Below are 71,602 nucleotides of genomic sequence, written 5' to 3'. Positions count from 1 at the left end.
ACCAGGAGAGTGGTACAGAGATAGACTGCAGAGAGAGAACAAGCTGGACACCGGTGAAGACAGAATCAGCTAGAGAATGAGAAGGAGCCGGAAGATTAGAAGAACAGTTGCCAGTTAGTATGAGGCCAAGCAGATCGATTCAGTCAGAAGCTAAGAGAGAGAAGCCAGATTGAATCAATCAGCTTGGAGAAGAGTTTGAGCCACAACAGCTGAGTTAAACCAAAAAGGGGGAGCTTGTTCAGCAGTAAGTCTCAGAGGCTGAAAACATTCTAGGCTTAGATTAGATTGTACAGAGGCTAGAAGCTTCCAGGACTAGGCCTAGGTTAGCAGACGGAAGCAGTACACCTCACAGACAACAATTACTTCGGGAGAATAAAAGTTAGTTAGTTTTATATGAGACAAGTTTTTTTCTTTCCCCTCGAGTGTGAAAGTTCATGAAAGTCCAGGCTCTTCAGGGGCTCATTAGTGAGAGTGCTGCTTACTGCTGTTGCAGAGGACCCAGATTGGGTTCCCAGCACCCACACCAGGTAGCTCACAACCACCTCTTTGGTTCCTAACACTCTCTTGTTGGGGGTTGGACGGCTGCTATATATTCAAATGCTAATTCTGTACCCAAGATCTGGTTGCCCGAAGGTGAGCTAATTCCCAAGTATACCACCTTTGCTAGGCAACTCTTACTCCCCAATTAAAAACCATTGGTTAAACAAAAATGGCTACAACCAGTTACTGGGGAAAATAGGGAAAGGTAGAGTTTGAGTTACCTGACACGGGGTGGACACAGGGGAGAGAGGGGAGGAGAAAGGAAAAGAGTGAAGGAGTACAGAGGAGGAGAAGACATGATAGACCAGTGGCAGGTAAAAGAGTAAAATGCTCCCTAGACTGCTGGAGCAGAAATAACCCAGAGAATTCAAACAGCAGTGTTTGGGAAGCACAGTCGAGGAAAGTAGGAAGTCTAGCATTAGAGAATTAGATTAGAGGCAATCCCTATTAGGGGTAATTGCATAGAGTCTAATAAATCATAGTTTGGGTGTCATTCATTTGAAGCTAGATGGGGATCAGAGTAATTCTATTATTTTACACCCCCTGGTCTCCATGGGCACCTGTTTGCATACTGTACACAAACTCAAGTAGGTGTACACACACACACACACACACACACACACACACACACACACACACACACACGGTGGGGGAAAGACCCAAATTCATTATATACATGGGTGAAGTCAAAGAATTGCTAGAAGGCTGAATCAGTAGTTCAGTTGGTAGAATGGGCAAGGTCCCAGACTCTATCCCAGCCCCTCATAAAATGAGCTTGGGGTATTTTTTTTGTCTTTTTTTTTTTTTTTTTTTTTTGAGATCTAGTCACTTGATATTTCCCAGGCTGAGGCTGGGTATGGACTTTCTGAGCACAAGCCTTGGATCATAAGCAGCAAAGCAACATTTAATCAGTAATAAAAAGTTATGTCTTGCTTGGAAGCTATTTTTTGAGGATAAACTATCTGATTTCAGTTTCAACATGTCTGTGTGAGATCTGAAGATGAAGCACGGCTGGTAGTTTGTTTTTGAGACAGATCTCACCTTGTAACTCTGGTGAGCAACTAGCTACACAGACCAGACGGTCTCCAAAGCATGGGGCCTGGCCTCTTTGCTGATATTTTAAAGTCTTCCTTCAACCGAAATGTTCTGAAGCCCAGCAAGAGTTGGACTTTCTCCTCTGTAATGTATACATATTGCTTAATTTCAAATATCAATTTGCTTTTTTGGTTTTGAGACAGAGGCTCATTTCGTAGTTCAGGTTGGCTTTGAATCCGCTGCGATCCTCCTACAGCTAAGATTACAGGTGTGAGCCACCAAACCGAGCGATTTTTAAATTTTGAGGATAATTTATTACGATATTATTTGTAATAGAAAACTGCATAGTAAACTTAACAGTATCCTTCTGGTCTCTAGATTCATCTCCACCCTCAAATCTCCCTAAAGGACCAACCAGGAAAACCGAGGGCAGAGTCATCTTCAAGGTTACAGGATCTCAAAGTTACAGCGATGTGAAAAAAACCAGATTCTCTTTGTTGGATGCGTTTCATTTTACAAGCGCTGAGTGGCCAGGGTCAAAGAACTCCACAGCAAGTGAGACAGCGTCTGCCAGGCGGTTCACCGCCAGGACACGCACTCCTACGGCCTCTGGAGCCCGTAGCCCTCGGGCGTAGTTAAACTTTCCTGACGGCCGCCGCCCACCTCTAGGAGACCGGAAGGGCGGGAGCCGGAGGCCCGGCTGCTTCTCATTGCTCCCACGTCAGCCTCGTCGCTGACGCACCCTGAAAATATGAGGTGCAAGCAGGCCAGCCGGCGGAGCGCCGCGCCCCGGGTCTCCGGAGCCGACTAGGGTCCCTGGCCGTAGGCCCGCCCTGAACCCGCCGCGCGGAAAACCTTCACTCGATACCTGACGTTTCGCGCAGACCCTCGCACCGGGGCTTCCGTCACTGTGGTTGACTTCGGACGACATCCCGATGCCACCCTCGCCAGAGTTCTCTGAGTAGTCCGAGCTGCCATGATCATCTTTGTGAAGCCGGTAGCGAACGCCGGCACCCCGGCCCGAGGCGCCGCCCTCAGGCCGGCCCGGCGGGAGGGCTCCTGCGCCTCTCAGCCAATCCTCGGGCCTTTTGGGCAACTGGACACGCCTCTTCCCACTAAGTCCCTCCCAACCCCATGACGCCAGGCTGACGCACGCGTCCAGTGCCACCTCTGGCCAGCCAATCAGAGGGGCGCGGGTCTCCAGGACACGCCGCTTATGCCACGCGCCTGCGTACTTATGTAATCTTCGTGACGAACTCCGGGGTTCACCTACGGTCCGGGTTTTTTCCTGGAGTTACTTGGGGTCGAGTCTCGAGGCTCGGCTCGTGAGGGCCGCCCTGCCGGGGAAGGAAAGCCCAGAAGCTGGCTAATTATATAACTGCCTCCAACCCCCACCCCACCCCCGTTCCTCCCCTCCCAGTGCTGGCCTAGCGTGTTCTCGAGGCTGCTGCCAAACCAACGGATTTTACTGTGTAATGACGACCTAAAACGGTACCTGATGTGCTGACCCTGAGGGCTTGTTCAGAGAGCAACTCCGGATCACGCAGTCAGGGAACAGGTCCAGTGTGACCTGTCAATTCTAGCTGCTTTCTTCCTACGTGGCCAAGATTTGGTTTGGTGTTGGCTTAATCTAGGTTTCCTTCATTCTATACAAAGCAACAGCTTCGCTTGCCACATCCAGAGATTAAATAAGGTCCTGACTTCTTATGTATTTGTTCCCAAATCCTGTTTAACCTCTTTAGTCCCAAAGGTAAGATAGCAGTACTTAAACACACCTGAAAAATAAGTATACTTATGGGGGAGGGGCACAGGTAACAAACACATTTGAATGTCAGAGTCTTCTCTTTCCATGTGTGTCTGAGGGATGGAACTCACTTAACAGACTTGCACAGCAAGTGTTTTTTTTAAATGCTTAGCCATCTTGCTGGCACTTTAGTTTTTAAAAATAGGATTGTACTAGGAAGCGCAAGGCCCTGGGTTCGGTCCCCAGCTCCGAAAAAAAGAACCAAAAAACAAAACAAAACAAAAAACAAAACAAAACATAGGATTGTAGGGTTGGGGATTTAGCTCAGCGGTAGAGCGCTTGCCTAGCAAGGGTAAGGCCCTGGGTTCGGTCCCCAGCTCCAAAAAAAGAAAAAAAAATAGGATTGTACTTATTACTGTATGCATGTACGTGTGTGTGACTGGTGTGTGATATGTGTCTGGCTCATGGAAGTCAGAGGACAGATTTGTGAAGTCACTTTTTCTCCTTCCATCTTTACGTGGATTCCTGGGAATCCAATTTGGGTCATCAGGCTTGCACAGCAAATTCTACCCACTTGGCCATCCTGCCTGCTGCATTTGCTTAATAGAGTTTTGGAGAATAAATGAGATTTTTGGTTAAGCATAGGCAATAAATATTTTGAAAGACTTACTAGCCGCTGAGAAGTAAATGAGTCTGCCTCCTCACAGAGCTCATATTCCAAAGGGGAAGATGGAATTAATGTATAATGCAATATCAGGCAATTACATATCATGTATGTGTTGGTTTGAATATGCTCGGCCCATGGGAAGTGGTACTATTAGGAAGTGTAGCAATGTTGGAGTGTGGGCTTGTTGGAGGAAGTGAGTCACTGTGGGTGTGGACTTCGAAGTCCAAAGCTTAAGCTTTGCCTAAGGCAGAAGAGACCCTCTTCCTGACTGCCTACAAAAGAATGTCTCTTCCACCTGCTTCTGGATCAAGATGTAGAATTCTTGGCTTCTCCAGCACCATGTTTAACTGGACACTGCCATGCTTCCTGCCATGAAGATAATGGACTGAACTTCCAAAACCAGCTCCAATTAAATGTTGTCCTATATAAAAAGTTGCCTTGGTCATGGTGTATTTTCATAGCAATGAAACCCTAAAATGTGTAGAATAAAAAAAAAAAATAAAGGAGTAGGGTATGCTGTCCTGTGCCTGTAATCCTGGCACTAGAGATACTGAAAGAAAAGCTACCCCAGGCTATAGTAAGATTCTCAAAAACATTCCAAATGAAATGATGAAGCTGGAGAGGTAGTTGAGCGGTTAAGAGCTGCTGTTGCAGAGGAGACCAGTCCCGTTGCAGAGTCTATGTTAGGCGGCTCACAACAATGAGTAACAGCTCCAGGGTATGTGTCAAGCTCTCCTGCCCTCTGCAGGCACTGACCACACACACACACACACACACACACACACACACACACACACACACACACACAAGGGTAAGAACTGGGAGGGCTCACAAGATAAAGGTGCTTTTGGCTAAGCCTGGCAACACATACCATAAATTCTTAAAAGCTTTAAAAATAAAATTAATCTTTACTTAAATCCCAGCACTCAGGAGGCAGAGGCAGGCATATGTGAGTACGAGGCCAGCTCGGTCTACAGAATGAGTTCCAACACAGCAAAGGCTACACCAAGACACCCTGTCTGGAAAAACAACTAAATAAATAAATAAATAAATAAATATTTAAAAATTAGGGTAAGAAGAAGGAAAGAGAAGAAAAACATTAAATAAAAAGGAAGAGAAGAGTAATGTGGGTTGCTGTTTTTATTTGTTTATTCTGATTTCTACAAAGCCTCACTCTTGCCCAGACTGATGTTTCATTCTTGGACTCAGGCATCCTCCTCTGTCAGCTTACTAAATAGCTGGGGTGACTGCAGACCCATAGTTCATATGGAGTGGACAGGTGGACCTCTGAGCAGTGATACAGAATACATACTGACATACACCCACACACATGTGCGAGTGTATACATAAATACACAAAATAAATAGTATTTACTCAACTTATCCTCTTTTCCTAGGAGGTCCTGTTTCTATCCTCTCTCCTGTCTTTTTTTTTTAAATTTTTTCTCCATCTTTATTAAATTGGGTATTTCTTATTTACATTTCAAATGTTATTCCCTTTCCCGGTTTCCAGGCCAACATCCCCCTAACTCCTCCTCCTCCCCTTCTATGTGGGTGTTCCCCTCCCCATCCTCCCCCCATTACCGCCCTCCCCCCAACAATCCCGTTCACTGGGGGTCCAGCCTTGGCATCTCCTGTCTTCTTAACCTAACTCCTCTTTGTCCTGTAAGACTGACTAAAGTTACATTACCATGTTTATCTGTTTGTGTTGTCATAACAGAATACTTGGTCTGGGGTTTGAATTCAGTAGTAAAGTACTTGCCCGATGTGCACACTGTCCGCTTCTCCCCAAATATCATCTGAGGCTAGGTAATGAACAAAGGCAAGAGGTTTGCTTCTCTCATGATTGCTTGCATCTGAGTGGAGAAGCTGGCACAGTACAGAGTGATGTCATATGATAAGAGAAGAAGTCGGGTGTGGTGGTTTAAAGGATAATGAGTCTCCTTAGGATCATATGTTTGAATGTCTGGTCCTTAGTGGTTGGAACTGTTTGGTAAGGATTGAGAAGTGGACTTGTCATTGGATCTGGGCATTAAGGTTTCAAAAGCCCCTGTTATTCCAGTTAGTTCTCCCCTTCCTTCCTCCCCTTTTCTCCCCCTCCCACTCTGTGTAACATTTCGATTATGATGTAGTAAGCTCTGAGGTACTATTCCCTGCCATGACAGACATGGACTGATTTTCTGAAACTAAATGTTTCGGTAATGGTATCTCTTCACAGCAATAGAATGGTAACTAATACCAAGTCAAGCTTGGTTTCTTAAAATTATTTTATTGGTTTTGTTTTATATGGCGGGCATATATATATATATATATATATATATATATATATATATATATATATATATATATATGGATATTGCCTGTAGAGGCCAAAGGACAACAACCTCTGAAGCCACACATCCTGGTTTGTGTTTGTTTTATTTACTGTTTTTCTTTTTTGAGTCACAGTTTCTCTGTGATCCTGGAGAAAGACTCAAAGGTTGGCTGTGACTAATCACTAATTAAAGCTTAAGTGGAAAAGTGGGAAGGCTTTAGAGTTTCATTTCCTGCTCTGGAAACCAGAAAAGGCTGAAGTTCAGGTCTAGGACCTGACTAGCATAGCTTCGGAATGGGGAGATTTCCAGCTTCAGCAAACCCGTTATAGTGTGTTGCCCTGATTGGGAAGGAGCACCATTTTGGAAAAGGGTGTGAACTCAGGTCTCCAGTCCTCTGAACCAATGGAAGTGGGCTAATCTTTCTGGTGAAAATAACTTTTTTCCCTTCTTTATGTGACGATACAGAAACTTCTGCCTCATGAGACAGTATCTTGTTCTAAAACTTCCCTTACTTTCCCTCCTGGGCACCAGACCAACAACTAGTATTAAGTCATTCAGTACAGAGCCAAGAAAGTCCTGTCTGTACTTGGGAGGAGGAAAGGACAATTCAGATGAGAGATCTAGCTGACAGGCACTACTATGGTGTAGTAAGACAGGCATGAATGGCTGCGTGGTGGGAAAAAAAGGGGGGGGTGTTAAAACTCCATTTAAACATTTTGCATTTAGAGCTAGAAGCTTTGAGGGGATGGAAACATTTTACAGGTGTGGCTGTTAAGAATAAAGTTGTCTGGGGTTGGGGATTTAGCTCAGAGGTAGAGCACTTGCCTAGGAAGTGCAAGGCCCTGGGTTCGGTCCCCAGCTCCGAAAAAAAAAAAAAAAAAAAAAAAAAAAAAAGAGCACTGGTTCTTCTTCTAGAGGACCTGGGTTCAATTTCTAGTACTCACATGGCTGCTATAACTTCAGCCCCAGGAGATCTGATATCTTTTCTGGCCTCTTCAGGCAGTGTGTGCAAGTGGGACACAGATATACATTTGAAAAAAAAATCTCCCCTCATGCAAAATCAATTTTTGGATTTGTACTTTTTTTTTTTTTTTGAGGACGAACCCAGGGCCTTCAAGCTTGCTAGGCAAGCGCTCTACCGCTGAGCTAAATTCCCAACCCAAAATCAATTTTTAAGATTGGGAAAGAGGGGTTGGGGATTTAGCTGGTAGAGCGCACCAAGGCCCTGAGCTAAATTCCCAACCCAAAATCAATTTTTAAGATTGGGGAAAGAGGCTGACTGTCCACAGAATGGGTTATCTTATTCACTTATTCACCTGATTATCGAAGTCCTCCTTGGCTGAAGTCACCTTTTGATGAGCATTTACATGCGACACAAATGTCTTCACATCCTTTGCCCATTTGGAGAGATCTATCCACATTCTTCTTCCCCAGATGTCTTTCTCACTAAGTTTGCAACATGATCTTTCCAAGTCCCTGACCATCCAGCCAATCCATTGACTATAGTCCATGAGTCAGTGAACAAACAATCATACATCTGGCCATTTCTCCTTTTGAACAAACTGTAATACCATGTGTACCACCTGAAGTCCAGCCCACAGTGAAGATTTCCCTTCACCAGTATCTTTCAGGGTTGTCTCAGAAGGAGGTCATAAATGCTGCAGCTGTCCAGGTCTGGGTGGTGCCTGCATGACATGCAGAGCCAGCAGTAAACCAGTTCCTAGTCTTCTCTTTCTCAGTCAACCCATCACAGGGAACACTCCACGAGGTGAAAGGTGCATGCTTCACAGCAGCTTCTAACCCGAGTAGAAACCATAGACATTTGGGCAACTTCTTCATGTGACTTGTCTGTGCCTTCAGGACCTGCTCAGGCTCAGTTGCATACACACTGCTTTCATTGGCTAGTAGACTGCTGCTGTGCACATCCTACTTTATGAATTGGTGGGTTCAATAACACCCAGCTTGTAGTGGGCAGTTCAGGTCGCATGGTAACATTGCCAAATGTTTCCACTAAAGCCTAATAGCAGGCCAAGAGCTGTTTTTCTTTTCTTTTTAGAAATCATTTAATGTATATGATTAGACACACCAGAAGAGGGCATCGGATCCCATTACAGATGTGAGTTGCCATGTGGTTGCTGGGATTGAACTCAGGACCTCTGGGAGAGCAGTCATTACCCTTTACCACTGGGCCATCTCTCCAGTCCCAAAGAGCTGTTTTTCAAAAGGATAGTTTGAAATCTATCCCTTTTAGTAGTTTAACATATATGTCTGCAGATGATGGTAGAGCTTTGTTCCAAAACACCAAAGGTCTCTTTTGTGATTCACCTATAGGAGCCTGCCATAGGCTCCAAACAGCATCTCCATCAGCCGCTGATCCCTCAAGTACCATCAGGTCGGCTGGATCACATGGTCCAAGTGGTAGAGCAGCCTGCACAGCAGCCTGGGCCTGCTGAAGAGCCTTCTGCTGTTCCAGGTCCCACTCAAAGCTAGCAGCTTCCGAGTCACTTGGTAAATGGGCCTAAGTAACACACCCACGTGAGGAATGTGCTGTCTCCAGAATCCAAATTGACCCACTAAAGGTTGTGCTTCTTTCTTGATGGTGGGAGGGGCCAGGCGCAATAACTTTCACCTTTGAAGGAATATCTCTACGTGTTCCACACCACTGGACTCCTAAGAATTTCACTGAGGTAGATCGTCCTTAAGTTTTGGTTGGATTTTATTTCCAACATACAGGTGTTACCAATGGGTCCAAAGTGGTTGCTACCTCCTGCTCACTTGATCCAATCAGCAAAATGTCATCAATATAGTGCACCAATGTGATATTTTATGGAAGAGACAAGATCCCTTCTAATTAAGTTACGATTCAGGGGGTTGGGGATTTAGCTCAGTGGTAGAGCGCTTGCCTAGTAAGCGCAAGGCCCTGGGTTCGGTCCCCAGTTCCGAAAAAAAAGAGAAAAGTTACGATTCAGGGCATGAGAGTTAGTATATCCTTGTAGCAAAACAGTAAACCTTGGCTGTTGGCCTTGCCAACTGAAAGCGAATTGCTTCTGGTTGTTCTTATAAACAGGTACTGAGAAAAAAGCCATTTGCTAGGTGTATACCAGGAGAAGTGTTAGTTTGCTCAAGTAATTTTCCTACATCTGGTACAGCAGCTGCAATTGGAGATACTACCTGACTTAGTATCGATAGTCAATTGTCATTCTCTAATATCCATATGTCTTCTGCACTGGCCAGGTAGGAGAGTTAAAAAGAGATGTGGTGACAACTACTATCCCTGTCGTTCAAGTCCTTGATGGTGGCACTGCAGTTTGTAATTCCTCCAGGAATACAATATTGGTCTTGATTCAATATTTTCTTTGGCAGAAGCAACTCTTAAGCCTTAATTTTAGCCTTCCAACTATAATAGCCCTCACTCCATAAGTCAGGGAACCAATGTGAGCATTTTGCAAACTACTAAGTACATCTATCTCAGTTACACATTCTGGAACTGGGGAAATGACCACAGGATGAGTTCAGGGACTTACTGTGAGTTGAACATCAGCCAAAACTCCATTAATCACCTGGCCTCCGTAAGCCCCTACTTTAACTAGAGGGCCACGATATTTTTCGGTATCTCCTGGACTCAGCATTAATTCAAAGCCAGTATCCAATAGACCCCAGAAAGTTTGGTTATTTTCTTTCCTCCAGTGTACAGTTACCCTTGTAAAAGGCCATAGGTCCCACTGGGGAAGAACTGGAAAAAGGCTAACAGTGAAACTTTTAGATGTCTTATTAGGGTCCTTCCTCAGGGGAACCTGGCACCCCTTCATTCAAAGGGTTCTGGTTTTGCAAACTCCCTCAAGTCTGGAAATTGAATTACTGACCAAGATTGCCTTTTGCCACCATCCAATGTAATCTTTCCTTCATTTGTTCAAGTATTTTTCTGCTTACTTAGATCATTCAGAAGTACAGTAGGCTTATCCATTTCATGCCTGGAAACACTGTGAATGATTAGCCATAGTAAAGGTCCATAAAGGTCATGCCATTATAAAGTTCATCTCCGACTATGCTGACCATTATGCAGTAGGCCATATTTTGACAAGGGAGGTCTCAAAATAACCCAATTTAGACGCCGTGTTGTTCTTTTTGTTTTTTCCTTTCTTCTTCTTCTTTTTTTTTTCTTTTTCTTTTTCTTTTTTTTTTTCGGAGCTGAAGACCAAACCCAGGGCCTTGTGCTTGCTAGGCAAGCGCTCTACCACTGAGCTAAATCCCCAACCCCTGTGTTGTTCTTTACATTAATGACGAGTGTTTTGATGAAGCATAGCAAACTTGGAAAGGAAAAATACAAAACATGGAAGCACAATGGAGCTGACTCCTGTGTTAGAGGAGATAAACAGATTAAGGAGTGGTGACTTTGGGGCAAGATCCCATCCAGCTAAACTTTTTGTTAATGGCATTTGCCCATTGAACAAGGAACAGTTATATCACATAAGGTGTTATTATTACTTGGTTACTGTTTTCATTTGGACTGAACTACTCCAGAATGAACTACAATCTCATCCATCTGGATCTTGAGGAATAGTGGCTGTGAAAAACTTAGGCCCAGGCAAGGTGGTACACACCTTTAATTCCAGGAGATAGAGACGAACAAAACTCTGAGTTCAAGGTCAGTTTACAGTGCTAGCTCCCCAACAGCTAAGCTTAGGCAGTGAGGGATATAATAGAACAAAGGTGGGGGGTCATGTTCCAGCCCTAGCAAGTAGCAGAACTTAGCTCTGGCTTTAGAGTCAAGAGTAGAAGGAGTCTACTGAGACAATTGATGCCGGTTAGCTGGAGCTAAGAAATTAGCGGTGATTAAGAAAAGACCAACATCACTGAGGTAAAACCTTCTGGGATGTATTTTCTGAGAGAAGCTGTGTTCCAGAGACAACCAGGATTGTACCTCAGTGTGTGGAATCTGTACGCTCCTCATCTTACTCCTTTGCTTTCTCCACCTCCTGCCAGGTTCAGCTCCCTGCTCCCATTTTGCAACAAACTTACAGATCCAACTTAACTTTACACAGTGTAGACTAGAGAACAAGGGAGAACTAATAGGGCTTGGAGAGGAGAAAAAAAGAAAGCTTGAAGGTAGGGAATGGGGAATTGCTTTCTCCAATTGCTCGCAATGTTTGCCTAGGTCCTGAATACCACTGGGATGCAGGGTGCTATTTGGCTTGGTTCTTAAAGGGATATGGAGGACAGATTTGATTGCAAAAGTAAATGAATTTGGGGGCCTTTCAGGTCCGAGGCTAGGTGGTTTTCTAAAAGGCATCCCAAGGGATGTGGAAGATATGGCTCCTGTGGACTGGGGAGGGGAGAAGAGGAAAAGAGGTCACAGCAGCCTCTGGGCATTCCCAGAACTCAGGGAGGACGGAATGAGGACCCAGTTGTTCAGTAAGTTGTCCCCATACTCAACAGGGGTCAGGGCTAATAGCCCATCTAAGAGATTCAGTGTCTGGAACCCCAGCTTTCAATGGGGCCCAAATGCTGGCCTAGAGACAACAAAAAACTGATTGTAGGGATGAGGTTTCATCCACATGAAAGGGTTGGGGAATGAAACGGAGTTGCAAAATCCACAGAGGCCTGTAGGAGCTGTGGGACTATGGTCAGCTCTGAAGGGAAGGCAGGAAAGAGGTCAGGAAAGGGTGCTGTGGTAGTTCGATTATCCTTGGCCCATGGGAAGTAACACTATTAGGAAATGTGGCCTCGTTGGAGGAAGTGTATCACTGTGGAGGGTGGGCTTTGAGGTCAAGCTCTGCCTAGTGCGAAAGAGAATTCCCTCATGGCTGCATGCGAAAGAGAGTCTCCTGTTGCCGCCTTTGCATCAAGATGGAGAACTCTCAGCTTTTTCAGCACTATGTCTGCCTGGATGCTGCTATGCTTCCCACCATGATAGTGGGCTGAACCTCTGAAACTGTAAGCCAGCCCCAGTTAAATGCTGTCCTTTATAAGAGTTGCCTTGGTCATGGTGTCTTTTCACAGCAGTGGAAACCCTAACTAAGACAGGTACATTAGTCCAGTTGGGCCTAAGGAAACGGCAGGATTTTAGCTCCAAGGGTATGGAGGACAGGATCAAATCAAGAGGGCCAGCCATAGGCCTAAAGACTGGGGGCATTTCCACATCAATGAGTACCAGGGTGGTGCCAGTCACTCAGTGGTCATTTTCTCAGACTCAGACCAAAGGAAATTTATGTAATTGTCACTGGCGGATGGGAAACCAAGTGATTGGGTTTTAACCTCCCTTTTAGCCCACCAGAGGCAGCGAAAAGAAAAATTATTAGGATATGAGGAAAGTGGACCTGTTTAAAATTTGTTCTTTAGAGCAAATTCAATTTGTGTTGTCAAGAAATCAACAGTTTAGTTCACAGAAATCAGCAGGATTAACTCGATCCATTTGCAAACACTTCACAAATACACCAGCAGTCCAGTGCAGTAGTTTAGGATAGCAAGCATGAGTCAGCAGTGATGATACAACCCAGCAGAAACATCCAGGCCTCAGTCAAATTAGCATGAGTCAACAAGAAGGACCAGGACCAGCAGGTATGCCAGGAGAAGTTATCTGCTGTGCCTTTTTCAATGAAGTGAAGACTAGCAAAAACGAAGACCAAGAAGCAATGCAAAGCTAGCTATAGAAGCCTGTTGTCACTGTCCGTTGAGTCCTATTTATACTCCCTCTGAACATCACATGCTCTCCCACAGGTCTTTCCTCATCAGGTATGTTTGTCTTAACAAAACTCTACATATAAGTCTGTATCAACTGACACCACTCTTCCATTTTGTCCAAGCCTGAGAAAGCAGCAAGAAGCTACCAGAACACCACAAGTTTTTTAGTGTGTTTTTCTCTATGGAGTCATGGCAAACAGAGCTCAAGAATGCAATGTAAGGAGAAACAATATACGCATGTTGTTAGCAAAAAAAATCCTTCAGCATGTGTCCCCCACAAGTGAAACGTGAGAACAGAGTTCGATGCAAATGCAAGAGGTTTATTTTTCAGGCACATCGGGGTCAACCCTTAATCAGCCCCTTGTGGCGAGTGACTAGAAGGTGACCCTGAATGGCTATAACAAGCAGTTTTTATATATTTTAGGGGTACAAAGTTATATTAGCAAGGTTATGAATTAAACTTATTTTTTTTTCTTTTTTTCCGGAGCTGAGGACCGAACCCAGGGCCTTGTGCTTGCTAGGCAAGCGCTCTACCACTGAGCTAAATGCATGCCTGGTGCCCAAGAAGGCCAGGAGAAGGCATAAGGTTTTCTGTAGCAGAATAGCAGACACTTGTAAGCCACTGTGCAGACACTAGGAATCAAACTCAGGGCCTCTTGAAAAGAGGGAAGTGCTCTTAACTGCTGAACCATCTCACCAGGCTCCCTTTTTATTTTATGTGTGTAGGTATTTTCCCTGCATTTATATCTGTGCACCGAATGTATGTTCCTGTTTTTTTTCCCAGAAGCTAGAAGAGTGCATCAGGTTGCTAGCTGTCATGTGGTGATGGAGATTGAACCTAGATCCTTTAGAAGATCACCTGAGCTATTAGTTACCCCTGTATTTTAACTTTTAAAAGTTGATAACTCTTCCATTAACATACCTTATCATAACATTGTTATAACCACCTTTTGTCTCTGGTTTGTGTGTGCTTGTGTGTGTGTATTCATGTGTGCATGCGTGCGTGTGCAAGCACATTTATTTGTTTTTAAAAGCAAGATCTCTCAACATAGCCCTGGCTGTTCTGGACTCACTATGTAGATCAGACTGGCCTTGAACTTGAAGAGACCCACCTGCCGCTGCTTTTGATAGTTGGAATATTTCTCTCTTAAAAAAAATAAACCTTGGGCTGGAGAGATGGCTCAGCGGTTAAGAGCACTGACTGCTCTTCCAAAGGTCCTGAGTTCAAATCCCAGCAACCACATGGTGGCTCACAACCATCTGTAATGGGATCTGATGCCCTCTTCTGGCACATCTGAAGACAACTACAGTGTACTCATCTATAATAAATAAATAAATCTTTTAACAACAACAACAACAAACCCCCCAAAAAAACAAAAAACAAAACAAAAAAAACCCCAAACCTTGTGATGTAACAAATCACGTTAGTTGAAAAATGTTATTGTGTTACTAGTCAGTTTCATTGTTCAATCATACCCAAGAAAACTTAGGTGCATTTAAGGCCTTGGAAAGTCACATGCCCTACAGAGTGGCAAATAAATCCAGTGAAAATTAAAGTCCTCTTGCATTCACGAGCCTTTCAGGCTTTCCTATAATGGCACCCTTGGCCCTTCAGGGCAGATAGTTCTTTGTTACAGGAAGTTTTCTTCTGTAGGATGTTGAGCAGCATCCCTGTTGCCTCAGTGTTCTCCTGCTGTGAAGAGACACGGCAACTCTTAGGAAACATTTAATTGGTGCAGATTTACAGTTTCAGAGGTTTAGTCCATTTTCATCATGGAGGGAAGGAAGCATGGCAGCATGCAGGCAGACATGGTGCTAGTGAAGTAGCTGAGACTTCTAAATGGATCCACAGGCAGCAGGAAGAGATATAGGGACTGGCTTGGTCTTTTGAAACCCCAAAACCCACCCACCCACCTCCAGTGGTGCACGTCCTCCAGCAAGACCATACTTCCTAATCCTTTCAATTAGAGCCAGTCTCTGGTGACCAAGCATTCAGATCTGTGGTCCTGGGGTGTGGGGCATTGTTGGTATTCTAAGCTCTGCCCCACAGTTACCTGGCAACAGCCAGCTGTGCCTGACACTACATAAGCGGCTGTTTGCCCCCTCCTCACTCTCTTGCTCTTTGTTCTCTTTTCTTCCCTGTTCTTCCCCTCTGTCTTCACCCCTGACTTCCTGCCACGTGCTCATGGCCAGCCTTTGTTCCTCCCCTCTTCTACTCTTCTTCTCTCACTAAACCTCTCCATGTGGAACCATGTTGGCTTGGTGTGTTCTGTCTGGGAAGCAAGCCGAGATTTAAACCCCAACAGGCATTCTTATCCAAACCACCACACCTGGCTCCTACATTCTAGGGCTCCTATATTATTACATATATATTATTATTATTCTAGGGCTCCTATATTATTAATATTATATATTAATTTTCTGCTGCTGTGAGAAAATACCAATGCAATTCATGAAATAGTTATTTCGGCTCACATTTCCAGAAATGTGAGCTCATCACGGCCAACAGCTAAAGCTGAAAGGAAAATTATACAGATTTAAGGTTTAAAAATATGAAGTTAAAAGAGTAAGTTTCAAAATTCACAGACTCAGAGCTAAACACTGTGAAAAGCAAGTCCAGGCAGCCCGCCCTGCCACTAGGACTAACAGACCATAAAGATAAAGATAAGGAATGCAGGAACCAGCCTGTTATCAGGACTGACCCAAACCATCCGGCAGAAAGGCACCTCCCCCAGCTTACTCAGAGTCACACCTTAACCAGATGTCCTTCAAATCCTGATACGCCCCTAGCTCCTAAAATCCTGTACGCTCCAGTCAATACGTACTCTCCTGCTGTGCTGTAATCTCACTGCCATGTTTTATTTTTTTTTCTTTTTTTCGGAGCCGGGGACTGAACCCAGGGCCTTGCGCTTGCTAGGCAAGCGCTCTACCACTGAGCTAAATCCCCAACCCCTCACTGCCATGTTTAAATGAGCCAATCACTTATAGCCGCATCAGAAATTAGTCAATTGTGTGTAACCACGCCAAACCCCCTAGCCTTCCCTATATAAACCCCTGACTTTTGAGCTTCAGGGTCGACACCTCTGTCTCCTGTGCAGGATACGTGTCGACCCGGAGATCCCCGTAATAGATCTCCGTAATAAACCTTGCCTTTGCTTATTACATCCAAAATGGTCTCTCTGTGTCTGGGGTTTTGCGATTTCCCTTGACTTTAAACTTTTTTTTTTTTTTTTTTTGGTTGTTCTTTTTTTGAAACCCTGAACCCAGGGCCTCTCCTTGCAAGGATCTTTCCCCAACCCCTTTGCCCCTTTTTAGGGGGTCTCTCGGGATCTTTCATTTGGGGCTCCTCCGATCGGTGTTTCCTGGGGCACACCATCCTGAGACTCGAGCTAGGATCTTTCAAAGCTATGTTTTAATTTTGAATTACTATGCCTAAGAGATCCATGAAACAAAAATGCCTCTAACCTATTAGTCCCTTGCCCAAGGACAGATATTCTGGAATGCTGGAGCCTACTGTTGATGGGAGATAACAGGTCAAAGAGTGTTTGATCACATTTACCCAACTACAGGTGCTTGATCACATTTAGGTGGTAGGTATGCGGGTAGGAAATACATCAAGATGTATGTTTGCCCTTGGTTGGATGTAGGCAGGAGATATGTAGGCAGGAAATTTGTCAGGATATATGCCAGCCCTGATTAGACCTGATGGGAAATATGGTTTTGACTTTTTTTTTTTCCGGAGCTGAGGACTGAACCCAGGGCTTTGTGCTTGCTAGGCAAGCGCTCTACCACTGAGCTAAATCCCCAACCCCATGGTTTTGACTTTTAAGTACCTGGGAAACATGACATGTAGCTAGCCATTCCCTGGGAACCCAGTGGTGGACCTGGCCAGAATCTGTCTTCCTGGCCAGTATTTAATTAATGCTTGTTTCAGATTTGGCTCAAAGATTGTGGAACTGAATTGTGGATTTTCTCAAGACTCTCAGTTTTAACACTATCTATAATAAAAATCATTAACTGGTTGTAGTGGCATACTATTTTAATCCCAGCACTCTGGAGGCTGAGGTAGGTGGAACTCTGTATTGGAGGCCAGTCTAGACTACATAGAGAATGCCAGCCCAGTCAATGATACGTAGTGAGACATTGTCTCCATTGTCTCAAAAGATAAAAGGAATCCTTGAGGTCCATTTAGAGTGAGCTTACAGCTAGCAGCTTTAGAGATAAGCATGAGGCACAGATGCTCTCCCTAGGGGGAGGTTAGCACAGGCTCTTTTTAAGAGCTCTAAGAGTTAGAGAGTTATAAATAGTTGGCTATGTGACTGAGCCCAAGAACAGAACAGAGAACAGTCTCCAGCCTCCAATTACTCATTAGAGTACCAATAGGATAGGAGTGTTTGGGAAGGGGGCTATGCTGGTGTGAAATTTCTAAAGTCTCAGCCTATGGGGTAGAGAGCAGGGCTCTCTCTCTCTCCCTTCCTCTTCCCTCTCCTCCCTCCTCCCTCTCCCTCCCCTTCTTCCCTTCCTCTCCCCTCCTCCCTCTCCTCTCTCTGCTTCTCCCTTCCTCTTTTCTCCCTTTCCACCAGGGACTTTACAACCACTGTCCTGCTGGGTGTGGTGGCACAGGCGTTTAATCACAGCAGTTGGGAGGCAGAGGCACATAGATCTCTGTGAGTTAAAGGCCAGTTTAGGCTTTCTAGACTTTCAGGACAGCCAGGGCTAAAAAGAGAGACCCCATCATCAAACAGACAAACAAAAAGCCAGAAGAAGCACAACAAAAGGAAATAAAACAAACAAACGAACATACAAAACACACAAACTAAACCAAAACAACAAAAACCACCATCTTGTACTAAATCAGCATGCCAGGCATTTTTGCCTTCTTTTTTTTTTTTTTTTCCGGAGCTGGGGACTGAACCCAGGGCCTTGCGCTTGCTAGGCAAGCATTCTACCACTGAGCTAAATCCCCAACCCCTTTCTTTTTTTTTTTTAATGATGACTTTTTTTCTGCAGACTGATTCTATAGTTGGCTTAATGGTCAAAAGCACTCACTGTTTTTGCCAATGATTAGGGTTCAGTTCCCAGCGTCCAGATCGTAGCTCTTAATCATTCCTAAGTCCTGTGTCAGGGGATCCAATATCCTTTTTTGACCTCAGCAGGTACCAGCCATACATGTGATGTACACACATACAGATAAAACATCCACACACATAGAATAAAATGAAGAAATCTTAAAAAAAAATTGTTTAATGTCAGGCATGGTGGCATATGCTTTTAATTCCAGTGCTAGGGAGGCAAAGATAGGCAGCTCTCTATGAGTTCAAGGCTAGCCTGGTCTACATAATGAGTTAAGTGAGTGGAGATAGGAACTGGTTATTCTTAAATGGATAGACAGCTAGGGAGAGGTCTTGGGTAGGAGCCATCAAACTAACCTGAGTGTCTCCACGTTAGAGGGCTAACTCCCAAACTTGTGCCCCAAAGAAACGCCTTCATTACCCAGGCCTTTTCTTCACTGGGTTAACTTCCTCCCAGGCCCCCTTGGGGGCCACAGATAACCCATTGTGTGGGCTTGGCAGGGTAAGAGGCTCATGACCTCTCACCATTGTGGACCTCTGATGACAAAAGTGGTTTTTTTTCTGAGGGATATTTTGCTACGGGGAGGGACTTCTGCAGGTTTCCCCAACCTGTGTTTCATCTAGTCAAGTCCTTACTGTCATTTGAGTCGACCCAAGCAGCTAAAGGCATCTTACCAGATCTAATTCAAGAAGGAGAAACAGCTGGCCTGGAGTAGCACACACCTTTAATCTTATTACTCAAGAGGCAGAGGCAAGCAAATCTCTGAGTCTGAGGCTAGCCTGGTCTGAGGCTAGCCTGGTTTACAGATCGAGTTCCAGGTCAGCCAGAGCTACACGGTCAGACACTATCAAGGAAACAAACAAACAAAAAATTTTGCTCCACACCTTATTAAAAAGCATGTAAACACAGACTACCTACGGGCTATGGTGCTTCCTCTCTGGTCACCCTTCCTTGTACCACAGCTGCAAGAAATCTCACATGTGATAGACTGCAGGTCTCCATCCTGTAATTCTCTTTTTAAAAATTTTATGTGTATGAGTATTTTGCCTACATGTATGTATGTGCACCATATGTGTGCCCAGTGGCCACAGAAGCCAGAGGGGTTGGGTCAGATTCCCTAAGGACTTGAACCATAGCTCATGGTTGTTAGTAATCATGTAGGTGCTGGAAAATGAACCTGGGTTCTTTTGCAAGAGCAGTCAGTGCTCTAAACTGCTGAGTCATCTCTAAAACCTCAAATTTGTTTTGCTTTTTCTTTTGAGACAGGGTTTCTCTGTGTAGCCCCCGCTGTCCTGGAACTTACTCTGTAGACCAGGCTGGCTCAAACTCAGAGATCCTCTGCTTTCAGAGTGCTGGGGTTAAAGGCATGTGCCACTAACCTACTGACTGCAACTCTCTCCATGATGGAGAAACAGATTCATGGGAAGGCTATCAGGCAACACCAGGACAGCCAAGACTACACAGAGAGACCCTGTCTCAAAACTTAGATACACCTTAGGCTTATTTTCTCTGAGTATGAGACCATCCTTAAATTTGTAATTTAGGTCCCAGCCCTGGGTTACATTTAAAACAATTTAAACAGCGATAGAAAGCTGCAAATCTGGTCAATAGGTCACTCCTCTTTGCCTGATCACAGCAAAGTTCTTGCAAGAATTATTTTAAGTACACTCATGTTGTACTTTTTCAAATAGCCATTACCTGGGGTCATCTTGCCCACCTGACAGAATTATTTCTCAAGAAGAGAACTGGGCTTTATTGCAAATCAGGACTTAACACTGCTTGTGACCCTATCCTGCCCCCTTGAGCTGCCTGTTAGGGAAGTGTTCTATGGTGTGGGGGCAGGCCTAATGGCTGGTCAATACTGAACAAGCATTGCCATCCTAGGCATCGTAAACTTTAACAGGTCTGGGTATCATACTGTATTTTGAGGGCAGCATTCCTTTAGCTAAATTCTACTTTGTGTAATTTAATGTCTCGTAAGCAAACCTATTAGTAATTACTACATCAATTCTATTACTGAGTTTCTTTTACATCAAATCCTTTTAATAATGCACACATGAAGGAAACATTGCTTGAAAAACTATCCATATTTCTCCATGCCTCATTGTGAGGCTATGCAGCAAGCTTTTTCTAGACAGTTTCTCTTTTTCTTTAAAATAATGTGTATGTATGTAGTGTTCATAGGGCCATCAGATACCCTGGACTTAGTTTGTGAGGGGCCATGTGAGTGCTGGGAATTAAATCTGGGTTCACTGGGAGAGCAACCATCTCTTAACCTTTGGGTCATCTCTCCAACCTGTCCTAAAGTTTCCAATGATGCCCTTTCTGTTTTCCACTGTCCTGAATCTGGGAGTTCTTTCTCCCCCCCCCACCCCTTTTTTTTTTTGAGACAATGTATCTATTTTTGAGCCAGGCTTCTGGGAACCAAGGCTAAGAGCCTAGTTTGTCTCCAAATTCGTTATGTAGCAGAGGTTGACCTTGAACTCTGGATCTTCCTGTCTCACCTTTTGAGGGCTGGGTTATATACTTCATCTCCGGCCCCAACATTTAACTCTCTTAGAATAATCTGTTCTTTTTCTTTTTTTTCTCTCCTTTCCCTTCCTTTCGTTTGCTTTTTTTGAGACAGGGTTTGTCTATGTAGCCCAGTCTTCCCTGGAACTCTCTTTGTAGATCAGGCGGGTCTCGAACTGCCTTTTGTCTTCCAAGTGCTTGAATTAATGGCTCTGAGAAGGCGTTTCACTTGGAGAGCAGCCATTCTCTTCAGCTTCGCTCGCTGTTTAAGGAAGCCGCCGGGAGCCCGCCCTGGCCCCTCCCATTCCCATCATGCACCTCGCAATTTTATTTAGGTGGCAGTTGGACTACGTGCCACGGGGCGGCGCGCGTTCTCGTGTGCGCAGGCTCAGAGTGCTGCCTGCTTCTTGTGTTGGCGGCGGCGAGCGGAAGTCCTTGGGAGCGCCAGTTCCGTCTGTGTGTTCGAGTGGACAAAATGGCGAAGATCGCCAAGACTCACGAAGGTAAGCGGCCTTTCCCTTCCCACGCGCGACCTCGGCCGCCGGCCAGATGCGTCCCTCTCTCTTGGCTTTCGGCGTCTTCGCGAGGCATCTCTGGCCTCGGCCGAGTCAGCGCGGCGGGGCCTGCTCGGCTCTTCGGCGCAGGCCGCTGCCCTCGTAATGGCGTCCTCTTGCACTCCGGGGCCGGTGCTTTGTTCCGGGCTGGATGTTGGTGCTTCTGACTTCTCTTGCTCTGGCCGCAGGGCCTCGCTCGAGCGGCTTGCTCTGGAGGACTCCGGGGGAGGGAGCAGGAGGCGGACATGGGAGGGACGTCTCTCTCGCTCCCTGGGCGCTGTCGTTGGCAGTTTGCACCTGGAAAGCCCTGAATGACGGCAGCCGCTTTCGGGCCGCTCTTAACGGAGTCCGTTTCAGCGGAGGCCTGTTACTTCAAACCTCCGTTGTATAGGCATCTCCAGGCGGCTGGGTTATGTTGTGGTGGTGCTTGCACGAAATGATTCCGGCATAAAATCTGGTAGTTTACTCCTTAAATCACTTTCAGCGTAGTGTTTCTCTTTTTCTTTGAGAGCTAAATGTTGGAGAACCAGGAGTAAGGAAGAAGGAAGGAAGGGCAGATTTGACCAGTTGCCAAAGTTTTCAGGGTAGTCGGTCATTTTATGCCCCACAAGAGTAAAACAGCTTGAAGCATGTTGAAAAGCTACGGGATTCCATAAAGAAGGAACCAGAGAAGACGGGAAGGAATTGAGTGTGAGAGATTGAATCTCTCTTTCTTGGCTTCCGGTTTAGAAGCCAAAATTTACGCTGACAACATGGCTACTAAGTCACTAAACAAGTCCTTTCTAAGTGTGTGTCTTGGTGTTAGAGAGAGGATTCTAAGGATGTTAGAAATTTGACAGTTTGATGTGGAAAACAAACGTGTCTTTATTCTCTTAGAAAAGGAATGTGTACAGAGAAGTAAAGCCAATACTTTCTGAGAAGCTGGGTAACAGAGCCATTAATTTATGCATAGTTATTTTTGGGAGGTGGTGACGCGGTGCTGATAAAAAAGGATCAATCAGTTTTAAATTAGAGGAGGATGTCTGAGCCCGAGGGAACATCTTGTAACAACACAGTGACTCGTTGTTGTGGTGGACTAGGGTGTAAGGAGGGAATTCCGATACGATTCTAGAGAGATGGTTTAGGACCAAAAGGTGATTGTTGGGACATTGGAGGAACTGAAAGTACCAACACTTTTGAAAGCCAGAAATGTTAACTGCCTTAGTCTTTTGTTTTTAAACTGAAAGTACAACACATGTTTTTGTTTTCTTTTTTTCTTTTCTGAGATTACATAGTGATCCCTGTTGCCCTGAAACTTGCTATGTAGACAAGAATAGGCCCTAGTCTACAAGGTTAAAAGGCCCGAGTGTGCTACTATGTCTGGCTAGTCCAAGATTTTTTTTTTTTTAAATCGAAATATTTCTCCCCCCCCTTTCTTTTCTTTCTTTCTTTCTTTTTTTTTTTTTTTTTTCAGAGCTGGGGACTGAACCCAGGGCCTTGCGCTTGCTAGGCAAGCGCTCTACCACTGAGCTAAATCCCCAACCCCTCCCCCTCTTTCTTTAAAGAATGATTTATTTCATGTATGTAGGAACACTGTCGATAGGTTATTTTAATTGTTTTCCATTCTGGGGAACCAGTGAGTTTTTTGGGCTTACAGAGCCTGGTATGAGGGGAAGTGTTTACTGACAGAAGCATGGTTTACTGCTTGCTGGCATCTCCATAGCTGCATAGGTAGAGTTTCATGCCCTGATAGGTTATTTATTTATGGATATTTTGTAGCTTTGATTGTTGGCTTATTGATATCTTCAATGTAACATACTCCCTGTTAGATAAATGTAAAGTTTATTTTATGTGCATTTAGTGTTTTTCCTGCATATATGTCTGTGAGGGTGTCAGATTCCCTGGAAGTGGAGTAAAAGACAGTTGGAAGCTTCCATGTGGGTGCTGGGAACTGAACCCAGGTCCTCTGGAAGAGCAGTCACTGCTCTTAGCTGCAGAGCCATTTTTCCAGTGCTGGTAAATGTAAAATTTAGGGATGAATTTATTTATTTTTTTCTTTCTTTCTTCTTCTTTTCCTTTTCCTTTTCTTTCCTTTTCCTTCCTTCCTTTTCTTTTCTTTTTTCTTTCTTTCTTTCTTTCTTTTTTCTTTTTTTTTTTTTCATTGTAGAAGTCCAGCAAACTTGTTGGTCAGTTGTAGGTCATTGGCAGAAATTGCTAATTAGGATTATTTTATCGTTGAATTAATTAGTATTGTACAAGTGCTGTTTGAATGCAGGGTGCTGTATGTCACTATTAGGTATAAGTCAGATGCTAACCCCCCCCCCCCCCCAAAGACAGGGTTTCCCTGTATAGACCTGGCTGGACCTAGCTGACCTGGAATTCTGTACACCAGGCTGGGCCTTGAACACAGATTAATCTGTGTTTCTTAAGTACTGGGATTAAAATTCTCGCATCACCACCGCCCATCTCATAACTTTTTAGTAGAACTGTATATAGCATTTTCATGGCCTCTTGCTCTCTTAATGATGTTTTCCTGGAGAATATAGTGTTTTACAACTGTCATTTAAGTCACTGTAACATGGAGCAAAATTAGTTTTCCTGAGGGGTGTGGCCCTCAGTATAAGTCTTAATTGTCTTAGTCTTTTTTTTTTTTTTTTTTTTGTTGGTATGTTTTTTTGTTTTGTTGCTTTGCTTTGGAATTTGCTCTGTATATCAGACTGGCCTCGAACTTTTTGTTTTTTGAGACAGTTTCTCCATATAGTTTCTGCTGTTCTGAAACTCTGGGTAGGCTATGCTGGCTTTGGATTGGCTTGCCTCTATCCCCCAAGTGCTGGGATCAGACTTGTGCACCACCATGCTTGTTTAAAGTAGGGCTTTTGAAAAATTTTTATATTTATATTTGCTTTGTGCAAATATCAGGACAACTTGGAAGAGTTGTTCACTCCTTCCACGATGAAGGTTCTGGGATGTCAGGTTTGGCAGGAAGTGAGTTCACACCTTTAATCAGAGTAATCTCATTAAAGCTTTCTCTACCATTGGTGTGCACAGGAATTATATGTGCCTTGATAGCTCCAGCACCTGGTCCATAATAGGTATCCAAGTGTTAAATCAACATTTATTTGATAGATTGTCATGTATTAGATTTATTTTACTACTTTTGGAGAAAGGGTCTTTCGTAGTCCAGGCTGGTCTTGACTTCTGATTTTCCATCTCTTCAGTGCTAGAATTGTAGGCATGTGAATTCACACCCTGTAGTTTTATGGAAAAAGGCTCATAGAAGTGGATCATAGTTATTTTTGTTTTATTTTTTCCCTTAAATTTATGTATTGTGTTTTGTATTTCTGCTTCTGTCACCATGTGACAACTTTCTGAAGTTGGATTCCAGTTTTCAGGCTTCTGCAAGAGCCTTTAGCTGCTGAGCCATCTTGCTAGACCTCACTTTTGTTTTCTCTTGGAAATATTGTGTGGGCATGCCTGGCTGGTTACTCTCTTTGCTTGTTTGTTTGTTTGTTTGTTTTGAGACCCATTCAGGGTTTCTCCATGTATCCCTGACTAGTCTCAAACTCACAGATCTGTCTGCCTCTGCTTCCCAAGTGCTGGGATTAAAGGCATGCACCATTACATCCTCACTTTGTATCTTAAGCTAGAGTAAACCTTTGCCTCCTGGACACTGGGATTTTCTGAATGTAACACTATGTGTTCCAGATCTCAAAGTTTGGGATCAATCCCCAGGATTCTATAGTTTATTACAGAGTATTTGCCATTGAACTACCCTCCTACTCTGAAAAGGGGTATTTTAAAACCCAGTTTTGTTACATCTGTTTGATCAGAGAGGTAGAAAATAGCTTATTCTTCTGAGAATCTTCTGAATTGAAAGGAAAAGCTGTTTTAACATTAAAGTTGGAAGGCTTTAGATAGCGCAAGGTTTGACTTTTGGCTTTTCAGTGAGTGTAGAAAAAAGTACGATCTTCCTTTTCCAAGTAACAAATTAATATTTGTGTGTGTAAGTATGCATGCATGTGTGTAATATGTGTATGTGTTTAGGTATCCCCACCTGTGTACACATTGTATGCACATGGAAGCTGAAGGGGCAGTTGGGGTTATTCCCTTGAGCCAGGGTATCTTACTGAACCTGGAGCTATGCTGGTGACCAGCAAGACTGTTTTCCTTCTCTGCACGGAGTTACAGATGTGCATGACTATGCCAGTCGTTTTAACATGGCATTTGGGGATTTGAAGTTGGGTTCTATGCAAGCATTCTTACCGGCTGAGTCATCTCTCCACTCCAGATGATTTTTGTGTTTTAAGAAAGTTATTCCCCAGCTCCGGGGGAAAAAAAAAGTTATCGAATAATTTCATTGGAGGCCATGATTGGCATTAGATTATTGGAGTAATTGAGACTGGTCTTTGATTCAGACTTCCTGGTGTGACTTACTTCTCAGTAATAATTTTCCGTGCTATTCTCAAGCATTTCTATTTGTATATTGCTTATTTTTAAAGAGATGGCTACCTCAGTTTGCTTGACTCATGGAAGGTATAGAAGTTCTTTGTATAGAAGTTGGTTATAGTTGTGTCTTCCTTCTATGGAAGTGTCCATCAAACAACCCCCCTCCCCAACCCCACTTTGGGCCTTTTTTTCTGTTTATTTGTTCTCATTTTGACCAGGTTGACTTCAAATCTGCTTGTCCTTGGATTTCTCATCCTCCTGCCTTCACCTGACACCTCAGAAGTGCTGCCATGTCACCTATGTACTATCCTCAGCTTCCATGGTTCTGTTCTTAGGCCATATTGAACCAAACTGAAGTTTTTTTTAAATTTATTTATTTTATGCTATAAGTATACTGTAGCTGTCTTCAGACAGCTTCAGAAGAGGGCATCAGATCCCATTACTGATGGTTGTGAGCCACCATGTGGTTGCTGGGAATTGAACTCACAACCTCTGGAAGAGCAGTCAGTGCTCTTACCTGCTGAGCCGTCTCTCTAGCCCCAAACTTTTTCAATATATTTCTCTCAGTTTTTGATAAGGTATGTTGCCCAGGATGACCTTGAATTTCTTGCTTTAAAAAGTTTTTGATGACAGGGTCTCAGTTTATGGCCTTGGCTGGCCTAGATTTCATTACCATAGATAGACCAGGTTGTTAGAGGTCCACCTGCCTCTTTTGAGTACTGTGAGTTAAAGGCATGGACCACCAATACAAAAACCTTATCTAATGGTGGCATTATAGGATAAACACAATTCCTGATTTCTGTGGGCAAAAGAACTGGAAGCTAAGTATGGTGGACCATATCTCTAATTCTAGTTCTCAGGAGGATTGCCAGTGATTGGAGGTTAGCTCAGGTAACATTGTAAAGCTTTGGCACAAGAAATAAGAAAAGAAGCCATATGTGTTAGCACAAGGGACTCTGAGTTTCTGTGTCTGTGTAATGGTTAGGTGCATCTGACCATTCTAATTCGGGTGGTGTCATCATACTGTACTGATGTTGTAGAAGAGTGATTGCAGGCTGTTGGATGGTGGCTTTTTTTTTTTTTTTTTTGCTTTTCGTGTGTATGTTTTGAGGCAGATCTCACTATGTAGCCCTTGACTGATGTGGAATTAACAGAAAAGACAGGCTAGCCTGAACTTAGGTGAAATCTTCCTGCCCTGCCCTCATGAACACAGGGGTTTCAAGTGTGAACCACCACTGTTGATTTAAGGTTGGGTTTTTTTTTTTTTTTAATTCTTTTTTTTTTTGGAATAACAGGGTTTCAAGTGTGAACCACCACTGTTGATTTAAGGTTGGGTTTTTTTGTTGATGTTTGGTTTGGTTTTCTGGGGGGAGGTTTTGTTGTTGTTTTGAGACAGGGTCTCTATGTAGCCTTGACTGTCCTTGAACTTGAGTTTGGTCTGCCTCTGCCTCTTGAGTGCTGGAATCAAATATGAGTGTGGCTATGACTCCAGTTTTGAAGGGGTTACAAATACCACTTCCATCAGGACTCTGGAAGGAAACAGAAATGAGCAAATGAGACTGACCAAACAGTTAGCTTCTGTGTTCCCTCCTCTCAAGGGTGGGAATTAAAGACATGTACTACCACTCTTGGTTCATAGGTATGCGTGCACGTGCACGCGCACATGCACACACACACACACACACACGCACGCACACGCACACACACACACAAGAGACACAGAGTTAAAAGAGATAATAGACTAAAATAAAGCTCAAATTAGGGTAATTCTAACTACTTGTTTGTGGTAGCAGTTTCGAGCGGTGCAAAGAGGGGTGTGATGTAGGAATAATTGTGTCTGTAAAGATGATACAGTAACACAGGCTAAGAATTTTGAGATGTAAAACAAAATGGGGGACAGCAAACTCATTAACTTATTTTTTATTTCCTTTTAAAATATTTATTTCAATTTTTATGTGCATGGGTTTTTTGTCTACTTGTATATCTGTGTTACCACATACATTTGTACCCCTGGAGGCCAGAAAATTGTGTCAGAACTGGAGTTACAGATGGTTGTAAGCTGGCATGTGGGTGCTGGGAACCAGACATGGGTCTTCAGGAAGAACAGCCAGTTCTTTCAAACACTGAGTCATCTCCAGCCCCTCATTGCCTCTTTTTATTTAATTCCTTGTCCCTTTTTTATTGGGGAAGGAGCCCAGCCATTCTTTGGACTACATAAACTTGTTTAATTTTCTTAAACCATCTACCTTTGAGAATACGATGTTTTTCTTGGCTGGGGCTCAGTGGGGTTAGGCAGTTAATGTGATAATTGTAACTGGCATTTGATCTCTTACCTAGTGAAGGAGAGTCTCTCTGTCCACTGGTTGTAAGACCTACCCATAATCTCTGTTCTAGCTGTTCTTAAAATTATGCTGCCAAAGATGTCCTTGAATTCTTGTCTCTTCTTCTGGGCTACAAAGTAGAAGTTACTATACTATACTTGTTTATACAGTGCTGGGGCATTTGTTCATGCTAGGTAAGCACCCTACCAAATGAGCAACAACCCCCCAACCCCCAACCCAATCTAATTACTATGTATTGAAAAGAAACTGAAGAGTGCTGGACGTGCTTACTCACAGAAGTAGTCTTAGGGATTAGGAATTTGATCCTTGGAACTCCTGTAAAAAGCTAGATGTGTAAAAAGTTAGCTAAATGAAAGTGGATGTGTAATATCAGTACTCCTACTGCAAGAGGGAAAATAAAGATGGGAGAATTGGCGGGAAACTTTTGGACCAGGTAACCAGGAGTCCACTGTACAGTTGAGAAACACAAGACTTAGCAAGTAGAAGGAGATGGCTCACAACAGGTGCTTTACTGGCTGGTCTACTTTACTGGCCCCAGCCTAAAGCTGTTTTATACTTGGTCTTAGCTAAAGGGCAGAGCAGTGATCTAAGCTATTTTACCTCTTTGGTGGGTTTTATTTTTTGCTGTAACATAACACATGAGGCTAGGTATCAGACTGAGGAGCTTAGAGTGCTGAGCAACTGATTTACTACTGAATTATGTCTCGCAGTTCTGGTAGTGGCAAGTTTAAATAATTGTTAAATAACTGGTCCAACATTTTTAATTTTTCTGACTGCCAGGGATTGCTCAGTAAGTCACTTGTCACACAAGCTTAGTGACCTCAGTTTGATCTTGGAACCATGCAAAAGGGTAGAAGAGAACGGAGTTTCTGAGTTTTCTGAGTATTTATTTGACCTATACATTTGCACATGCTAGTATTAAAAAAATATATATATATATATTTTAACTATATATATATAGTTAAAGGATTTAATTATTTTGTATGTGAGTACTGTAGACACCTCAGATCCTATTACAGATGGTTGTGAGCCACCACTCGGTTGCTGGGAATTGAACTCAGGACCCCTTGCTGAGCCATCTCTCCTCACTCCAACAAGTACATATTTTAAAGTGGGTTTAATTTTCAGTTGGGGGAAGATTTATAATTTCAAGGATAATTTTGATAACCCATTCTAATGGTTGGGGTTAAGTTGTTGAGGAGATAGTAAATCAGATCTTTGGGTTCCTTTGATCTGTTGAAGTAAGGAAATGTAATGTATGTGTAGATGTACTTAATACTGATAGCTCTTTTAGCCTCTTACTAAGTTTTTCTCTATTTGCTGATATTTTGAAAAGACCTAATAAGGAGATAAATTATACTGAGAGCTCTTTAGAACATGAAATTGTTTTCTTTCTTACAGATATCGAAGCACAGATTCGAGAAATTCAAGGCAAGAAGGCAGCTCTTGATGAAGCCCAAGGAGTGGGCCTTGATTCCACAGGTTATTATGACCAAGAAATTTATGGTGGAAGTGATAGCAGGTTTGCTGGATATGTGACATCAATTGCTGCGACTGAACTTGAAGATGTAAGTTACAAATTATCCAGGACGCAAGGTTTTTTGTTTTATGTTTTTAAGAGAAAAATAGGAATTTTCTGTTTGAGTTGCATGGTTAAAAGGAGAGAAACAGTTTAATGACACACACACATAGAGAAAATAGTTTTACACACACACACACACACACACACACACACACACACACACACACACACACACACACACACACTTCTCCTTGTAGTCCTAGCTAGCAGAATTGGATATGTAGACCCATCCACACACATACTCACACCTGCCCTCTCTGTGATCCTATATGTAGACCGTGCTGGCCTCAAATTTTACCTGTCTGTCTTCCAACTACTGGGACTAAAGGGGCATGCTACCGTAACTCTCCCTGGTTTCTGAAGTTTCACAGTCAGCCTTCTTTTGCCTGCTAAATACTGGGGCCACCCTCACCATGCCCTCAGATAACTCCTAAAGTGCTCAGTTTTGGAATTTTATCTGAATATTGTTCTTATCTAAATATTGTTACATGATATATAAAGCACTTTCATTCGTGATATAAATTCTCATTACCTAATCCTGTCCAGAATACCCTATGGAAAAGGTGACTGGACTGTAAATAGTCATTTTTCCGTGACTTGTTCTTTCACCACATCCATTTTTTGTGAGTTGATTCCTGTTTTTGGATCAAGCTTTTCAGGTCTTGTTCATTCTAACAAATGCTTTACCTCTGGGCTCACCAGCCCTTTAAATTATGTTGTTTTTTGTTGTTGTTTTTTTTTAATAAATTATTCTTTTTTCTTTTTTAAAGATTTATTTTATTCATATGAGTACCCTGTAGCTGTCTGCAGACACACCAGAAGAGGGCATCGGATCCCATTACAGATGGTTGTGAGCCACCATGTGGTTGCTGGGAATTGAACTCAGGACCTCAGGAAGAGCAGTCAGTGCTCTTAACCGCTGAGCCATCTCTCCAGCCCTGTTGTTGTTGTTTTGAACAGGATCTCCTTATAGGTCCATCGGGGTGCTGGGATTATAGGCTTGTGCCACTATACTTAAGTTTTTCTTGAGCTGTTGTATCTACTTCAGTTTTTTAAAAATAAATGGATTATTTTTATTCTTTGGGAATTTCACACTTGCTTATATTGTATTTTGATTTTTTTTAAATATTTATTCATTTATTATATATAAGTACACTGTAGCTGTCTTCAGACACACCAGAAGAGGGCATCGGATCTCTTTACAGATGGTTGTGAGCCACTATGTGGTTGCTGGGAATTGAACTCAGGACTTCTGGAAAGAGCAGTTGGGTGCTCTTAACCACTGAGCCATCTCTCCAGCCCCTGTATCTTGATCTTATTCACCATCTACCCCTCCCCCTTTTCCAGACTTACCCCATGTACTTCCAACTCTTCTCTTTTTTAAAAAATAACTTTTTGAGTCTAGTTTGTGCTGCTAACATACTTATAGGTGTGGAATATCCACTGTAGTATGGCAGCCATATCCTTAAAACTTTCCCTCCTGAAGTCATCAGCTGTCAGTAGTTCCTCAGCTAGGGTTTGGAGTTCATGAAGCCTGCCTGCCTGCCCCGTGCTGCAGTGCTGACTGACTGGTTTATTGTGTAGGCAGCCACAGCTGCTGTGAGTTCCTGAAGGCAGCAGTCCTCCAATGTCCAGAAGACACTGTTACCCTATCCTTTTCAGTCTGCCTCTTAGAATCTTTGTTCCCTCTCTTCTGGACAGTTTCTGTACTTGAGAGGAATTTGTGATATAGATGTTCTATTTTAGCTGAACAAAACAACATCAACATTTTTATGTAAATTGTACATAGCTTTTCTGACTATCTCAAATGTTCAAATGTTTGGTGATATAGCTATTTAATTGGTTTTATGTGATTACTTTTTGATACTTTATACTGATTATGAAATTTTTGTTGTTGATATTTCATTTTATTTAGAAATAGGATCTTACTATCTATCTATCTATCTATCTATCTATCTATCTATCTATCTATCTATCTAAAACCTTGGGTGTCTTCCAACTTTCTATGTAGACCAGGCTGGCCTTAAATTTATAGAGATCTACCTGCTTCTGCCTCTCATGCACTGGGATTCAAGGTATGTGCCCTCAACCATGCCTGGCTCAACCTGATTTTTTTTATGAAATCCAGGTCATAGCTTTGTCACTGGTACTTTTTTCCCCACTTTATATGATTGTCCCAAAGGTGAAATTCTAGAGGCTGATGGTCAGAGACTAGTTTTTGCAGAGGGTGTCTCCCTACATACACACTCATTCTCTCTCTGTGTCTGACTGTCTGTCTGCCTGCCTCTCTTTCTCATGTGTGTGCATGTGTTTTGAGACAGTCTCGATATTCTTGTTGACACTGACCTTATACTTAGAATCTTCTTGTCTTCTACCTTAACCAAGTGCTAGGATTAGGAATTCTGTGTTGGTACAACCATATTTGTCATAGCACTTAGTTCTCTTACCTAGTAGTGAAAGACAGAGATGACTGTATGTTGTAGAATTAAGAAACGTTTTATTTTAAAGTAGAATATATGAGTGTATAATGCTGTGTAAACATGTTGTTGGGGAAGTCAATATCTTTGATTATAATTATTTCGTCATGTTGATTTTTATGTTGTGACCTTCTGGGTGTTTGATTGCAGGATGACGATGACTACTCATCATCCACGAGCTTGCTTGGTCAGAAGAAGCCTGGATATCATGCCCCCGTGGCATTGCTTAATGATATACCACAGTCAACAGAACAGGTGATGCTTCACGGTTTATTCAGCTTACAAAAAGGGAGCACAGGAATTTTAGCAGTCAATTCTGAGAATGTTTTGAGAGAAGAGCTTACTTGGGGGAGTCTTAAATAATTGTTTTGTAAAGGCAGTTATTACATGAAATTTCGACTTTTGGAAACTGATTAGCCATACACACTTTTCTTCAGCAATGGTTTATTATTTGATGTGTGTAGTGGGGAGGGGTTGGTTATTTATTAGAGTGAGTATTAAATGAGACCTACATTTCTTTCAGTATGATCCATTCGCTGAGCATCGTCCTCCAAAGATTGCAGACCGGGAAGATGAATATAAAAAGCATAGGCGGACCATGATAATTTCCCCAGAGCGTCTTGATCCTTTTGCAGATGGTAATTCTTTCCCACTTTTCTATAAGTATTCAGACATTTATTTTAATTAAGTTGTCTTTAGCCCTTTGATTTTTTTTGGCATGCTTATGGATTTGCTTTTCGTTTTTAAAGACCCCCTTATAGATTTGTATAGATTTGGTTGAAGTCACAGATGCCATATTCTTCATCTTTATAATGCAAGTTTTCTTTCCAGGTAGAAGGACAAGAAAATAATGAGCCAATGCCATAGAAACGCAAAGGGTTAAAGGTTTTTCTTTTACTTTTGTTTTGGGTACTCTTGGTATACTTTGAACAAATGTGTTTTTCTGCTCAAAATACTTGCAAATTATTGCAAAGTTTTCATTCCAAATTCTAGAGTTTTGGATTGTTACTTTTGAGAAACTGTTTCTCACACTAGTTCCCCTCTAATTGTTATAGCTTAGTAAATGCACCTACTTTGCTGTATTCAACTTTGTATAGTTAAACAAAGTTATATACAAAGACTTTGGTGTTTAATCGTTGGAGTCTGTTTTGCTAATTGTAGTGTGCAAGGGGCATAGTGAGCCTGATGGAAGATTTCCTCAGGTGAGTTGAGTCCCACCATCAAAACTAAGTGCCTGTTTTTAAAAATAGATTCTGCTGCAGGTTTTCAAATTAGACTTTCAGCCTGCATGAATTAATAGGGATATTCTTTGCTTTACTTGCATAATTGTAATTGATTTAAACATGTATGTCAGAATTCACAGGCCCATACTAACTGTCCTTAATTTCTTTCCTACAGCAGTACTGCTATATGCCAGTCCTGTCTGCATTCTTAAGGGTGCAGTTCAACACATCCTCTCTAGATTATGGTGAAAAAGTATTCCAAAGGAAGTCTTATCAGAGCTAGTGTCAGAAAGAATGACACTACCAATTGGGCATGATCGTCAGCATAGGAGATGTCTTAGAATTTTATTATTTTGTCCTAAATTTTAATGCTATACTATTTGTATAGCTATTATCACTTTTCTAAAGCATAGTGTGCCTTTGTGGTTCTTGTTATATACTGTTTGGGCTTCTTTAAGATATTTTGCAGTTTGAAAAGCAAATATTGGAATTTTAACCAAGAGACGAACACATCTCTTTGTACACCACTTTTCTTTTGTGTGCATCATAGTAACTGGTAGAATAATATATCATAAGTTATATGTTTCCAGTTATGATTGTACTTTCTAAGAAATAGAATTATATATTGGGTCAAGGAAAAAACTTTAAAAAGAATGAAGCCCTTTTTAGTAATGTGACGTGAAAATATGATTGTAGGAATTTTTTTTATAATCAGATTTTCTAAGTTACAACTGTTTAGATCACTGTATGAAGAACTTATGTTAGTCAGTTACTATAGTCAGGATTTTAACAGCTTGCAACAGGTAATGTTTTGAATATAAATATCTTTCCAAAGTGTTACTAATGGTAAAGAGATAATTTTCTAGGCTTCTATTCTGCTGCTTGAAGTCAGAACTGCTGATGGAGACAAAGGCACGAAAGTGTACGTATTCCGGATTAGCAACCCAGGAACCCATCACTTCTGAAGACTAAACTGTGCTGTCATTTTGCTTTATATATGCATTAAAATAATTGTTTTAAACTGCTGTAGATATGTTTGTGTTCAAACAGGTTAAATTGATCAGCAAACTCAATAAAAGTAAGATGTATAATTATCAAAGTTTTCCACCAAAAAATAAATTAAATGATTATGGAATAACATAATATTAGAGCAGGGCAGAGAAATCAGTTGAACCCAATACCCTTTATTTATTGTGCTCTTGTCCTGTTGCTGTTCTTTTCTGCAGGAGGGAAGACCCCTGATCCTAAAATGAATGCTAGAACCTACATGGATGTTATGCGAGAACAACATTTGACTAAGGAAGAGGTAGGAACTGCTTTTTCAGTGTAATGGTTGTGAAATAATGTCAGTATTTATCTAGGTTTTGATGTTCACAGCAATCCCCCCTGACCCCCAAGGGTTTCTCCATGTACCCCTGACTGTGCTGGAACTCTCTCTGAAGACTAGACTGCTCTTAACTCAAACTCTGAGATCCACTTGTCTCTCCAGTGCTGAGCTTAAAGCTATGTACTATACTGCTCGGCATTTTGTTTTTCTTTCTTTTTAAATTACTTTTAAAAGGTGGTCTCATTATATAGCCCTGGCTGGCCTAAAATTCAGAGAGATCTGCCTGCTTCCCCTCTGAAGTGCTGGAATTAAAGGTGTGAACAATCACAATTGGACTGTAGCATTTCAATCATAAAAAGTTAAAAAATATCCCAGCATTGTATGACCCTTGACACTTGATATTTTGGTTTCCAGAAGTTCCCTGGCTTCCTGTATGTGCTTGTTTGCTTGGGGAGGCATTTAAGGGAGGTTACTAGTATACCTCATGAAGCTAGTGGTCACAATTTTTGATGACTACCTACTGGAGATTGGGTTTGGCAATAGATGGAGAATTTTAAATAATCCTTTTGGCTTACAGAGAGCATTCTGTGCTAATGTGGATGCAGTGCTAGCAAGCCAGACCTCAACTGTTTTTGTATTTTTGGCTTTCGTTACATTTATTTGTGTGTGCATGCTTATGCCATGGTACATGCCATGGCGTGCCTGTGGAAGCCAGATGGCAACTGGCAGGAGTTAGTTCTATTCTACCAAGAGCGTTCCAGGGATTATTGGGCTTGGTGGCAAAAAAGTGCTATTGCCAGCTGAGCTGGCTTGCCATCACTGGTCCTAATAATTTTATTGTTGTTTGTGTAGGGTCTTCCTATAGCTCAGGCTAACCTAGAACTCACTCTGTAGCCCTATATTCATAGGCTGGCCCTCCTGCCTCAGCCTCCTGAGCGTTAAAGGATGACAGATGCACATCACTGAGCTTCTCTTGGCTTGTTGTAATAGCTCCTGTATCTTTATTAATAATAAAAGTCAGTAGGATTTGTTAGGTGATTAAAAGGTGATTTCATCTTAAAATGAAAGGGTGAATTAAATGCGTTTATTACGATACTAAGTTTTATTTTCATGTTTTTAGTTCTCTTTTGTTTTTGCAACAAGAGTCTTGCTATGCATTCCTGGCTGGACTAGAATTCTCTCATTGGTCTTGGATGCAAAATGATATGCCTGCCTTAACCTGTGGGTCACAGGCATGTGCCACCGCACCTGGCTTATTTTTATGTCTTGAGTTTTTTTTTTTTTTTTTTTTTTTTTTTTTTCAGAGCTGAGACCAACCCAGGGCCTTACCCTAGGTAAGCTTATTTTGAGCTAAGTCCCCAGCCCCTATGTCTTGAGTCTTAAAGACTTTCACGTGCATATTTTTCAATTCTCTGCTGTTAAGTGGACATTTACTTACTGAGTAGGGAGATTAGAAGATTAACTTCTAGCCTCACTGACTAGAAATTTTATTTTTCAATAAGAACTAGCTTCAAAGCGTAGTCTGTTAAAAATTCTAGGGTTCACACTCAAACTAATAGAAGAAAAACTAGGGAAGCATCTGGAACACATGGGCACTGGAAAAAATTTCCTGAACAAAACACTTATGCTCTAAGTTCAAGATGCTCTAACAAAACGCTTATGCTCTAAGATCAAGAATCGACAAATGGGATCTCATAAAACTGCAAAGCTTCTGTAAGGCAAAGGACACTGTGGTTAGGACAAAACGGCAACCAACAGATTGGGAAAAGATCTTCACCAATCCTACAACAGATAGAGGCCTTATATCCAAAATATACAAAGAACTCAAGAAGTTAGACCGCAGGGAGACAAATAACCCTATTAAAAAATGGGGTTCAGAGCTAAACAAAGAATTCACAGCTGAGGAATGCCGAATGGCTGAGAAACACCTAAAGAAATGTTCAACATCTTTAGTCATAAGGGAAATGCAAATCAAAACAACCCTGAGATTTCACCTCACACCAGTGAGAATGGCTAAGATCAAAAACTCAGGTGACAGCAGATGCTGGCGAGGATGCGGAGAAAGAGGAACACTCCTCCATTGTTGGTGGGGGTTGCAGACTGGTACAACCATTCTGAAATCAGTCTGGAGGTTCCTCAGAAAATTGGACATTGAACTGCCTGAGGATCCAGCTATACCTCTCTTGGGCATATACCCAAAAGATGCCCCAACATATAAAAAAGACACGTGCTCCACTATGTTCATAGCAGCCTTATTTATAATAGCCAGAAGCTGGAAAGAACCCAGATGCCCTTCAACAGAGGAATGGATACAGAAAATGTGGGTACATCTACACAATGGAATATTATTCAGCTATCAAAAACAATCACTTTATGAAATTTGTAGGCAAATGGTTGGAACTGGAAAATATCATCCTGAGTAAAGCTAACCCAATCACAGAAAGACATACATGGTATGCACTCATTGATAAGTGGCTATTAGCCCAAATGCTTGAATTACCCTAGATGCCTAGAACAAATGAAACTCAAGACGGATGATCAAAATGTGAATGCTTCACTCCTTCTTTAAAAGGGGAACAAGAATACCCTTGGCAGGGAAGAGAGAGGCAAAGATTAAAACAGAGACTGAAGGAACACCCATTCAGAGCCTGCCCCACATGTGGCCCATACATATACAGCCACCCAATTAGACAAGATGGATGAAGCAAAGAAGTGCAGACCGACAGGAGCCGGATGTAGATCTCTCCTGAGAGACACAGCCAGAATACAGCAAACACATAGGTGAATGCCAGCAGCAAACCACTGAACTGAGAACAGGACCCCCATTGAAGGAATCAGAGAAAGAACTGGAAGAGCTTGAAGGGGCTCGAGACCCCATATGTACAACAATGCCAAGCAACCAGAGCTTCCAGGGACTAAGCCACTACCTAAAGACTATACATGGACTGACCCTGGACTCTGACCTCATAGGTAGCAATGAATATCCTAGTAAGAGCACCAGTGGAAGGGGAAGCCCTGGGTCCTGCTAAGACTGAACCCCCAGTGAACTAGACTGTTGGGGGGGGCGGCAATGGGGGAGGGTGGGGAGGGGAACACCCATAAGGAAGGGGAGGGAGGGGATGTTTGCCCAGAAACTGGAAAGGAATAACACTCAAATGTATTTAAGAAATACTCAAGTTAATAAAAAAAAAAAAAAATTTCTAGGGTTGCATATGTACTGTTTAGGAAGAAAGACAATGATTTATAACTAAATACACAATATTAAAGATAAGTAATGGTGTCAGTAGGAGCAGAATGTGTTTTTTTATATATATTATATATATATATATATATATATATATTTTTTTTTTTTTTTTCTCCCTTTTTTTCGGAGCTGGGGACCGAACCCAGGGCCTTGCGCTTGCTAGGCAAGTGCTTGCTCTACCACTGAGCTAAACCCCCAACCCCGGAGACAGTTTTTTATAGGCCATGCTGTCCTAGAATTCACCTGCCTCTGCCTCCCAGTGCTGTGATTAAAGGCATGGACCACCAACACCCGGCCGTGAATAGAATGCAGTATAGCTCACTGAAAAGAAATGAATATACTAGTAGCATACAAACTTTTCTTTCCTTCCTATTTTCTGGTGCTGAGGATTGACAAGGATCTCAAGCATGCTTGGTAGGCATAAGCTCATTGAGTTTCTTCCATCTAATGAAATATGAAAGATAAATGCTCTCTGATCTTTCAAATGTTTTTCAGAGAGAAATTAGGCAACAACTAGCAGAAAAAGCTAAAGCTGGAGAACTAAAAGTTGTCAACGGAGCAGCAGCATCCCAGCCTCCCTCAAAACGAAAACGGCGCTGGGATCAAACTGCTGACCAGACTCCTGGTGCCACTCCCAAAAAGCTGTCAAGTTGGGATCAGGCAGAGGTAATCTTTTACTTTTATTGCTATTTTCACATTTTTCTCTCTGGACTGTGTTCATATTTGGGTTTGTAAAACAAGTTACTATTGAGTAGGTGGCTTAAGTGACAGAAGTTTATATGTCCCTATTTCTCAATTATGGAGGTTTGAAGTTGAGGATCACAGTGCTAGCAGAGTTGCTGTCTGTGGAGAACACTTTGTCACTGTTTTCTCATAACTTTTCTCTCAGTCTTCTTTTGATTTCATCTAACCTTGAATATCTCCAGCCTCCAAAATCTGTCACATCAGGAGTTACAGCCTCAATACCTGAATAGGGCTTTGAGACACAGTTTATTCCATATGTTGAGGAATGGAATGTTCTTTTTCAGTTTAATTTTTATTTATTTGTGGTTTTGTTTTATGGTTTTGTTTTATTTTGTTTTGTTTTACTTTATTTATTTTTTTTTCTTGGAGGCATGTTTTGCTTTGTAGTGCTTGGAACTTGTTCTTTTTTTCTTTTTGAGCTGGGGACCGAACCCAGGGCCTTGCGCTTGCTAGGCAAGTGCTCTACCACTGAGCTAAATCCCCAACCCCTGGAACATGTTCTTATAGACCAGAGTGGCATCAAATTCAGAGATTCATTTGCCTCTGTCTCATAAATGCTGCGTATGTGCCTGGCTACCACTTAGGGTTAGAATGTTAATTTTAAGCATGTGGTATGTTACATTGTGGAGTACAATATAATTTTCCTTATTTTCTTGTTGGATAAGGCTTGGTCACAGTTGGCAATTGGGTAACACTACTATATTCTTGGCTCTCTTATACACTATTGATCTGTCTCTCTGTCTTTGTTTGCCTCTGTTTCTGTCTCTGTCTGTCTTCAAGACAGAGTTTCTCTGTGTAGCCACTCTGTGGACCAGCCTGGCCTTGAACTCATAAAGATGCATCCACTTCTGGATTTATACCACCGCTATCTGGCTTGGATCATCTATAGAGACAAGGGTTCACTATGTATCCCTAGCTAGCCTGGAATTCGCTATGGAGACCAGGCTGGCTCTAGACTCAGAGATTCTCTTCTCTGTGCTTTATGAGTGCTAAGATTAAAGTCTTATGCCACCATGCCTAGTCCATCATAATTAAAATTTTAAAGCCAAGATAAACTTGTTCTACTTAAAGCTGCCTAGCTATATGTTTCATCTAACTAGAAGAGTTTATTTTTCTTACAAGATTTACTTTTAGTTATGTGTAGGTCTGAATGTTTACCACATGTGTGCAGCTACTCAGGAGCAAATGTCAGATCCATTGGAATTGGAGTTAGAGGTTGTTGCGAGCTACCATTGTGAGTGGTGGGAACTGAACTCAGGTTCTGTGCAAGAGCAGCTAAATGATCTTAACTTATGAGCCTTCTTGAGCCATGTTTATGTGTTTCTAGAAAAGTTGTTAGGACTCAGACCTACCTTTCTCTTGCTCATTTATGGAAATTAGGATGCATGCCAGTCAGAAGATTCATATTCCCACCTTTTCTTTTTTTAGGAAGGGCAAATTAAGATTGTGACTAATTGGTTTTTATTCATTACTTACCTAATCCAGAGGTGGTGGTGGTGGTGGTGGTGGTGGTGGTGGTGGTGGTGGTGGTGGTGGTGGTGGTGGTGGTGGTGGTGGTGGTGGTGGTGGTTGTCTTTTTGAGACAGGGTTTTCCCTATGTAGCCTTGGTTGTCCTGGAACTAGCTCTGTAGACCAGGCTAGACTTGACCCACCTGCCTCTATCCAGAATCATTTTTTTTTTCCCATCATGAATAAAAATCTTTATGAGCTGAATGTAGTGGTGTACTCTCTAGGAGAGGGTGAGGCAGGATTATGAAATACAAACCAGTTTCTGGGCCTTCTTACCTCCCCCCCCCCCATGGATATTCAGAGCTGTTTTGCATTTTTGGATAAATTACTTAAATCCACTTTAATCTTTCTTCCCTCTGTCTTGCTGCCAAGCTTGATAGTCTGGGTTCCACATAGGACTCACGTCGTAGAGACAGTATACTCCCATGAGTTATCCTCTGATCTCCATGCTTGCTCAGTGCATGTGTGTACTCAGACACATGCATACAAATAAATACAATCTTTTTTCTTTAAGATAGGGTTTTACTATGTAGCTCTGGCTTGCCTGAAACATTATGTAAACCAGGTTGATTTTTGAACTCAACAGAGAGTCACTTCCCTCTGGCTTAAAACACATTTTTAAAAGTATTTCTGTTTTTTTTTTTTTTTTTTTTTTTTTTTTTTTTTTTCTTTTTTTTCGGAGATGAGGACCGAACCCAGGGCCTTGCGCTTTCTAGGCAAGTGCTCTACCACTGAGCTAAATCCCCAGCCCCCCTAAGTATTTCTTATATAATGTAGATTCCTTCTTCCCTAGAGGTTCTGTGTCTCAAGGATCCAGTTTGGGACGCACCAATTTTAGAGTTGAAAGTCTTGCACTGGAGATGTTGATAGACAAACTTACATAAGTTTTTTAAACTCAGAGTTCTTAGTTGTATATTTCAGGGTATCTGTGTGATCTGGAGGTTCTTACAGCTTTTGGTTTTCTATGAGGTTATTAAATATACAGCATATAAAAGTAAAAGAAAGCTATACAGCTTCCATTACAGATGGCTGTTCTAACCATGTAGAAGTTTATTGAGCTTTGTAGTCTTTAGGTCTGCTTAATTTTGGCATAATTTTTCTTAATTAATAAGTTTTTTAGTAATAATATTTTAAAAATGAGTCAAAGAACCACAGCAAATAACAGATTGATAGGTGCAGTGGATGAATACAACTTGATTGAATCAAGGTTTCACAGAGACAGTTGGAGTATCCTGGTTAAGAGAACAAACAAAGGTAATGTCTCCAATCAAGGGTGGACTAACACCCAGCAGACCTTACTTGGGCAAAGTGAGGCAGTTAGGTCAGTTCTTCAGGTAGCTTTTTTCCCATGGAGGAGTGAGCTGCCTTTTCTTTCCTGCTGCAGCCAGGCTTCTTATCATGGGGTAAATAATAGGTGTTTTAGCTGTTTTCAAGAACAGCGTTTTTACTCCTGGACTCCTTTACTATTCTGTCTTCCTGTTACTGCAAAAGGGAGTCAGCCTGAAACAGGATATGTGCCTTGGAAACACTTTGAGACGAACATGCTTGGTTCTGAAGTGGAGGTTATTTATTCCTCTTCCAGAGTCAGCTTTTACATGTCTAAGCAGCACATAGCAAGTTAACAACACAATATATATTCACAAAGGTTTATAATGCAGAATGTGTTTTGTGTATTTTTTTAAGATTATTTATTTTAAAGTGCATCTCTTTTGTTTGCATTTATGTCTGTATGAGGGTATTGACTCCCTTGGAACTGAAGTTACAGACAGCTGTGAGCCATCATGTGGGTGCTGGGAATCAAACCATGTCCTTTGGAAGAGCAGCCAGTGCTCTTAACTTTTGAGCCATCTCTAGCCTTGTGTTTTAATCTAGTGCTTTTTACATTGTTCCATTGCAAATGAAAACTGTAAATTTTTTTTTTAAGATTTATTTATTATATATAAGTATACTATAGCCGTCTTCAAACGCACCAGAAGAGGGCATCAGATCCCATTACAGATGGTTGCGAGCTACTATGTGGTTGCTGGGATTTGAATTCAGACCTCTGGAAGAGCTGAACCATATCTCCAGCCCCTGTAAATTGGTTTTGATCATAAGTATTTGCAAACCAGTAAGCAAAATGATAGTCTTAACTTCTACTGAAAGATAACATTTATTGGTTTTTGTGCAACAGAAAATTTGTAGTTACATCTCTAAGGTGTATAAGTACGTGAAATAAAGTTCCTTTGCTTTTTCAGACCCCTGGGCATACCCCTTCTTTAAGATGGGATGAGACACCGGGTCGTGCAAAAGGAAGTGAAACACCTGGAGCAACCCCAGGCTCAAAAATATGGGATCCTACACCTAGTCATACACCTGCGGGAGCTGCTACTCCTGGACGAGGAGATACACCGGGCCATGCAACCCCGGGCCATGGCGGTGCAACTTCCAGTGCCCGTAAAAACAGATGGGATGAGACCCCCAAAACAGAAAGAGGTAGGTACTTTAGTGGAGTGTAGATGAGTGCTTGGGTGAGGGGTTGGGTGAGGGTTTCAGATTGAGGTCTTTCATTCCTCGTATAAATATAATACAGTATAAATAACCAGCTGATGTGGTTATGCCTAAACCTACCCACCAGGTTTATAAAACTGTTTTTCTCTTACTGTCTCAGTACCCAAGCTTAAATCTGTTAAAACCTTTTCTTAATAACCTTTGACTTTGTGCTGGTGATGTGGCTCAGAGGTAAACGCTCTTGCCACCAACCAAGCTGGAGGACCAGGGTCTGATCCCTGGGACCTACATGGTAGAAGACTTCCCGATCCAAAGGTAACCTCTAATCTCCATATGTGTATATCATGGCTTGGGCGCCCCAACACACACAATAAAGAAATGCAGCACACTTCAACTTTGTCTAAAAGTGTGTTATAGTACTCCATTCTTTCCCCCTCTTTTGAAGAGGCTGAAGATTTTAGGAATAACCAACCATAAGAGAAGATAAATTTTATGTTTTGAGATGTGAAAAATATGATTTTGTGGGCCTTTTTTTCTTTTCTTTTTTCTTTTTTTGGTTCTTTTTTTTTTTCGGAGCTGGGGACCGAACCCAGGGACTTGCGCTTGCTAGGCAAGCGCTCTACCACTGAGCTAAATCCTTTTTTCTTTTTAAAGATTTATTCATTTATTATATATAAGTACACTGTAGCTGTCTTCAGACACACCAGAAGAGGGCATCATTGATCTCATTACAGATGACTTGTGAGCCACCATGTGGTTGGGACTGAACTCAGGAATTGAACTGGATCTCTGGAACTGAGCAGTCTCCAGCCCTGTGCCTTTTTTTTAACTTTTTTTTTTTTTTTTTTTGAGCTGGGACCATCTCTTTGCCAGCCCTACCATGAGCTAAATCCCCAACCCTTTTTTTTTTAACTTTTAAACTTAAAAACATGTTGTGGATACCATTTCACTTGCCCTCTACTGGTGATCCTCTTTCCTCAGCCTCCTGTGTGTGTGTGTGCCTGTATTTAAGTACACAGTGTTAACTGTGTTTTAAGTATACAGTTTAGTGGCTTTAGGCATATTTCCAGTGTTGCACAGCTGTGATGTTGATGCTATTTACTTCCATGTCTTTTTTCAGTGATCCAAACAAGCCGCATTCTTTAGATAAAGGTTTTCCTTTCTCCTATTAATGTTTTGTCTCAGAAATTTGCCCAAATCTAGTGTTTGTTATATAGTGAGAATAGCTGGAACATGGCTTAAGATAAACAGTAAGGTGTAGATGAAAAGTTTGTTTTTCTGTTTCCCATTAGATGTCTATGACTTTGTAGTCATTAGAAAGGAAACAGATATCCTGGGCAAAACTTTAACTGTATTTTTTTTTTTTTTTTAGAAATATCTTTTTGAACTCAATTAAATTGCATGTGGGAGAAGCAGTGTTTTAAAAGTGGTTAGTAATGTGATTTTCCTGACCCTTTGTCTTTGAAGATACTCCTGGGCATGGAAGTGGGTGGGCTGAGACTCCTCGAACAGACCGAGGTGGAGACTCTATTGGTGAGACACCAACTCCTGGAGCAAGTAAAAGAAAGTCTCGTTGGGACGAAACGCCAGCTAGTCAAATGGGCGGAAGCACTCCTGTTCTGACTCCAGGAAAAACACCAATTGGCACACCAGCCATGAACATGGCCACCCCCACTCCAGGTACAAATCTTTTCATCATTCTTTCTCTTATAGCAGTTTTAATTTTTTTTTCTGGTTTTTCTATTAAGAATGTGGTTATAAATATGTAGCTGTCTTGATTTGCATTTGCAATGTAAAAACACTCTGATACTAGGGCCTGTCTTGTATCTGATACTAGATACTGTCTTGTATCTGAAGGGCCTGAGTTTTGCACCGTGGGACATTAACAGATTGTGCGTTTTCCGTAGGTCACATAATGAGCATGACTCCTGAGCAGCTTCAGGCTTGGCGGTGGGAGAGAGAGATTGATGAGCGCAACCGCCCACTTTCTGATGAGGAATTAGATGCTATGTTCCCAGAAGGATACAAGGTACTAGCAGTGAATATATGATGAATATGTTGTATTGTGGATATGAGTTTTAAGTATTTAGTTAAAAACGTTGCCTGGTTTTTAGAATTTACTAGTTTTATATTTTGAGGTATTAGTGCAATCAGTTTGACAAGCACGAAGTAATTGAATGATGAAATATAAGTGGCATTAAATATATTTAACATCGACATTTATTAAATATATTTATCATTAGCATTTTTAGACATGATAACTAAGGATATTTGGGCTTTCAGTTTGTTTTGCAATGGGTTTAATTGGTGTTTCAGAGGGTCTTGGCAGATACTTTTACTTTTCTGTATTTAAGACAAATTTGTAGAGTTTAATCTTAACTATGTTTTATAGTATTTAGTAGTGTTTATGTAAATGATAATATACATGATATTTTTAATCTATTTCATAAACCATATGTTCATTTCCATTTAAATGAGTAATTGTAGATTTTTGTCCTTAACAGTGCCTTTTGGGAAATCACTGAATTGAGTTTTACAATTTTCCAGTTTTGTTAGTTTGACATGATGGCTTGACAACATATTTCAAGCATGTTAAGGTGATGAGGATCCCCGGCGCTGGGGACCAAACCCAGGGCCTTGCGCTCTAGGCAAGCTCTACCACTGAGCTAAATCCCCAAACCCGAGATTTTTTTTTTTTTTTTTTTTAGGTTCTTTTTTTTTTTCCCCGGAGCTGGGGGACCGAACCCAGGGCCTTGCGCTTCCTAGGCAAGCGCTCTACCACTGAGCTAAATCCTCAACCCTATAAGTTAACAGATGGTTGCAAGCCATCATGTGGTTGCTGGGATTTGAACTCGGGACCTTTGGAAGAGCAGTCAGTGTTCTTAACCACAGAGCCATCTCTCCAGCACAAATAAAGAACTCCCCCGGAGCTGGGACCCGAACCCAGGGCCTTGCGCTTTCTAGGCAAGCGCTCTACCACTGAGCTAAATCCCCAACCCCGAGAATTTTTTAAAGAGTGCTTCATGTATTTCCTTCTTTTTCACTTAAATTTTATCTAGCAAATAATATTTTCTATAAATACCTTAACTTTTAGTTAACATCGAATTGTAGGATTTGTTTCCTTGAGGTAAATATGCTAGCTAATAAATTGTAAAATCTATATACGTGCAAATACTGCTCACTGTTGTCTTTGAGTATATAAAGCCAAGGCAGTCCTACTAACATGCCTATCCCTATCTTAGGTCCTTCCCCCTCCAGCTGGCTATGTTCCTATTCGAACTCCAGCTCGAAAGCTGACAGCAACTCCCACACCTTTGGGCGGTATGACTGGTTTTCACATGCAAACTGAAGACAGAACTATGAAAAGTGTCAACGACCAGCCATCTGGGAATCTTCCATTTCTAAAACCTGATGACATTCAGTACTTTGACAAACTATTGGTAAGTGGTGATAGAAAAACTGAAGTATTGCTTGTTGTTTGGGAGTTACAAATCATGAATTTGATCTATTTTAAATTTTATTGTAGGTTGATGTAGATGAGTCAACACTTAGTCCAGAAGAGCAAAAAGAAAGAAAAATAATGAAGTTGCTTTTAAAAATTAAGAATGGTACACCTCCAATGAGAAAGGTAAGATCTATTATTTTTTTTATCAGGACAAGGGTAGCCCCTGGCTATCTTGGAACTCATTTTGTGTAGAGCAGGCTGGCCTCGAACTTACAGAGATTTGCCTGCCTCTGCCTCTGCCTCTGCCTCCTGAGTGCTGGGATTAAAGGTGTGCACCACCACCTCCCAGCTTTTTATTTTTTTAGACAGGGTCTCTACACAGTCCTGGTTGTTCTGTGATTTACTAGGTAGGTAGACAAGGTTGGCCTAGAACCTGCAGAGGTCCACCTGCCTCTGCTTCCCAAGTGCTCAGATTAAAGATAATGCATCACCTTTATTTAATAAAATTGGGGGTGTGTACCACATCTGATTCCTAGTCCTAGTGTTTTGATTTGTTATATTCATTATTTTTGTTGGTTAAACTGTCCCAGGCTGCCCTGAAACTCGTAGCCCAGGCTGAATTTAGACTGATAGCCATTCTTTTTGCCTAGTTACCCAGGTAGTAGAATTAGCAGAATAAGACATGACACTGCTCTGCTTCCCTTTTGACTTTGTATATGCTATCTGATAAGTTGCTTAGCGTGATCTTAGCTTGTTCAGGCAGGACTGAGCTTTGGAGCCTCTTATCCTGGAGTACTGGTTGGGATTACACACTCATGCTCCAGGCTCAGTGAATTTAACTTCTAATCAAAGGAGTTTTTTGTTCTGATAAGGATATGAGATGGCTAATTCTTTTTGTCCTTGACAGCTTTAAAGTGTTTAGAACTTAGAGGTAATTAGTGGAAATTATGACTTGTAACAACCCAATGTGGCTTGAACATAGAAGAAGGTTGTTCAGGAAGAACTAAGGCATATGGTTTAAGCTTGTATAGCTCCATAGCTCCACTAAATTATCCTTTTCTTTATTTAAAAAAAAAATCTTGGACTGGAGAGGTGGCTCAGTGGTTAAGAGCACTGACTACTCTTCCAGAGGTCCTGAGTTCAATTCCCAGCAACCACATGGTGGCTCACAACCATCTGTAAAGAGATCCGATGCCCTCTTCTGGTGTGTCTGAAGACAGCTACAGTGTACTTATATATAATAAATGAATAAATCTTTAAAAAAAAAAAATCTTGTTTATGGGCATGTGCACATGGAGCACAGGTAGAAGGTCAGGATAACTTGTAGGAATCAGTTCTTTCTTCCTATTGTGTGGGTTCTGAGGATTGAACTCAAATGATCATTAGGCTTGGTGGCCTGCCATTACCCTTTACACCCTGAGGAAGGAATCTTGCTAGTGCTCTAAGTTACCCCTTTTTCTTTTATGCTCATCTATTTTTTACACACATGCATGTGTGAGTGCATGGTGCATGGATATGTGAAGGGGACAGGTAGGGTCATGCTCCAGGATGTTTCAGAGGACAGCTTTTGGAAGTTGTTTCTCTCCTTTCATTGTCTGGATCTCAGGGTTGAAGTGGAGTCGTTAGTCTTGGCGATAAGCACCTTTATCCTCAGACCTCACCTGCCACTAAATTAACTGCCCCCTTTAAATGAGCTGATAGTGTTGAACTTAGACCATTAGAGTTTGAATATTAAAAGTTTACAGAAATGAATTCAGACGACTGTATGTAAATTGTCTACAAAAGTGCACATTATATTATTATTCCTGGTGAAATTTGCCACTTTGGAATGTTTGTTTGCTCATAAAAAATAACTTTCTTTTCCATTGATTTTCCTCAGGCTGCCTTACGTCAGATTACTGATAAAGCTCGAGAATTTGGAGCTGGACCACTGTTTAACCAGATTCTTCCTCTATTGATGTCCCCTACACTTGAGGATCAAGAGCGACATTTACTTGTGAAAGTTATTGACAGAATATTGTATAAACTTGATGACTTGGTGCGGCCATATGTGCACAAGGTTAGTTTGTTCTCTAGTGTTGAATGGTTTCACTTTTATATTTCTGGTTCTATTTTGCGCTGTGTGGAATATGGAAGTTGTTATTCTCGTGTGTGTGTGTGTGTGTGTGTGTGTAGCCTTGGTTGCCCTTTTGAACTCAGTTCCACCTGCTTCTGCCTCCTGAGTGTAGATTAAAGGAATGTGTCACTACTGCCAGAGAATTAAAACTCTTTAATCTATTTCTCCATTAGCAAATGTCTTTGATAAATTGATGTGGAAATGTAATTCTTTCTTTTTCCTTCATTCAGATTCTTGTGGTTATCGAGCCACTGTTGATTGATGAAGATTACTATGCTAGAGTGGAAGGCCGAGAAATTATTTCTAATTTGGCAAAGGTATTCACATTAAATTCCTAGAAAAGGAAGTTTGTCTTTCCATGGGTTGAGGATTAATGGTACTAACTAAAGCTGCTGTTGTAACTTTTCCTTTTAGGCTGCTGGTCTGGCTACTATGATTTCTACCATGAGACCTGATATAGATAACATGGATGAATATGTCCGAAACACAACAGCTAGAGCTTTTGCTGTTGTAGCCTCTGCTCTGGGCATTCCTTCTTTATTGCCTTTCTTGAAAGCTGTGTGTAAAAGCAAGAAGTCTTGGCAAGCGAGGCACACTGGTATTAAGATTGTACAACAGATAGCCATTCTCATGGGCTGTGCTATCTTGCCACATCTCAGAAGTTTAGTTGAAATCATTGAACATGGTAAGTGGTGATGTGTCGTTTATAGATCAGCTGTCCTGATGGGGGCAGATGTATATGTAAAATAAATGAAAGGCTTTCCTCACACAAACATTATATTTAGAAATGGGGTTTGTAATATTTTCTGTTAACAAATTGCCTTTGTCTAAATTATATGTACTGTAAAATAAGTTATTGCAGTTTGGATACATGGTTCCATACATTGCTAACATTTGGATTGCATTGTGAAAATTAGGTCTGGGTACCTACTCATAACTGTCTGATTGTATAGGTCTCGTGGATGAGCAGCAGAAAGTTCGGACCATCAGTGCTCTGGCCATTGCTGCTTTGGCTGAGGCAGCAACTCCTTATGGTATTGAGTCTTTTGATTCTGTGCTCAAGCCCCTATGGAAGGGTATTCGCCAACATAGAGGAAAGGTAATCTGCTCATTAGATCTGTTTCTGTTGCTAGTCATTAACCCAAAATTAATGTACTGATATGTGTACATGTATATATTTTACTTTTAAATAGGGTCTGGCTGCTTTCTTGAAGGCTATTGGGTATCTTATTCCTCTTATGGATGCAGAATATGCCAACTACTATACTAGAGAAGTGATGCTAATCCTTATTCGAGAATTCCAGTCTCCTGATGAAGAAATGAAGAAAATTGTTTTGAAGGTAAGGAATTAGTAGTTCAGTTTGTGGGCATGTGTTTGTTAGCACACTGTGCATGTGTTAGGAAGTTCAAAGAGATCTTTATAACAAAACAAAACAAATCTATGTTTCACACTATAAAAGTTATTGCAGTTTGGATACATGGTTTGATACATTGCTAACATTTGGATTGCATTGTGAAAATGGTCTGGGTACCTACTCATAACTGAGTCTGATTGTGTAGGTCTCGTGGGTGAGCAGCAATTGTGTTTGTCAGTGCTGCATTTGATTTCTTTTTTAATCTTCTAGGTGGTGAAACAGTGTTGTGGAACTGATGGTGTAGAGGCAAACTACATTAAGACAGAGATTCTTCCACCTTTCTTTAAACACTTCTGGCAGCACAGAATGGCTTTGGATAGAAGAAATTACCGACAGGTGACCTTTAGTATTATAATTTGATTCTCATAAGTCTTTTTGACAAATTCTTTACCTGCTTAAAATGCATATTACATACTGTAATTTGCTTTTGACTATTTTTTTTTTAAAGATTTACTTATTATATATGAGTACACTGTAACTGTCTTCAGACACACCAGGAGAGGGAATCAGATCTTATTACGTGAGCCACCATGTGGTTGCTGGGATTTGAACTCTGAACTTCTGGAAGAGCAGTCAGTGCTCTTAACCACTGAGCCATCTCTCCAGCCCTGCTTTTGACTATCTTAAAATTTATACTTGCATATACTTTATTGTGACCAGAGATGGAATTTTTAATTTTAAGCCCATTTTTTCTGTTTGATTTGTCTGTTGTCTGAGATAGGGTCTCACTAAGATTTCTCTACTAAAAATCCCACTGTAGAACTCAAACTGACAGTTACATCTGCTGCTGCCTTCCATGTCCTGGGATTAAAGGTGTGCCTGGCCTCTTAAAATTTTTGTTTGTTGTCCTTTTTTTTTTTTTTTTTTTTTTTATTATTTTTTATATATAAGTACACTGTAGCTGTCTTCAGACACACCAGAGGAGGCATCAAATCCTATTACAGATGGTTGTGAGCCACCATGTGGTTGCTGGGAACTGAACTCAGGACCTCTGGAAGAGCAGACAACAGTGCTCTTAACCACTGAGCCATCTTTCCAGCAGTATCTCCCTCCATTCCCCCCCCTTTATTTTTTTTTTTTTTCTTTTCTTTTCTTTTTTTTTGGAGCTGGGGACCGAACCCAGGGCCTTGTGGTTTGCTAGGCAAGCGCTCTACCACTGAGCTAAATCCCCAACTCCCCAACCCCCCTTTTTAAAGCATACATTTAATGTAAAATTTCGATTAATTAGTACATTTGAAACTTTTATGTTTTTATTTTTTATGTGTGTTGGTGTTTTGCTTGAATGTGTATCTGTGCACCATTTTGTGTGTGTCATGCCTGCAGAGACTAGGTCATCAGATCTGGTTTTGGAGTTATAGTTAGAAGCCACCAACCATGTGGCTTGGGTCCTCTGGGAAGAACCCAACCTCCACCCCCAGTTCTCTAACTGCTGAGCCTTTTGTTGAGCCCAACTTGTGTATATGTTTATATTGTGTTTAAACTACACTCATTTACTTGGTCTGTATATATGCCCTGGGGCATGCATGTGTGAAGAGGGTTAGAGAGCAGAGAGCAGGAGTTAACCTCGGATCATGGGGTTATCAGATTTGTTAGCAAGTGCCTTTTACCTCAAAGGTTTGACCCCTCTCTACAGCCCTGTTTGTTTGTTCGTTCGTTTGTTCGTTCGTTCCTTCCTTTCTTTCTCTGGTTCTTTCTTTCTTTCTTTCCTTTTTTTTTTTTGACAAAATTTTACTTTGTAGCATAAGCTGGTTTCAAAATCTTGGTCTCTCTACCTCACCCTCCCATCTCAGCAGTACTAAACTGTAAGTCGATGGTTTTATCTGGTAAATTGAAGCTTTAGCTAGCTGAAACAAGCATAGTTTGAATTGTTTTTGTTTTGGAGATAGAATCTTAAGTTTTGAGCTGGCCTGGACCTTGATATCTAATTTCCATCCAGACTGGCATTGAATGTGAAAGATCCGCTTCAGTCTTTTGAGAGTCGGGGTCATCATAGGCATGAACCAGCATATCTAGGTGCTCTCATACTGAAAGGTTAGTAAGCTTTATTTCCTTGGAAAAATAATGATTTGAAGGGTTTTGTTTTGTTTTGTCTTTTAGTTAGTCGATACAACTGTGGAGTTGGCAAACAAAGTGGGCGCGGCAGAGATCATATCTAGGATTGTTGACGATCTGAAGGATGAAGCTGAGCAGTACCGGAAAATGGTGATGGAAACCATTGAGAAAATTATGGGCAATCTAGGTGCAGCGGATATTGACCATAAACTTGAGGAACAGCTTATTGATGGCATTCTCTATGCTTTCCAAGAACAGACTACGGAGGTAAGGGCAGCCAACCACATGTGTGGGTGAAAATGAGAGATTTGGGGATCAGTTGTCTCCTTGCACCATGTGTTTCCTGGGGAATGGGCATCAGGCTTGGAAGCAGGCACTTTCCCAGCTGACATCACCCTAACAAACTTAATTATTGTGGCTTTTTGATTGACTTTCATATATGTAGAAAACCTACTTTTTACAGCAGATAGCCCTTAAAAGACATTTTAATGACCAATTTTCCTCAGTTTAACAAATGTTCTTTTTACCTTTGATTTTTTTTTTTGGTTTGATTTAAAAACAATTGGGATGTTTGGGTGGTTGGAAAAGGTTGGATGTTATTTAACAATGAACTTTTGGTTAAAACTAAATTCTATATTTTTAGTGATTTTTGTTTTTGTTATTCTAAATATAACTTAACTGTTCTCTTTTAGGATTCAGTAATGCTGAATGGCTTTGGCACAGTAGTCAATGCTCTTGGCAAACGAGTCAAACCATACTTGCCTCAGATCTGTGGTACAGTTTTATGGCGTTTGAATAATAAATCAGCTAAAGTTAGGCAACAAGCAGCTGACTTGATTTCTCGAACTGCTGTTGTCATGAAGACTTGTCAAGAGGTAATCTTTTCTACTAGATGCATCTATTTTGAACAAGTGGCTTAATGGAAAAGTAACATCTTTAATGTTTCTTTTATTTAGGAAAAACTGATGGGGCACTTGGGTGTGGTGCTGTATGAGTATCTGGGTGAAGAGTACCCTGAAGTATTGGGCAGCATTCTTGGAGCACTGAAGGCTATTGTAAATGTAATAGGTATGGAATTTGCTAGCCATGTGAGGGTTTGGCCTTTTAATTTTCTTTGTGTTTTGAAAACAAAATATAAAGTTGTATTTAGGAGTTTGTTTTTTAATCTTCTTTTCTTGAGCACTTTAGGATTGTCAGAATGTCACAAAAATCTCACTCATTACTATCTATTTATAGTTTACTTAGAAATGTTAAAGGAGGGCTGGAGAGATGGCTCAGTGGTTAAGAGCACTGACTGCTCTTCCAGAGGTCAGGAGTTCAATTCCCAACAACCACATGGTGGCTCACAACCATCTGTAATGAGATCTGGTGCCCTCTTCTGGCCTGCAGTCACATATGCAGGCAGAATGCTGTACATAAAATAAATAAATCTTTAAAAAAAAAATGTTAAAGGAGAAATTTAGTACAGAAATTTAAAGTACAGAAATAGTTATAGCCCAAAATGTTTTGTTAATGGGAGAGAAGGCCCTAATAGAACTAGTACATCAGCTAAAAAATAATCTAGGATTTTCTATAAGGGAAGGTGCAGTCCTGAGGGTGCAGTTTTAGAAATTTTCTTTACTCTTCTATGTTTAGGTCTTTTGACTGGTTGTTGAGTTTTTTTTTTTTTTTTTTGTTTACTATGAGTTCAAAGAACTCATAGTTTTTAACCATACTTGGTTAAAAAGAGTTATCTGTCTTGTCTTTTGTCTGTAATTAAAAACACAAAGGACTGTTGTGTTGTGCAGTATTATTAGAAAAGGGGCACAACTGGTTCCTGAGCGTCACTGCTCCATGCTGGGCCCCTGGTGCTCTCAAACCCAGGAGGTCACTCCCTGGTGTTAGTTCTGGCACCGTAAGGCTATATAACTAACCTTAATTTATCTCAGCGGCGGCTGGCTTCAGTGCGGCACCACGCCATGTTAACCTAGCTATCTTCTGGCCCCAGCGGTCTCTCCACTCCCATTGCTAGTCACCCTGGCCAGCTCGGAACTCTGGTCCCAGATACCTGGCAACATCAAGACTCAACAAACTGTAACCCAAAAACCAGATTTATATGTTAAATACTCAATGTACAATACATCCACACAATTAACTTACAACCAGTTGATGAGGATGTGAACTGGCCACCTACATAAGATAAATTTGCCTATAGAAATCTACCCCACGGGCTGAAGAGATGGCTCAGCGGTTAAGAGCACTGACTGCTCTTCCAGAGGTCCTGAGTTCAATTCCCAGCAACACATGGTGGCTCACAACCATCTGTAATGGGATCTGATGCCCTCTTCTGGTGTGTCTGAGGACAGCTACAGAGTACTCATACATAATAAATAAATAAAATTAAAAAAAAAAAAAGTTAAAAAAAAATAAAAAACTCTTTAAAAAAAAAAAGAACCCAGCTACCTTGGCAATTGAGGACCACCAGGATCTGGGTCATCCTTCCCAGTCTCCATTTTGATTCTCCCTCTACCTCCTTAAAAAACTTTGTCCCCCCAGGGACTAAGCCACTACCTAAAGACTATACATGGACTGACCCTGGACTCTGACCTCATAGGTAGCAATGAATATCCTAGTAAGATCACCAGTGTAAGGGGAAGCCCTGGGTCCTGCTAAGACTGAACCCCCAGTGAATGTGATTGTTGGGGGGAAGGGGAGGGGAACACCCATAAAGAAGAGGAGGGGGGGGCTAGGGGGATGTTGGCCCGGAAACCGGGAAAGGGAATAACACTCGAAATGTAAATAAGAAATACTCAAGTTAATAAAGAAAATTATTTGATTGCTTTATTAAATATATATATACTTATCGCTTAAAAACAAAAAAAACTGTCCCCATCTTATTCTTTTACTGTCCAATCATGGCCTTGATCTGACTCGTGCCAGCCCTCACCTGGCATCAATCTACACTGGACAGTCTCCGGTATGGAGAGACAACTTTTGTTTTCAGGGAATTATGATGAAGCAAACAAAAGGATTTCTGTGTTTAATTGTGTTTAAACATAGTGTTGAAACTATGTTTAGGACTGAAAGGGGTGGAAAAGGCTAAGAGTTCATTATAACTGACTGCTGATAATCACCATTTCCCCCATTTTGGGGAAAGGAATAAGGACTGTTATGCAGTATAGAGCTTTGAACTGTTGTATTTATATAGAACCCCCAATATAGCCCAGATTTATACAGACAATGACTTGCCAAACAGTCTTACTCACTCGTGGTTCTCTGATTTGCCAGAATTATAGACTATATTGTTTGTCTAGCAAAGCAGTGGAAAATCAGAGCAAATAATTTTAGTTAGATCAAGAGTGCCTACTAGCTGCCTCTTTTTCTCTCTTCATAGATCTAATAAATAACCCCTAGGTGTGCCCTGCATTTCAGGGAGACTGGAGGTCTGTTTAATTTTGCAGTAACAGGGTATAGGGACCCTTACTGATTTGATCTGATCTAACTTTGGCTTATATTGCTGTATTTGGCCACAACATAGGCTGTTCCCATATTTAAAAGTCAGTTTACAAATAACATTTCATAAAATCTATTACTGAGTAACTCATTTTTAAAATCACTTTACTGATTTCTTTGATTTCTAAATGTAACTAGAAGCTGTTAATATTTTAAAAAATTCTAAGTCCAATTAGAATCTGGAGCTTTTTTATCCACCGGTAGCTTATAAGTTCATATTTTTGCATTGTACTGTAAAAGGAAAAATGAAAGACTGCAATTCAGGTTTTAATAGTTCCTTGATTTCTGTCAAATAGGTATGCATAAGATGACACCACCAATTAAAGATCTGTTGCCTAGACTCACCCCCATCTTGAAGAACAGACATGAGAAAGTACAAGAGAATTGTATTGATCTTGTTGGGCGTATTGCTGACAGGTAAGAAGATTACATAGCAACACCAAGTACATATTTAGCTATCAAGTATAGACAGTATTTAGATTTAGCAAGATTTCACTTTAAGCGGTAATAGGAAATAGCAGTGTGGATGTCTTCCTCCCTTACCCTGACTCCCCAAACAGGGTTTCTCTGTGTATCTCTGGCTGTCCTGGATCTCACTCTATAGACCAGTCTGTTTGTAAACAGAGCTACCAGCCTCTGCCTCCCTCCCGAATGTTGGGATTAAAGGCGCAGTATAGTTTTAAAACAAAGTCAGGCTTGCTTTCTTTTCTCTTTTGAGACAAGGTCTGATCGTATCCTTGGCTGGCCTGGAACGCACTATATAGACCAGGTTTGAACTTCGATGTGCTTTCTAAGTGCTGCTGAGATTAAAGCTGTATGGCACCACTTAACAAGTCAACCTATTTAAAAGGGAGATAGTAGTTTTCACTTAATATTTAAGATGAGTTAGTGATGATTTCAGAGTTGAATATGCATATTTACTTTGTAAACTTTGATTAGGGTAGGAGGTGCAGATCGGTAGTAGAACGATTTGGCATTCATGGGCCCTGGGCTTCATCCCCAACACTGCAAAAACAAACATCAAAATACCTTGATAACAACCATGTTAATTCATTAATTGCATTTTTTATTTCTTTTAATTTAGGGGAGCTGAGTATGTATCTGCAAGAGAGTGGATGAGGATTTGCTTTGAACTTTTAGAGCTTTTAAAAGCTCACAAAAAAGCTATTCGAAGAGCTACAGTCAATACATTTGGTTATATCGCAAAGGCTATTGGGTGAGTTGTGTTTTTAGTAGGTTTATAGTAAACCTATTGTGTTCGAAAGTACTTCCATGTAGACATCTTTTTTTTTCTTCTTTTTTTTCCATCTTTACTAACTTGAGTATTTCTTATTTACATTTCTTTTTTTTTTTAAATGTGTTTTAAGCTTTTTTTTTTTTTGCTTTTTTTTTTTTTTTTAATTAACTTGAGTATTTCTTATTTACATTTCGAGTGTTATTCCCTTTCCTGGTTTCCGGGCCAACATCCCCCTAACCCGTCCCCCTCCCCTTCTTTATAACCCTCCCCATCCTCCCCCCATTACCGCCCTCCCCCCCAACAATCACGTTCTTGGTGTTCAGTCTTAGCAGGACCCAGGGCTTCCCCCCACACTGGTGCTCTTACTAGGATATTCATTGCTACCTATGAGGTCAGAGTCCAGGGTCAGTCCATGTATAGTCTTTAGGTAGTGGCTTAGTCCCTGGAAGCTCTGGTTGCTTGCATTGTTGTTCATATGGGGTCTCCGAGCCCTTCAAGCTTTCCAGTTCTTTTTGCTGATTCCTTCAATGGGGTCCTATTCTCAGTTCAGTGGTTTGCTGCTGGCATTCGCCTATGTATTTTCTGTATTCTGGCTGTGTCTCTCAGGAGCGATCTACATCCGGCTCCTGTCTGCCTGCACTTCTTTGCTTCATCCATCTTGTCTAATTGGGTGGCTGTATACATGTAGACATCTTTTGAGGCAGAGTATAGTTAGTCATCTGAAGAAAAAGCATTTTATTTAAACACTGACCTGCCTTTTCCTATTTAAAAATATTTTCTAACACTTTTGATTGAACTCAGAAGGCTTTAAAATTTACCCTAGAGAAGAATAGATATTTTCAGAGGCACATTCAAGTTTTTGTTGGTCTTCTTTAGGATATTGCTTTTTTTTTTCTTTTTTTTTTTTTGAGATGGGGTTTATCCATGTAATCTTGGCTGTCCGTGGAACTTGGTATGTAGACAGACGAGGCTGGCCTCTTAGCTCTTAGCCTGTTTCTGCCTCCCTAGTGCTAAGATCAAAAACATATCAAGAGCATGTACTATCAAACCTGGCTGGAATATTGCTTAAAATAGTAAGGAGTATTCTGCAGTCTTTTAGTTTCCACAGACTCGTTGTCAGATTGGAATTTGGAATTAGATGGTTGAGCATTGCCGTGTGGGTGCTGAAAATCATCCCAGGCTCTCTGGAAGAGCACTGATCCATGCATCCAGCCCCCCTTTTTAAATTTTTTTTTCTTTAATGGTTTTTATCTTCATTTGTGTATGTGAGGGTTGTCAGAAGCCCTGGAATTGGAATTGCACCAAGTGCCATCTACCATGTGGGTGCTGGGAATTGAACCTAGTTCAACATATAATATTTCTATATAATTCATATCTTATATTCACTTTCTGTGTTTTTAAAACCTCATTGTTCCAAGACCAATTCACAGATTCATTTGCTTTATGAATTCATTTATGGTTATTTGCTTCATCAGAACTTACCTGAGAGAAGCAGTTATAATTGTAGAAAAAGAGACTACCCATGTGTATTTTTCCAGTGTTCTGATTAGCTTCGGCTGTAAACTGGACACAGCCCAGAGTCACCTTAGACAAGGAATTGCACAGATCACATGGCCTGTCACCATGGTTGTGAAAAGTTGATTCATGTGGATAGTATAGATAAGAAAGCAAGTTGAGCATGAGCCTACAAGTGAGCCAGTAAGCGCCATGCCTGCGTGATTTGTGTTTCAGTTTCTGGTTGGCTCTCTGCCCTGACTTCCCTCAGCAGTATATATACTGTGACCTGAACATAGAAGCTAAGATAGGGGCTGGAGAGATTGCTCTGCTCTTAACAGGTTCTGAGTTCAATTCCCACAACCACATGGTGGCTCACAACCATCTATAATGGGATCTGATTCCGTCTGGCACACAGGTGTATAAGCAGATAGAGCACTTACTTATTTAAACTAAAATAACGAATAAATCTTTTTTTAAAGAAGCTGAAATAAACCCTTTCTTTCTCACATTTCTTCTGGTCAGAATGTTTTATCACAGAAGCAGAAAGGAAACTAGAACAACTGGGAAATAATTTCCTAAAACATACAAAAGTCTGTTAAGTTAGGTAACATTTCTTCAGGATAGATACACATCCCTTTTCATTTCTTGGGAATAGAACTGTTTGTGTCTATGGTGGTCTGATTGTAAAACAAGTTGCAGATAAGATACAGTAGCCCTAATGTCTCTAAGTGTTAGCATAGGGGTATGTAAAAGCTGGTAGGAGGCAGCCAGAACCAGGTAGGGTGATTGTGCTTAAGGAAACCATGGGCGTGGGGTAATGGGTAGATTGAGGAACAGATTGTATGTGTTTGAGCTAGGAGTCCAGAGTTTTGGATATTCTATCTATAAGGCTGCCTGGCTCTGGAGACCATTTAGATATTTAAATTTCTTTATTTCAAAAAAAATTAAAGAGTAAAAAACTGTTTACCTGAATTAATATTAAGATAAATCTGACAATTTGTATGAAGCTTTTTCCCCATTTTCCTGGGGTTTTTTTTTCTTATTTACATTCCAGTTGTTATTCCCTAGTTCCCGTATTTCCTCATCCCATTCCTCCTCCCCCTTGCCTCTGAGAGGGTGCTCTAACCCTGCCCCCGCAAATAGACATTGTCCTTCCCTGGGGCCTCAAGTTTCCCACTGTGGCCAGATCAGGCAGTCCTCTGCTATATACTGCCAGGCGGGGCCTCGGACCAACTTGCTCAGTCTCTGGGAGCTCCCAGGGGGTCTAGGTTGGCTGAGACTACTGGTCTTCGTATGGAGTTGCCCTCCACTGAAGCTTTATTTTTTAAACCTTTTTTCTTTAGCCTTTTTTATTTTTGGAAGTTATAATTACACCATTTTAGAACCACAAACCCAGTCATGAGAAAGTAGTGTGTTTTATCAGAAAGTTACTAATGTTTCTCCATTCCCTTGCAGTTTTTGTGTTTTCTGAGAACAAATTTAATAAGTACGCTAACATGCTGATGTATTTCTTCTTTCTTTTTAGCCCTCACGATGTATTGGCTACACTTCTAAACAACCTCAAAGTTCAGGAAAGGCAGAACAGGGTTTGTACTACTGTAGCAATAGCCATTGTTGCTGAAACATGCTCACCCTTCACAGTGCTCCCTGCCCTAATGAATGAGTACAGAGTTCCTGAGCTTAATGTTCAAAATGGAGTGTTAAAATCACTCTCCTTCCTGTTTGAGTATATCGGTGAAATGGGAAAAGACTACATCTACGCTGTAACACCTTTACTTGAGGATGCATTAATGGATAGGTAAGTGGCTAAAACTAAATGCTCAAAAATAATTAATGAACAATTATGCTTCATTTTAGAATTTACTAAGATAATTTTTTTTTTTTGAGCTGGGGACTGAACCCAGGGCCTTGCGCTTGCTAGGCAAGTGCTCTACCACTGAGCCAAATCCCCAACCCCCTAAGATAATTTTTAAATGATCTATTTGTTGTATTATTAAAGAAGAAATATTACTGTGAATTATTTCATATAATAAGTCTAATTTCTTAACTTAATATTTGTTATAGTGGAGTACCCAGATTTTTCTCTTCAGGTCCCCTACCTCTGTTAATCTTTTTCTATATGTGTTAAGCTAAGTAGATTTTGGAACACAATAACTGATTTACTGTTTTTTAAAAAAATTAGGGGGAAAAAGGTGTACATGAATTAGCATGTCAAAACAACTTATAGTTTTGTTTTTGAGACAGGGTCTCTCTCAGGGTGGCTTTGAACTTACTGTGCAGCTGAACAGGACCTTAAACTCCATTTCTCAACATTATAACTGTTGAGAGGTGTGGATTGAGGTTAAAATTTTTGTTCTGAATGGAAGGAATTTTGTGAAAAGAAAACATGACTTGTTTCTTCATATACTGACTACAAATAAAACTGATAGTAGAATTGGAAATTTGGCAGAACTTTCTGTTTTGGGGGCTGTATTCATAAGTAAAAAGACTCTTGGATATTATACTGCAAAATATATTTGAATTTCATACACCCAGTTAATACATCAAATTTACTTTTGGAAAATTTAGACTCTTCTCAGATCTACTTTTTGTAATTCTCATGTAAGTTTAATCACCAGAATAATTTTTTATGCTTTTTACATTCTTTATTATTATCTCAGCTGTTTTAGAAAGTTTTTATTTATTTATTATGTATTTATTATAAATTTATATATTTATTATATTTATTTTAAAATACTGTGCTTTGGAAACTGATTGTAATTCTCAAGAAATTAAGAAATGTTCTGTGCTGGGGGTTGGGGATTTAGCTCAGTGGTAGAGCGCTTGCCTAGGAAGCGCAAGGCCCTGGGTTCGATCCCCAGCTCCAAAAAAAAAGAACCAGAAAAAAAAAAAAAAGAAAAAAGAAATGTTCTGTGCAAGTTGAGGTAGTAAGTCACTTGAAAATCACTAAGAGAATACTTCTTCAGTTGGGAAACTTACTGAAACTTTATCATATTGAATAAGTTAGGTAACAAATTATAGTGTTACAGTTCAGACTTTTTTCCTAATGCCTTTGAAAGGTTGTTACTATTTTGGCAGAGTGCATGAGCACTGTTATATTTATGTTTGCAGTCGGGATAGTGTGTGAATAGTAGAGGGATATGTCCTGACACAAATTCAGATGCTGATAGAGATAAACGTTCTTATTTGTGCAGATTTAAAAACCTGATAGATTTTTCTCTTAAATTGAATTTTTGAATGAAATCATACCAATTTGAGCAAATTTAATTTTGACTTGTGACTATCAAATATTTAAGATTACAGAATTTAAAATGAAATAGACCCTTGAAATGAAAATGTTGAGTAATTTATTTTCTAACGTTCAAGTGAATATTTCTAATAAAAATGCGACTAAAGAGATCTTTTCCCTTCCATTACAGGGACCTTGTACACAGACAGACCGCTAGTGCAGTGGTACAACACATGTCACTTGGTGTTTATGGATTTGGCTGTGAAGATTCTCTGAATCACTTACTGAACTATGTGTGGCCTAATGTGTTTGAGACATCTCCCCATGTAATCCAGGCAGTTATGGGAGCTCTGGAGGGCCTGAGGGTTGCTATTGGACCATGCAGAATGTTGCAGTATTGCTTACAGGTAAGTTAAATGTGGTTTTTTGGGTTGTTTTTATGCAGGGATTGCTCAAAAAATAACTTATATTGAAGTCAGTCATTCCCTAATTACCATGTGGAAGACAGTTCTATATTGAGATAGGAATTAGATTTTGTTTACCCACCACAAGTTTGTACAGTTTCTTTCCTTCCCTCTTAAAAGTAAGTAGGTTTTTTGTTTGTTTGTTTTGTGTTATTTTTATTTTTTTGAGATAGGGCCTCACTCTGTATCCTTGGCCGGCCTGAACTTACTGTGTAGACTAGGCCAGCATTGAACTTGATAGATCCACTTGCTTCTGTTTCTGACCACTAGGATTAAAGGTGTGTGCCATCATGCCAGCCAAAATCAAATATTTCTAATCATATCCTTATAACTTATAGTCATATTAAAGTGTGTGTGTGTGCATTTTCTCCCCATTGAAAATAGAAGTAACTCTACCTTTTATTTATTCTAGGGCTTGTTTCACCCAGCTCGGAAAGTCAGAGATGTATATTGGAAAATTTACAACTCCATCTACATTGGCTCCCAGGATGCTCTCATAGCACATTACCCAAGGATCTACAATGATGATAAGAACACCTATATTCGTTACGAACTTGACTATATCTTGTAACTTTACTTTGTGTCCAATACAGCTGTTTCACACTTTAAACTTGCTTTGATCTGATGATATAAACTTGTAAAACATTGCAGATCAGTGTAGAGCTGGTCATAGCGGAGGGGGTAGAAATCCAGTAGCATGATTTTTAAATAACCTTTGTTTTTTGATGTTAAACAGTAAATGCCAGTAGTGACCAAGGACAGTGATTATACACGCTATACTGGAGGGATATCATTTTTTATTCATCTTTATGAAGATTTAGAATTCATTCCTTGTGTTTAAAGGGAATGTTTAATTGAGAAATAAACATTCATGTACAAAATGCTAATTTGTGTGTGTTTTTTGAATATGACTTGTAAAATGCAGAACTTTGGTAAAGTACTGGTTTGTGTAGAATAAGTGGCTTAATTTCATATCCTGTCACCTAGTTTATTATGGAAACATAGCTAGCAGAACGCAAACTATATAGTGATGGCCTGCTTGTCAAAAGTCCATCGTTTTGTTGATGATGAGAAGAGTAGCTTTGGGGGTGCCCCTCCCCTCAATGTAGCATAACCATTCCATCACCATAGAAAAGTAGCACTTTGAACTGTCTTGGGTATTATTTTGTACTTGCCTAGCACCTTTCACCTCTTGATTTCTCAAAATGCTTTATGAATGGACATAATGCCCCACTTTGATGGCCTGTGCCTATAAAGTGGAGAAGCTATCTGTACCTCAGAACTGTATGTCCTGTTGGGAGAGAGGCTACTTAAGAAATGCTAGTATAGTAGGACAGTCTTCAGGCTTTGTGGTATGCCACTAATCAGTTTATTTGTAAGTAGCTGTTGAACACCTGCTGAATGCTAGCCACTGTTGATGATCTGCCTTTTGCGTGTGCAGTGTCCTTAGGTACCAGGATGTTATGTAATGGCAGATGCACAAATGCCTAGATTTCCTTGGTTTGTATGTAGCAGTCAGACACTGTATTGGTTTAAGTGTGAGCATAAGCCAAAACGCTTTCAATTCATGAAGACCAAGTATTAAGGGGCTATTTTAATGTTTTGGGGCAACTTTTGAATCAGTTTTATTTAATTTTATGCCCCAAATTTCTTGTTTTAAAAAGCTTTTCTAGCTATTCTAGCCATCACTCTTTTGTCTCCCTCTGTACTCGTCTCAATTCTAAAAGGAAATAAATTCTGCCTCCAGTGTGACTGGCATGTGACTCTACCACCCTCAGAATTCCAGGAGCGCTAGGCAACCTGTGCTTCTGACAAGGGAGACTCTCTGGCTGAAGCTTAGGTGAGAAATAGCTTCTGCTTTGCTTTTACAGAAGGGATACTGAGCACTAATTGTTCCCATACACGGATCCTTGTTCCTTGTATGTGGTCTGGCTATCATTGTGTAGTAAACCATTTTCCTGTTCTTAGAAATTTTCTAGCCATACCTTATGCACTTTTAAATATTGTTGTTTTATATAGTTGATTTCAAATAACCCTTGGCAATTATAACCTTGAATATAGTTCTCAAAGTTAAATTTTGATTTTTAAACTACTTGGGAAAATTTTATTGCATTATTAATTAAAATAAGTTTGTTTAGCTCCTTGCTATTTATGGAAAATAAGCTTTGCAGTGGAAATGCAGCTCAAAAGAGACTTCTACCCCTTAAGTGACATTTTCCTGGTGGACGTAATCTGAGAATGGATAAGGGGAAAAATGCTAAAGGCTGTAATCTCAAGATTAGGACCAAATAGATGCTCAGAGATGTTTGGCTTGTGAAATGCTCTTAATAAATAAGAAAAGCATTTTGGGATAAACCTTTGTGAAAGATGCTATGTCAAGTTTTAACTCTTCTCAAAGACCTTTTCTTTAGCACTTTGATGTTTCTTAAGGTAAAACGTAGGCAGGAGGAATTAATGTTCTTAAGGGGACAGAAGGTGGGTTTTTCTCTGGGCTTTTTTTTTTTTTCCCCCTCCTCTGGGCCATTGCCCTCTGATGGAATTAATTAGTATTTCTTTGGCTGTTTGATTTTTTTATATTGTATTTTTAAAATTTGTTGTATGGTGCCCTGTGAGCATCAAGTACTACCAGATAAATAAAACTTATTATATCTAAAGTCTTAGTATACCAGTTCTTAATCTTAGTTGACTCTCTATGGTATTACGCTGTGTTTGCTCTGTTGTGGTTTACCATTTTAACTACATAGAGCTCTTTGAGTTGTTGGTCAAATGTTTTTCTTCATGAAATAAGAAATAGAAACTGGGGGTGGGGGGCACGAACACAGATCTGTAATCCCAGCACTTAGGCAGAGGCAGGAGGATTACAAGTTTTCTTGTTTGGGGCATACATAAGACCTTCCCAAGTAACTAATAAAACAAAACTTAAATAAATTGGAAGAAGATAATTGCAGATTTACCAGATAAGTAGTCTGGCTTATGTTTCCAGTGGTGGTTACATTTTGAACAGTTAAATGAAGATACATTATAGCAATCCCAGAATTACTCTGGTTTCTACACTAATAGTTTAGGCCAGAAAATGCTATGGGGGAGTGCCCTATAAATGCATCCCCAATTTGACTAAGGTGCCAGGAGCACCCCATCTCTCTGCCTTTAGGTATCATCTTTTGTCCTTTGTTCTTTGAGAGACAGCTAGCTCCAGACTTGGGATTTTGACTGGAAACTTGTAGCTCAGGCTGACCTTAAATTCTGGGTGGTCCTCCCTCCAAAGTCTGGGATCACAGGCATGTGCCAATGTGTCCGCTTAGCCTAGGCCTCAGGTAGGACTCATGTCTGCTAAAGGTGGAGTGTGTAGACAGCATCTAATGCCTGGAAAACAGAGGTAATACTTAGAGGCTGCATGAGTTCTGTGGAAGGGGAGTCCGAACGTGCATTCAAAGATGGTACACTTGTGGGTCTGGCACGTGAGGAGGCCTGTTTTATTTGTACTGTTGGTCTCTTAAGGCCTCTGAGATGATGACGTAGGTAAGTTTCGGCAGACCTCACAGCAAAGAACCCTTGAGATCTTTTTTTTAAAGATTTATTTATTTTACATATATGAGTAAAGTGTAGAGATCTTTTTTAAAAAAAGATTTATTTATTATATATGAGTACACTGTAGCTGTCTTCAGACACACCAGAAGAGGGCATCAGATCTCATTACAGATGGTTGTGAGTCATCATGTAGTTGCTGGGATTTGAACTCAGGGCCTCTAGAACAGTCAGTGCTTTTAACCCACTGAGCCACCTCTCCAGCCCCCTTGAGATCTTTTAAGACTGCATTTAACCTGCTGTCAAACTGCACACAGCCTGTTTAGCCTGCCTCTAAGAGAATAATATAGTTGATCTTACAATGTCTTGGATCTTTCATGTAATCATCTTTTACAAACTAAGTACATAGCGTTTGAATCTTACTGTTATCTTTATTTACTCTTAATGCTTCTATATGTATGTTGGAAACAACCTTCTACAACAAATACATACATGTTGGGAGCAACCTGTAACCTGGTAACAAAAGGAAAGAGATGGAGAATTCAAATTTGAGCACACTTTTAGTCAAATTCCGGAGGAAGCCTGTTATTCCTTAACGCAATATCAACACGTCTTAAGTCTTAGAGGTTATTGTTAGTGCAGACGTTTGTATAGGAAGCAGGAGCGGAGGGGCTTCTGCAGTCTCCATGGCCAACAGAGTAACACTCTGTCATAGGTTCAAACTTCGGGAGTCTGACCCTGAGTAGGTTTTTTGCGGGTTGAGGGGGTGGAGACTCAGCGCAACTCAGTGAAAGACTTCCTGGAAATAGCTCATTCCCTGTGTGCATGATAAAGCACAAAGCAAAAGCACAGACGTGATAATGCCAAGGTCACTTCGCTAGTAACCATGTTTGCTCACGTGTTATGCTTCCCTCCTTTGAAAGAGCCCTGTGTATTTAGTCCCCCTGGTGAAAGAGTTCCTAGAGAAAGCTGCTGAGCTGAGCATGACTGAGAAGCCAGCTTTGCGAGGCAGCCAGGACTCAAAGGCCTGAAGGAGCAGCGGCATTTTTAGTGTTCATAGTAGAAAGCTTGGAGATTTGTTAGTCTGTTTTGGGCACTGTGACATGTTAGATACACACTTTGTGCTTTATTGTCCAATTAATAAGGCCAGGCAGAGTTTTATTTATGGTGCTGGGATGGAATCTAGGACCTCTAGCATGGGGAGGACATTTTTGAAGAAGTTAGCCGAGTGGCTTTAGGGCTGGGGGTTCATCTGAAGTGTTATTCTGGAAACTGCTCTCGGGGGCAGGCAGGGGGGAATCTGCCAATGGTAAACTGTTTGTTCTTTGTACCATTGCCCCCTCTCTGCCACAAGTTAAAAGTTGAGAAAAGATTAGTAGTATGGGCACGTCTGTAACGTCCACCTAAGTTCAGTAATAGTGTAATTCAGCAAAGCTGTCTTCCAGTACTGAAGGGAGATTCAGGCTATGTAAATGGAGGTTGACAGAAGTGAAGCAGATCATTCGATTTGGTTTTTGTTCTTAACATGTTTAAAAGTTGTTTTGAGAACTTGGTACATGTGTGTAATGCTTTGATAACTCACCCCAGTCCTTTCCCCTCCAGTTTCTCCTTTATCCGTCCTGCCAATTCCTCTTTCCAGGTTGATGTGCTCTTTCTTCAAAGAAAACAAAACAAACCCCACTGAATCCCCATAGTGCTGCTCATGCATGCATAGGTACAGGGCCTTCCCCTGGAGCATGCGAGGGAAGAGGATGGTGCCACCACAGTGCAGGTGACTCGCTGGTTTTGCTGTTAGTCCTGCGTTTGGAACCTGGTATGCCAACAACTGGTTGTGTGACGTTGGGCAAGTTGATCTCAGTTTTTCAATTAAAAAATTAAGTAAGTGGTAATCTTACGTGGAGAGGTACTGAGACAGTGTTATACATATCTCAGCATCCAGTTATAATAGTTTTTATTCTATTATTTATTGTTTCTATTGTGATGAAGGAGACTTCATGGCTTGAGTAGAGACTACTTTGAAAACAACTCAAGTAAGCTCCTTCTGGGACCCAGGTCCTCTGCAAGAGCAGCCAGTGCTCTTAGCCTCTGAGTAAGTAGTTTATGCCAACCTCCGATACATGAGCTCCTCTTTTAAAAAGAAAGCCAAGGGGTTGGGGATTTAGCTCAACGGTAGAGCACTTGCCTAGCGAGCACAAGGCCCTGGGTTTGGTCCCCAGCTCTGGAAAAAAAAAAAAAAGAAAAAGAAAAAAAAAGAAAGCCAAAAGGTCATCATAGTTAGGACCTTTCTGTTTAAAGGAAAAATTTAAGAAACTATATTTAATAAGAAGCAGCATGGCTCCCATATGATCAGTGCTTTATAATTTATGAACAAATATCCATTGCCCATTTATTTATTTATTTATTTATTTATTTATTTATTTATTCATTTTTTGCAGTGGCCTTCAGAAGTAGATATTTATTCCTGCTGTATGGAGGAGAAAGGGTTCTGGGAGGTTGAGAAGTGGCATGTAATCAGCTGGCACTGGTTTGACTCCAAGCTGATATCACCAATGGATACATTTAGTGTTCCAGTCTTTTAAGTGCTGAAGTTGAGTTTTGGTCTTGGTATTTGTCTTAATTAGGGTTTTACTGCTGTGAACAGATCCCATGACCAAGGCAACTCTTTTAAGGACAACATTTAATTGAGACTGGCCTACAGGTTCAGAGGTTCAGTCCAGTATCATGAAGGCAGGCATGGTGCAGGAGGAGCTGAAAGTTCTACATCTTCTGAAGGCAGCTAGCAGAATACTTACTTCCAGACAGCCAGGGCGAGGGTCTTATAGCTCACACTCACAGTGAGACACCTACAGCAACAGGACCACACCTTTCAATCATGCCACTCCCTGGGCCAAGCATATACAGACCATCACAGTATTGTAGAATAATTACATATTTTAAAAATACATAACCCAGGGACTGAGAACAGTGGCCACACGTGCTCTCTACCAACAGAAATATATTCTATTTTGAAACAAGGCGTCATCCAGTAGCCCCAACTGACCTCAAACTGGACATCCTTCTGCCTCAGCCCTCTAGCACTTGCACTGCAAGTGTGCGTCACCATGCCCACCTCAGTTCCTCTCTTGCTGTTTCCTGAACTGACTGCATATCCAATTGGTGGTTTTTAGAAAAGTTGGTGGGCCTCTCTTCATCTGACCGGCTCCTGCCAGTTCTTTGACAACAGGCTCCTTTGACTTCATGGTCCTGCTCTTTAAGGTATGGTCCACACTGCTCATCCCTCTACATTCAGGCTTCTCCTCACTCAGGCAGACAGTGTATGTCATCAGGGGGTGGACTGGCTGCTTATCCTGCCCCTAGCACCTGCTTACTTCAAGGGGGCACATGTGCCAAGGGACTTGATGTGAAAGCTGACCCCTGAATCAACTCAGACAGATTATTGGTGCCAAGAATTGTGTGAGAAAAGTCGAGGCATGGGAGTAGGCAGACATATTTTCAAGCAAATAACTCTTTGACGGTAACTGCTGGATTAAGACAACTGATCTGTGAAGAGCTTTGTTCAAAACGTTCTGATTTCTGTAGTGTACTTAGTTTCCAAAAGGTGGCAGCAAAGTCTAGGAAAACAAAGACTTCCCCCTTTGAGAATAATTTGAAGAGAACAGCCCTAGAAAGCTGACAAGCCTTATGGATGAATAAAGGCTGCCAGGAAGGGTATATCTTTATTAATTGAATATTAATATTTAATAATACTTGATCTATGTTTTAAAAGATGAAGAATGCTTAAAATAATATAAGCAAGCATCTCTCATTTATTGCAAAAGTATTTTGAAATTGAATGCCTTTTTGGGGGGGGGGGCGGGGCACCATTTGACCATAATTTATAAACCTTCAAACTCAAACAGCTTCTGGTAATATTCTGTGCCTAATGCCAATGTGAATGAAGCCCTCAAGAACCACAGGGCATCACACAGCTTTTAGGTGAGGGAGTTTGGATTCACACGTGAGCTGTTCAGCTCCAAGAGCTATTTTTTTTTTTTTTTTGCAACATTTCACTCTGCTTCTAGCAAGACTAAGGTCCCTTTTCTGATGTGTATTGATTAAAAAATTAAAAAAAAATACTAATTTTATTTTACATGGATGAGTTTTTTGGCAGCAGGTATGATGTATATGCACATGGGTGCAGTGCCCACAGAGGACAGTAGAGGGTGTTAGTGCCCCTGTGAATGGGGGTACAGTTAGTTGGGAACTGAGCCCGGGGTCCTCTGCAAGAGCAACAAGTACTTTTAACCGCTGAGCAACCTTCTCCAGCCCCTACATTGATTCTTTTCAATCTTGAACATGCATTTGAGTTATAAGAGTGATGGGTTTCATTACAAGAGTTTTCAAACATGGCTCATTGTACGTTCTCATCTACTCTGCATACTGTGCCTCCTGGTGAGCCTTCTGCCCTCAAATGGTCTTCCTTCTGCTAGTGCAAGCACGTGTGCAGGCACGGGCACACACACAGACAACCCCCACCCCAACATATATGTACATATTTTAAACATAGCGTTTGTTCATGTAAAGAAGACATGCAGTTTCTGTCCTTCGGTTATGACTTATTTTGTTTAATTTACTCGTCTTCAGTCTCGTCCCTTTCTTTAAAAAAGAAATAACTTAATTTTTTATGCTGAATAAAATTATACATTATACACATTAATTTTCTTTATTCCATTATCTATTGATGCACATATAGGCAAATTTTATATCTTGGCTATTGAACATAGTGCATGAAGCTGGGCAGTGGTGGCTCCTGTCTTTAATCCCAGCACTTGGGAAGCACAGACAGTGAATCTGAGTTCGAGGCCAGCCTGTTCTACAGAGAGTTCCAGAACAGTCAGGATTACATAGAGAAACCCTGTCTCAGAAAACCAAACACACACACACACACACACACACACACACACACACACACACTCAAGAAAAGTTCATGAAGCTTTTGTACAGCATCATTTAAGCAAATTGGCATCCTAAAGAATGGGAAAAGGGCTGGAGAGATGGCTCACAACCATCTGTAATGGGATCTGATGCCCTCTTCTGGTGTGTCTGAAGACAGCTACAGTGTACTCATATATGTGAAATAAATAAATCTTTTAAAAAAAAAAAAGAATGGGAAAAGATCTTTACCAATTATTTACCAATTATGCATTTGATAGGTTAGAATCTAGAATATACAAAGAACTAAAAAATTCTGAACATAAATAGCCCAATTTAAAATGGGCTATGGAAGTAAACAGAGTCCTGAACAGACAAAATACAAAAGGCTGAGAAACAAATTTCAACATCCTTAGCCACCAGGGAAATGCGTATTAAAACTATGTTGAAAATTTACCTCACATCACTTAGAATGGCCAAAACAAGTGATAGCACATGTTGGTATCATTTATTATTCTTTTTTTTTTCGGAGCTGGGGACCGAACCCAGGGCCTTGCGCTCTACCACTGAGCTAAATCCCCAACGATAGCACATGTTGGTAAGATTCATGGGAAAGAGGACACTTGCTCATTGCTGGTGGGAGTGCAGACTGAGGTGGTCATTATGGAAAGTAGGGTGGAGGTCCCTTGGAAAGCCGAGACACCATCTACCACAAGATGCAGGTGTACATTCCTGGGCACACACCCAAAGGACTCCATCCTACTGCAGAGACACCAGCTCATCCAGTTCATAACGGGGACTGGAAAAGGCTGTCTGTGTAAGGCCGTAGATGACTAATGTCATGTACGGAAGACACGCACCACTGAAGCATTTGGGTACATTTACACAACGAAATGTTATTCATTAGTTTAGAAAAATGAAAATATGAAGTTGGCAAGTCAATGGATGTAGTTATAAACAATCACTCCGAGTGATGTGACCTGGACTCAAAGAGGAAAGTATTGTATGTTCTCTCCTACACATGGATAATAGCATCTAAGCTTTAGATGTGTGTGTTTTGATCAGAATAACCACAGAGGCGAGGCAGTTGGTAAGGAATTGAGGATGGTCATCTTCCAAGGAAGGGGAAATAGAACATTGTGTTATAAAAATATAAAGGGAAAAGTAAGATGGGAAGATTAAATGGAGGGGGATGAGAGAATAGGGTAAAGAGGGACAGACCACAGTAAGGTCTTTTGAAAAGCCACTTGGAAACCTACTGCTGAAGAGGCACCCTAGACTGTATACGTGTATGAAAGGAATCTACATGGAGACGCCAAATAGTGGGGAGATGGTGATGCTAAGGTCCTGTTCTGCAGGTGTTTCTTGGTCGGCCAATAACCGGTCAATAATGGGAGATTTCGCCAGGCTTCGGAGGGAGGAAAGGTGACCAGCAATGTGAGATCTTGAGCAGAGCTTTCATAGGCCACTTCCTCAGGTGGGGGTTTGGAACCGTGACTAAGGCTGAGGACAGTTTTGGGTGCTGAACAAGGAGAAGGGAACTGAACAACTAAAGCTGAGGGCAGATTTAGGGTGCTGAGCTATGAGTATTGGGAAGGATGCGCTAGCTAATAGAGATTAGAGCATCCAGTCATTGAGCCAATTAGGCAGGTTGACAAATAAGCTATTGTGTGTGTGTGTGTCTTACATCTGTGGATTCGAGGGATCCTGGGTTGGGCTGGTAGCATGGTCTACCTG

General features: G+C 41.1%; 2 protein-coding genes across 5 annotated transcripts in view; one reads left to right on the top strand and one right to left on the bottom strand.

Annotated features, from left to right (window-relative positions):
* Window positions 1-2,623, bottom strand: part of Coq10b (coenzyme Q10B) — a 15,824-nt gene extending 13,201 nt beyond the window's left edge. Inside the window, exon 1 of the mRNA XM_032901110.1 lies at window positions 2,444-2,623. Coding sequence (XP_032757001.1) covers window positions 2,444-2,559 — 116 coding nt within the window. The 5' untranslated portion in view covers window positions 2,560-2,623. The remainder of the gene's footprint in view (window positions 1-2,443) is intronic.
* Window positions 2,624-20,914: 18,291 nt separating this feature from the next.
* Window positions 20,915-64,083, top strand: Sf3b1 (splicing factor 3b subunit 1). 4 transcript variants are annotated; one of them, XM_032901108.1, is made up of 25 exons: window positions 20,915-21,068; window positions 29,288-29,454; window positions 32,096-32,200; window positions 32,469-32,583; window positions 34,395-34,474; window positions 38,235-38,405; window positions 42,230-42,467; window positions 43,950-44,162; window positions 44,390-44,511; window positions 45,725-45,922; window positions 46,009-46,110; window positions 47,807-47,986; window positions 48,274-48,360; window positions 48,458-48,728; window positions 48,997-49,142; window positions 49,237-49,383; window positions 49,669-49,794; window positions 51,556-51,777; window positions 52,203-52,385; window positions 52,467-52,578; window positions 55,299-55,419; window positions 56,087-56,218; window positions 59,262-59,534; window positions 61,156-61,372; window positions 61,842-64,083. In XM_032901108.1, exons 1-25 carry the CDS (start codon window positions 21,041-21,043, stop codon window positions 61,998-62,000), a joined length of 3,915 nt encoding a protein of 1,304 aa, XP_032756999.1. In that variant the 5' UTR covers window positions 20,915-21,040; the 3' UTR covers window positions 62,001-64,083. The 4 variants fall into 4 exon arrangements, 2 of the variants coding, with proteins under 2 accessions (XP_032756999.1, XP_032757000.1); XM_032901109.1 differs by lacking the exons at window positions 20,915-21,068; window positions 29,288-29,454; window positions 32,096-32,200; window positions 32,469-32,583 and adding an exon at window positions 32,641-34,090; XR_004387724.1 differs by lacking the exons at window positions 42,230-42,467; window positions 43,950-44,162; window positions 44,390-44,511; ... (14 more) ...; window positions 61,156-61,372; window positions 61,842-64,083 and adding an exon at window positions 34,035-34,090 and having other exon boundaries at window positions 38,235-38,258.
* The last annotated feature ends 7,519 nt before the right edge of the window (window positions 64,084-71,602 follow it).

The sequence above is a fragment of the Rattus rattus genome, chromosome 4, assembly GCF_011064425.1.
Source record: "Rattus rattus isolate New Zealand chromosome 4, Rrattus_CSIRO_v1, whole genome shotgun sequence".
Lineage (NCBI taxonomy): Eukaryota > Metazoa > Chordata > Mammalia > Rodentia > Muridae > Rattus > Rattus rattus.
The sequence above is the reverse complement of the archived record's forward strand: the minus strand, read 5'-3'. Positions and strand labels throughout refer to the sequence as shown.

Excerpts from the sequence above, each read along its gene's own strand:
- Sf3b1 (XM_032901108.1), top strand. The coding sequence starts at position 21,041 with ATGGCGAAGATCGCCAAGACTCACGAAG. Across the intron at positions 32,584-34,394 it reads TCTTGATCCTTTTGCAGATG|GAGGGAAGACCCCTGATCCT; the intron begins GTAATTCTTTCC and ends TCTTTTCTGCAG. Across the intron at positions 48,729-48,996 it reads AGTTGAAATCATTGAACATG|GTCTCGTGGATGAGCAGCAG; the intron begins GTAAGTGGTGAT and ends CTGATTGTATAG.